The sequence below is a fragment of the Cavia porcellus genome, unplaced genomic scaffold (genome assembly GCF_034190915.1).
Source record: "Cavia porcellus strain 051 isolate PalLab524CR breed Dunkin Hartley unplaced genomic scaffold, mCavPor4.1 scaffold_1, whole genome shotgun sequence".
Lineage (NCBI taxonomy): Eukaryota > Metazoa > Chordata > Mammalia > Rodentia > Caviidae > Cavia > Cavia porcellus.
In genome coordinates, this window is record NW_026947484.1 from 44,327,388 (window position 1) to 44,399,476 (window position 72,089).

Genomic DNA, 72,089 nt, shown 5'->3' on the forward strand with positions numbered 1-72,089 from the left:
AGTGACATAACAGAACAGAGTCGGTTAAATCAAAAGGGTGGACATAATAGATAATGTAAAAACATAATATAAGGTAATCAACAATGGTTACCATAATGCCTCCCACTATCTCAAATAGTATTGCCTATATCATCAGTTAAAATAAAATTGAACAAAACAGTAAAGAATGAAACCAACAAAACCAAAACATTGGAGACATTACAGGCCTTCAAAAGTAGATAATAGTCAACCAGAATGGGCGTCATAATGAATCCCACTATCTTCACAGCTGTTGCCTAAACTTTCGAACCTGGTACTATCAAGCAAAACAGAATAGAGGAACATCAGTCAAAACAAGATGGTGAGAGCAATACAGGGCTTCAAATCAAGTTAATAGAAAATCAAAGTGGGTTACTATAATATATCCTGCTATTTTTTATTTATTTTTACCTTAATTAAAAGGATAAAAATAAAAAAGTAAATGATAAAATGGAAATTGAGATAAAAGAGGGCATAACAACAAAACAGCGCAGATCAAAACATAACCATTTAAGCAAAATAGTGTTTCACCACAAAATAATCCCGACATAAAAGTAGTTACCATAGTGTCTCTTTCCTTGAAATCTTTGAGTATAACTTCATATACTGTAGCATCAAATATATCAAAACAATGCAAAACCTGTCATTCAAGAGAATGACATTATTACAGGGTATTTAGAATCAACTAACAGAAAATGAACAATGGTTTCTGTATAATCTCCTTGTCTATAAGTTTTTGTTTATACTATCACATATAATAAAATCCAATAAGATACAACATGTTAAGACCTATGGAGACAGAAGACAAAAGCTTGATGGGACTTCAAAACAAGATGATATTAAATCAGCATTACCTATTATGACATTGTATTCTCCAAAATAGCTGTTCCTATCATCCAATCTTCTCTGCCTCATTTCTGTTGAATTCCTTTTCTGTCATTAATTGTCAGTTTGTCTTCTTCATTTTGTTTTCTGCTCCATTCATTGTGGCCTCTCTGCCACTATTTCTGGATTCTTCATATTTTTCTTTTTTAAAATATCATGCAGTATTCTCTATAGAGTTGAATTGGTGGTTGCATATTCCTCTAGTTCCTCTTTATCCTGAAAGCACCTTGTTTTTCCATCAATTTCCAGGGATACTTGTGCAGAATATATCAATCTTGGCTGGAGGTTATTATCTTTCAAAGCTTGAATTATTCCCCCCCCATGCTGTTCGTGATTTGATGGTTTGTGCCGAGAAGTCTGCTGTAATTCTGATGGGTGTTCCCTTGTACGTGATCTGTTTCTTGTCTCTGACAGCTTTTAATATTCTGTTCTTATATTGGATTTCTGGAATTTTGCTTATTATATGCCTGGGTGTAGCTCTGTTTGGGTTGTAGGTGGCTGGGATCCTGTATGCTTCATACATCTGAGTATCTTTACCTTTTGCTAAATTAGGAAAATTCTGCTGGATTATTTCTGCGAGTAGCTTTTGTAGTTCATTTGTTTGTGTCCCTACCTCTTCTTTTATGTTCTTAATTCTTAAGTTATAGATCCTCTTATCATCTTCTAGTCTTTGTATTATTGCTGTTTGTTTCTTTGTTATTTTTAAGAAGTTGGGGCTGGGGATTTAGCTCAGTGGCATAAGCGCCTGCCTTGCAAGCAGGCAGTCGTGAGTTCGATCCCTGGTACCGATAAAAATGAAAAAGACAAAAAAAAAAAAAAAAAAAAAGAAGTTTTTCATTTCATGCTCCCATATTACAAATCTGGCTGTCAGTTCAGATAATCTATCCTTAGTTTCTTTCAAGCTGTTATGCCAGTTTTCGATAGAGTTTTTAGTTTCCTGGTAATCTCTTTGAACCTGCTTCACATATTCTATGTTTTCTCTATTTTCTCCATCAAACAGTTCTCCCCTCCTTTTCTGTTCTTCCATTCTACCATCTGCTTTTTCTTGGGTGGTGCTTAGCATTTCTCTAACTATTCTGCTTATGTCTTGCTTTAGGTCATTAATAACTTCATTCCTGAACTCGTCTATGAGGCTCTGGAGATAGCGCTTTATATCTATTGGTGCTGTGTCTGCTATTGCCTGTTTCTCAGGATGGGAGCTAAGGAGCCTTTCTTGTTGCTCCCTCTTCCCATATTCTTTGTTCCTTATATATGCAAGGGTATATGTGAGGCCTAGCTTCCTTCCCTGTCCCCCACAGTCTGATTGAATTGCACCAGGTATGTGTTCCCTCCCACTGCAACGCATGAGGGAGTTACAGACCGGGCAGCCTATGCAGGGCCCACCCCTCCAGGTCTACCTACTGAAGGCTTCTCCACTAGGGTGCACCTCTAGGCACTGGGACTTGGGTTGTGCTAGCCTACTGGGTCTCAGCCAGCAGCGTCACATAGGCTAGGCACTGCTCATCAGTCCCGCTTGAGAGGGGGATATGTGACTCAAGTCACTACAGCGCCCTGTTCTGGCAAGTCTGCCCGGTCCCAGAATGTCCTCTGTTGGAGCCTCTCCTGTGGAAGAGTCCCAGTTTCCCTCACTCACTGCAGGTCTATGCACAGCTCCCCACCCGTCCCGCTCTGAACTCTGTTCACCGATTCCCATTCTCAGAGTTTTCGCGCATCTCTCTCCCTGCTGAGCCGATTCAGATGCCACAGCGGCAGCAGGAAACCCAATTTGAGGCTTCCAATGGCACGGACTACAGCTTCCATGCTGAGGCTTTATGTGTTCCTGTTATAGCACCAGGATTGCATTCCCAGTTGGTTTCTCTCAGCCCAGTTCGTTCTTGGGTCAGCGGGTATATCTCCTCTTGCTTAGGATTCCTCACTCCGCACCATTCCTGGATTCTAAGCTGGGTCTCGCAGAGAGCCTCCGTAGCTGCTGCTATCTGTCCGCCATGTTCTCCCAGAAGTCCAATCATTGCTGTCTTACTTAAAATGTTAATCAAAAATCAAACATGTCTTTTTCTTCCTTAACAAAAAGCAGTAAATATTTACATCTTGAAGTTGTTCCAACACATTTCTGACAGTTCAATTTTTATATGGAAAAAGTCTTCAATCTAAGTGTAGACTTTGTTTTTGTTTTTATTTGAGAGGTTGTTAAACATTTTTCAACTATTTTTTTTGTCAGTTCATGTTTGCAGTATATACCTGACCCCATTCCCCTCAGGGAGTTGGCACATGTACAAAATGCATCTCAATTCTTCTGTTGACCTCTTCCCCTCCTCTATTGCTCCCCTGCTTCTCATCTCTTGGTTTCTTTCCCTTTTGAAAAATATTTATCTCCCAGTTTCCCATTTTATTTTATTTATCATCTTCAGGTTTAAACAGAGCATCCAAAAGGCCCAAAATCATTTAAAACAAATCATCTCAAAGGTAACCATTACCAAACACAACATGGCACTGCTTCTCCCAGATGCACAAATTTTTTTTGTGATGAGAATGCATGATAGGCCATTAGAGAAGAAGAAAAAATAACTGGAACAGCTAAAACAATTATGCAGTGTAACAGTTTCATCACCATCATTTCACTGACTCACATCTGTGACTATATTGAATCTGCTGCTAATTAAATAGGGACATCATAGGAAATAAAACATCTGGACCAAAAACATGGTTGAAGTGCTTATCACAAACATTATTTGTCCCTCACACTTACCTTTTACTCAATAAGCCTTTGTATAGGAATATTTTTTATTCTAAGCAAAGTATACAAATGAAGACAGACTAAAACCACACAGACAAATGTCTTAAAATCAGTTCTGTTAAAATATTGTCTCCCAATAATTTAGAAAATTATCTCATTTCACTTCTGTCACTGCAGAAAATATTAAACCTTTTTCTCATATTTGCAATTTCTTTCCCTCTAATCCTATAATTTTAAAGTAATTCTTCTCTGCCCCTTTAATTGGTAGGTTGATGATACAAGTATCTCAGGATACTGTATTATCCTTAACAGTTCTGAAATCGACGTTACTTAGCACCGATAATTTAGAATGTTGTTGAGATCTATATCAATATTCAAGAATAACACACACACAAAATTCAAACTGCTCAGTGCAAAAAAAGGCAAGTCATTTTTCATTATTGTTCTATAAAAAGATTCAGAAATGGAGAAGAGCTTGCAACATATCATTAAGGGAAGCAAAGTCCTACAGGATTTGTACCTCTCAAGCAAATCACTCGATATAATGATAAAACACCAAAGTTCTCAAAAGTTCTTCCTCTCCCTTCCACATTCAAAAAGAAACTTTGACCTCTGTTCCCAGTCATCTTCAACCAGTCTTTACAAGAAATAGTGTTCACCTGCAGTGTTTTAGCTGAGTATCAGATGTCCTTTTATTCACTGAAAATACACAGAAGACCTATGCATTGGTCTTGTACACCTCCACCCTAGGAGAAGAGTCTAGGAATTACTCACAGCTGGGACCTGTGTTGTCTTCCTTCTCAAAAGCAGGACACCTCAAGGATAAATGACAGACACTGCCAGGGGTTATAAAGCTCACATTCTAGCTTAGAGGACTGACTTACAAATGAAAAGCTAGGCTCCAATGTGTTCCAGTGAGAAAGGGGGGCCATCTTTGTGTTCTTCTCAGAGAAATGTGATTAATAATGGATTTCAATTTATTTTGCCTATGAATCACTAATTAGAAAGAATAAGCAGGTATGTTTGTTACCCTTTAAATGTTATCTTTGGTTTTCACCCAATTTATAAGGAATTTTTGCGGTGGTGGTGGTGATGGTTGTTTAATTGGTCTTATTTTATTTTTCCTGAAAAGGAAATAATTTTTTTAATATTTGATTTGAATATACCATACACCATACACACAAAATCAGTATCTTAAGATGAAAGCAGAAAAAATACCACAGCTTTGGTGGATAAACCTAGAGCATGTTGCATGAAGGACCCAGAGAAGGAGGCAGATTCATCTCCATTGTATGGAAGAAAATTGGGCCACTCAGATGAGGCTGATAACAGAGAAGCATCCTTCAGCCTGAAGAAGGAGATCTTGCCCTTCGTGACAATGTGGATGAAGCTGGAGGATATTATACTAAGTGAAATAATACAGACACAGAATAAAAATACTTTATTTATATGTGAAATTTTTAAAAAATAAATAGAACCAGAGAATAAAATGGCACTTACCAGGCCAAGCGAACAGGCAGATATAGATGAAAATTACCAAGTTAAATAGGTCGAGTAAGTCTATAGATCCAATGGACATCAAAAGCACTATTGTTGATAACGGTGCATGGTACCTTGGTAATTTACCAAGAAAGATTTTAAGTATTCTTACCACAGAAAAGTAACCATATGAATGGTGGGCATGCTAATTCACTTGACTGTAGCAATCATTTCTGTATGTGTAGGCATATCATGACAAGTGTGTCAAAACACATTGTACACCTTAAACATATATAATAAAAATATTTTTAGAAGAAAAAGGAGAAGGGAGGGATGAAGAGAAAATGATTAATAGGTACAGGGGAACAGTTGAGGGGAATAAATTTAAATGGTATCTCACAAAAGGATAATTGTGAGTGACAATAAATTGAATATTTCAAAATAACTAACAGAGATGATATTTAATGTTCCCAACATAGCAAGTAAAATATGCCTGAAGTGAGTGATATGCCAGTCACCCTGATTGGATCATTACATGTTGTGCACATGCATTAAAATGCTACACTAGACCTCTTACATATATATAATTAGTGTATATCAATTAAAATTGAAACATTTTTAAACAATAGAGAATGAATGAGGGGAAAGTTTGCTTAATAGAAACAGGTGCCTTGTGTTGAACTAGGGTCAGATTTATCAGCTGGCCACCTCAGCGTTCCCAATTTACCAGGACCAAGCCCCCCAGATTACTTTCAGGTACAAACTTGCCATGTGGAGGTTCAAGGCCTGCTTGACCATTGCCTGTCTTTTCCTCCTTACTTCTTTGTTTCAAGTGACTGTTTTCTCAGTGTCCTTCCTACTTTCCTGTTATCCTCTGCAGTACCTGATTCTTTCTGTAGCCTGTCAAACCAGAAGTCAGCTCTCCCACAAGGCGTTTTCCCACACAGGTCTCGCTGCTCACTTCTCTGGCCACACTCCTGCCTCTCCCCCAGCTGGAAATTAAGAGTTAGCCCGATCTTCAGCAAGGACCTGCAGGCTCCTTTCAAGCTGTGGATCTTCCTTAATCCTATATAAGTAGCCCTTTCAGTCCTATGATTTCCCCTTTTTGAACCGTGTAAAGATTTAGAACATGGAGAATTTCTGCCACTTCCCAGTCAGGATCTTGTCCTCCCAGAATGCCATCCCAAAGAGGCAGATAGGACAGCTCTGCCCCATCGATTGTTCTAAACTCATCTTCCAGTATGCCATTTTGCTCAAGACAAAAACTGACAGAGAGGAAAAAGACAAGAAGGTCAAGTTAAAGGAGAAAACTCTGAAAAACTGCTAGTTCTTACTGTCAGAGTTCAGAACATACATTAGTGTAGAAACTGTCCAATTCTCAAACCATATAGCATTAGAAACATTCAAAGAAACCACTATACAGAGTAAAATTTCAGTAGGTCTATTGGGTTTTTTTTTTTTTTGCTTATATACCCAAAAATCATTTTAAAACAGTATCAGTTGGTACAAAGTTTGGATACAACAAAAAGGAAAAGCAGAAAATCATTAAGTAGAGTTGCTTAGAAAGAAAACAAGAAAGAAAGAGGAATGAAGAGAAAGACAGAGAGAGAGAGAGAAACACACAGAGAGATCCCTAAAGAATCTCAACAAGAAAGGAGTCCACCTCATTCCCCATCAAGGGCAAATTAGCTGTACCATACACAAAAGATAAGCCCTACAGTGTCTGGACTGCTGCTGGATTGCAGCACCCTGCAAATTATATGATTTTTCCTTTCCTCCATTCTAGAAAACCTTGGCAAGAGCTAAAGCAGAATGAGCTACTGCAGTGATGAAACATCAGAAAACAAAAAATAATTTGCTAAATTTTTTTTAGAAACATCGTGAAAAGTATGATTAGTAGTGGCTGGGGGTTTAGCTCAGCGGCATAAGCGCCTGCCTTGCAAGCAGGCAGTCGTGAGTTCGATCCCAGGTACCGATAAAAAGGAAAAAGACAAAAAAAAAAAAAAAAAAAAAAAAAAAAAAAGTATGATTAGTAGTTTCACCAGAATATGTCTGATTGCATTTTACTAAACACAGTAGCACAGAGATCACTCGCAACAGGCTTTGAAGACAAGAACAGACACCTGTCATAAACCTTATACTGTTTTGCTGCAGAAGAAAAGACATGACTCTAATCTCCCTCTGCCAAGCCCTTGCCGTCATGTTTGAGTGTCACAAGCCAAGCTTTCTACCACAACTGCACACATGCAGTTTCAGATAGCCCTGATAAAGACTTCCAAAGAGCTTTTATAAAAGCTCTTACTTGCTACTGCTTAAATAATTGCTTCTCTTTGTTCACTGACCATCTCAGAGTTTGATCCAATTACTGAACAATTTCTCTTCTTATTCAGGAAAGAGACAATGCCTATAGAACACCAGACCGGAAGGATGTGGGGCTTTTCTGCTCTGCAAAGTCCTAACAGGTCTCTAATTCTTTTCAAGCAGACTACTTTCTGATTAAAAACTTTTGAATCTCTTCTTAACTACTCAGGAAGTATGTTAGGAGAAAGATTCTGTCATATATTCAGCACTGTTAACTGTGGTTGCTGAACAGCTCATTGTACGGAGAGCTCCTTCGGGCTCAGTTAGAAACCCTTTTTTTTATTTTCTATACAAACGCTCAAGGCCTACATTTGCACACAGTTAATTTGCATTTTTATGGGGAGGAACCCATTTTGTATGCCAGGGAGTCATCTGTGGATTTCGCACAGGATACTTTTTGTAAGATGCATTTAACATAATGAGGGATAGATTGCTGGATATTAAAGTATAGAAGTTAGTACAAAATATTTAAAATGTGTTTCATCTAGACATGTCACAGTGAGAAATATGATATCTTCTTTCCTTGAAAACTAACATCTATGCAGTTTGGATGGAATATATATTTATATAAGTGTGTGTGCCAGACATACACACTTGATTAGCTCTTTTATAAAAGAGTGGCTGTTTTTGCAAAATTCAATAAAAAATAATGAAGTTATACAGAGTCTAAAAAAAGAAATACTAAAGTTGCCAGAATTCTACAACTGCTTTAGGAACTCCCTAATCAGAGATATTTAAAACTAACCAGAAAACATCATGGGCAGAGATAACACAGGGAAAAACAGAGTGAATTCTTTTCCACAGGAACAAGAAAAAAGAACTGGAGAGCAGGACATTGGCTGCCCTAAAGGAGCCAGAGTTCAGTAGCGTGATGTGTTCACTGTAAAGAGAAATTCATTCATTCAGTAAATACATGTTGAGCACTGCTGAAGACTACAAGACTATAAGAATAAATGAGACACAGTCTCTACTCCAAGTTTACAAAAAATTTTGGAAAGTAACCCTGAAGAATTGTTGGTACTTTTTCTTTTGGCTTATGTTTCTAGAGCTCAAGATCCCCTCACGCAACCCTCCCTGAGCCTGAGTCACAGAGCCTTGCCACGGCAACAGTTGCTTGGGTTCAGCAGCCTGAGTGTCACGGGGAAGCTTGTTAGCAATACGGAGTTTCAGGTCTCACCCAAGAACCACTGAATCAAAATATGCACTTCAACAAGAAACCCATGTCATCCATATGAACATCTTTTAACTGCAGCGCACTGGTCTAGTGTTCTGTTTGCCAACATTTTTAATTCTGCCAAAGTTCTATTTAAAGCCAATTAATTTCTAAATTAATTTCTAAGTGATGTTATACATCTTTGAAAAACACACCTAGCATCTGCCCTTCCTTGTTCAAAATCCTCCAGTGGCTTTCCAACATTCTAACCTTGGCCCTCAAGGCATTCACAGTCTGATCCCTACTTATCTTCTCTTGTGATGCAGGCACACATCTGTACATACATGTACACAACACAAGCCACGCACACGCATGCCCCTGAGGAGTCTCACCACACGCAGATTCTCCTTGCATTTTTGTTTACCTGGCATCTTTGTTTATGAGATCACCCCTAACCTGGAACAATGCTTCCTAATTAGAGCAGCTAATTAAGAACTCTAGAGATAGCTGTAAAATTTTTGATGCCTAGGCTTCACCCCAGGCACAGTAATTCAAACTCTCCAGAGATAACGGCACACACATTCACTTTTCCTCAGTTCCTGGGGTGATTCCAGTGTACAAACAAGGTTGTAAACTACTGCCCTGCAAAACTGTCCCTCCTCCCTTCATGTTCTAAAATCCTTCTTATCTAGTTTTCTAAACAAAGTTCGAGAGAATTATGTGTCATACATGTATACCAGCCCCCACAATGAATGTGATCATTATTTACTGCAAATATGTACCAATAAAAATTTTTCAAAATTAAAAATAATAGCCCTGCGCAGCCCCCTGCTCATTCCAGTGTTCTGGGACCTTATAAGAGCTTTTTAGTCTGTGCTTTCTCTTTGTAACTGTGACACGGAAAATGCCACACAAAACCTGGCACCTCAGAGATGTTCAGTTTTTGTTTTTGCTTTTTAATTAGAAATAGTTCAGTATAAATTGGTCACTGGATATCTGAAGAAAAACTAAAGGCAAAAAGTGACTCCTGACTCTCACTAATAATAAGCCTGAGTGATACAACAGAGCTTGGTAGGCTCTGAAGAGCACAGGAGAGTTTGACAACAGAGGACAGAAGAGGGAGGAAGTGAAAATGGTAACTGGAGAGGACCAGTCTGATCTTCCCCATATTTATCTCAGGACACAGCAGTGTCACCAGGCAGCCCAGCTGCCAAAGTCAAGAAGAAACCCTGCTTCTCACTATTTTTTATTGTTATTTGTCTCTCTCCATTTAAATATGAAGTCCAGAAGGGTGGAGGAATTTGTCTAACTCATTCACAGATGTAGTTCTCCATGGTTTAAAGGAGTAAGCAACATACACACAAAAGAATCTCATGATTCATTCTGTGTTTTCACTTGACTGGTCTGTAGAGTGACAAGACATTTGGTCAAACATTCTGTTTATTCTGGTATGTCTGCAAGGATTTTCTGGGTGAGATTAACATTGTAGTAGATCTCAGCAATTTACTGAAGTCCTGAATAGAAGGCTGAGAAAGGACGAATACATTTTCTCTGCCTTGAAGTCTTCCAGCTAGGACACCCTGCCTTTGGAGTCAGACTGACTGAAACTTGAAGCATCAGTTCTCCTTCTTGGGCCTTCAGATTTAGACTGAGACTATATCTGGTTCTTCTAGGTTATACTTATTGACTCCTCACTGCTTCTTAATTCCGCTTTTATTGTCTCTTACCTGATTGGTTCTATTATTCACCCTAATTTAGACACATGCACATTCCATAATTTATCCTTGGAAGAATTTCTCTCTCTAAACACTAATGTGACCACAACTGCATGTTCTCTCCAGCTTAAAATTAAGCGCTTGTTGTGATTTATATCTAGATATGTTCCTAAACCCTCATGCACTCATGGGTAGGGTTTTGAAGAGGTAACTAGATCATGAGGGTGTGCTACTCATCAGTAGCTTGGTTGGAAGAAGTGAGATACTAGGAATGTATCCTGGAAGGGTGCATATTCTCTCCCTCCCCCCACTTCCAGCCTTCTATGCCATGAGCCATGCTCGTCTGCCATAGTGCCCTGCCTTGCAGCTGCAGACCAAGGACTGAAACCTCTACAAACTGTGAGCCAAAATAAACCTCTCTTCCTTAGAGCTGTGGGTGTCAGGTGCTGTGTCTCCTTGATGAGAAAGTAAGTAAAACACTCCCCTTTTTCATCTGCCTGCACAGAATACAGCTCAATTTCTTGACGTATCAAATAAATCCTTATGGTATGCCCCCGCCCACCGTGTATTCAGCTTCCTTTCCAATGCTTTTCATCCTGAACTTCACCTTTAAGCACCAACAAATTGCTTTCCTGGCCATTTATCTAATAGCTAAGGACCCTGGACACATCTTTTCTTTACACACAATGTCCCTATTTCCTTATCCTTTTCACCCAGAAATCTTCTTTTAATCCCTCAGAATCAAATTCAGTGACAATTCCTTTAAGGAATTACAACTAACTTCTTGATGCTGACCCTAATCATTATACACACACACGCACACACACACACACACACACACACACACACACACATTCTCTCTCTCTCTCTCTCTCTCTCTCTCTCTCTCTCTCTCTCTCTCTCTCTCATTGGTTATATAAGTTAGGATGCTTTGGACTGCAATACCAGGATACCTAAGAATATTTTAAAAGAATGGTGACATTTATGCTTCATATATTAGGAAATTCAGACAGTTCTAGGCCACATGAAATAGATTAACAAGGCCATAATGGGCCCACTATTTTTCCCTACTATCATTGTCAATTTGCCTGTCATGTTTCTCCTGTAGCTTCAAGATGGCCTCCATGTCTCCCAGCATCATGGCTTCACAAGATGGGTCCTTTAGGTAAGAATAGAGGCCAAAAGGCTTTCTTTTTATGTAAGAATAAACAGGCTTCAGGATACCACCGCAGACTTTCTTTTGTGTCTGGGTCACATGCCCACACTTTGACCAATCCCTGGCAAAGGAGAACAAGATCACCAAGACAATCTTGCATCTGTCATGATTCTTCACTTGAAACAGGGAAAACTGGCACAAGAAACCATGCGGATTCTGTAACCTGAAGAAGAATGGGTAATGAACTTAGGTTATATAACCAATAGTGGCAGCACCATGATCGACAATGTCTTTCTCCCCAGTAACATGAAGTTTTGAGGGCAAGCCCCATACCATTTCATCTTCTAAGCTGTGTCCATGGGAAGTGTCTAGTATTAAAGTGAAAATTAACTCTTGAGTTCATCTAGGAAAAGCCTTAGTTAAAATAATTATATAAGAAATCTAAGAAAAAGCTCTTGATTTCTCATTATCTGTGTTTTCCCCTCTATAACACGGAGGTGATGATTCTTCAAAACCTACAATTTGTATGAAAAACATCAGGCTAACTACAGTCATTTTTATGACACCTAAGGAAAACACATCAAAACTCTACAAACCACTATTTTTCCTCAATGAAAAGCAATTCTTATCATATGATTAATATGCCAACATTTCTGAAGCACTTATCTCTGGCAGGCAAGCTTTACATGCTGCATTAGTTTCTCAGGACTACAACAAGTAAGTTTCGTACAATGGATGGTTTAATTAACAGAAACTTATTGTTCTCCATTTCTGGAGACTAGAAATTTGAAATCAACTTATGAGTAGAGCTGGTTCCTTCTGAGATGGGTCTCTTCCAGGCTCTCTCTTTGGCTTATAAATAGTATCTTTCGTGGGTCTTTTCGTATCACCTTACTCCTGGGAAAACTTCTACATTGAAAATTTCCATTTCTATTAGGACACTAATTATAGGAATTAGGAACCACCCCATCATAGTTAGGGATTGTAAGGAGAACAAGACAATACAGGACATGTAATTTGTAGTATTATTTATAATGGTCACCCCAAGAATAAAATACAAGAAGACAGGAAATCTGTGTTTGGATCCCACGGCAATATCCTACATGAGTTCAACTGAAGATTAGAGCCCATGACAATGCCTCCCATGAGTTCAACTGGAGGTCTAGAGCCCATAACAAAGACTCACACAAGTCTATTTTACGGATCTGCACTGGGAATGCCCAAAGGTCAGTGGTGGAAGCTAGAAAGTCTATGCCAGAGGGATGAAACAGCCTGTTCCAGCAGGCTGAGGGGTCTGTACTGGAGAGCCAGGAAGTGATGCTCAAAACAAGGACCAGGGCTCCTCTGACAAGTACCACAGCCATCCTCAGTGACAACAAAGTCCCAACCTCCTCCAACAATGAGAATAGCCAAGTTCATATCAGGAAACCAGCATGACAAGCTTCCCCTGGAGACTGAGCAGCACACCATCTTCTCCTCTGGAACCAGGAAGTAATGCCCAACATAAGGACCAGAGCTCCCCCAAATGAACTATAACAACTCTCAGTGACAAGGTCCTGAACTCCTCTGACAATGAGAACAGCTAAGTTCATATCAAGAAAGAAGCTCAGCAAGCTTCTCCAGGAGAACTCATAGGAACAGGAGAATCAACAGCACCAAATGACAACACTTAGGAGAACCCACAGTGCTACTCTTCCTTTCCAGGTCTCCTTTTGATACTGGTAACCGTGCTCAGGTGGATCATCTACACTCAGCCTCATGCTGATTCAGTTTAGCTGGTGTTTATGTTGACCATCAGATTTTAATCCACTACACACCCTAAAGATCTCATTTTAAGTTGGTTTCCTCTGTAAAGGTCTTATCTCCAAATAATATAATATTCTGAAACACTAGAGACTAAGATGCACATATAGAAGTTTTAGGAGGACATACTTGAACCAATAACATATGTATTATCTCATTTAATTCTCCCAGTGATCCTCTATGGCAGATAGCATTTGTATCCTAATTTCACAAAGGAAGGGATGTGAATTATGAGCCCAGTTTCATTCCCAAGGATACATAGGGACTGGCAGAGAAGATTTACTTTATCTTATTCATGAAGTAACTACTATAATCTAGGGTGGCAGAATAAAGTCTATATACCAATTTTGAAGCTTTTGGTAAGATCACCTAAAATATTCACTTCAGTGATATTCTAGAGATAAATAGCATTGTGCACAGGAATTGTCAAACTAAAATTGACAGTTTCTTAGTGGGAGACCAGAGGTGAAAGTTAAGGCCTAACTGACTTCCAGGAGAACATGGCAGACAAATAACAGCAGCCACGGAGGCTCTCTGAGATTACCAGCTTAGAATCCAGGAGTGGTGCCCTATGAGGAGTCCTAAGCGAGGAGAGTACCCTGCCAACCCAGGAATGACCTAAGCTGAGGGAAACCAACTGGAAATGCAATCCTGATACTATAACAGAAATAGATAAAATCTCAGCGCGGAAGCTGGATTTTGCGCCATTGGAAGCCGCGATTTGAATTTCCTGCTGCCTGCTGCATCCCAATCAGCACGACAGGGAGAGAGATGCACAAAAGCTCTGAGAGCGGGAATCACAAACCAAACAGCATTGAGAGCAGGACTGGCAGGGAGCCCTCAATCAACCTACAGTGAGTGAGACAAATGGGGACCCTTTCACAGACTAGGAGGCTCCAACAGAGCACATTCTGGGAATGGGCAGACTAGCCAGAACAGGGCCCTGCATTGACTTTAGTCGCATATTCCCCTCTCAAGCAGGATTGGTGGGGAGCACTTGGCCTGGTGACGCCGCGGACTAAGATCCAGTAGGCTAGCCCAAATCAGGTCCCTGCACCTGGCAGTGCACCCTAGCAGTGAAGCCTTCACTAGGTGGATCTGGAGGGATGGGCACAGCAGAGGCTGCCCAGGTCTGTGTCTCCCTAGTACACTGCAGTGGGCAGGAACACCTAGCTGGCAGATTCAAACAAACTGTAACAGACAAACAGAAAAAGAAAAAACTGGGCTTCCTACATACACTTGTATGGAAGGAACAAAAAATATGGGAAGAGGAAGCAACAAGAAAGGGTGCTCAGTCCCCAATCCTGAGAACACTGATCCAGGAAAGGTAAATGCAAAAGAGAATGAAGACAGAAAACATGCAATATCAGACATGGCACCAATAGACATAAAGCGGTATCTCCAGAGCCTCATAGACAAGTTCAAAAATGAGGTATTTAATGAAATAAAGCAAAAATAAGTAGAATAGTTAGAGAAATGCTAAGCACCGCCCAAGAAAAAACAGATGGTGGAATGGAAGAACAGAAAAAAAGAGGAGAGAATTGTTTGATGGAGAAAATTGAGAAAACATAGAATATGTGAAGCAGGTTCAAAGAGATTACCAGGAAACTAAAAACTCTATCAAAAACTGGCATAACAGCTTGAAAGAAACTAAGGATAGATTATCTGAACTGACGGCCAGATTTGTAATATGGGAGCATGAAATGAAAAACTTCTTTTTTTTTTTTTTTTTTGTCTTTTTCATTTTTATCGGTACCAGGGATCGAACTCACGACTGCCTGCTTGCAAGGCAGGCGCTTATGCCACTGAGCTAAATCCCCAGCCCCAACTTCTTAAAAATAACAAAGAAACAAACAGCAATAACACAAAGACTAGAAGATGATAAGAGGATCTATAACTTAAGAATTAAGAACATAAAAGAAGAGGTAGGGACACAAACAAATGAACTACAAAAGCTACTCGCAGAAATAATCCAGCAGAATTTTCCTAATTTAGCAAAAGGTAAAGATACTCAGATGTATGAAGCATACAGGATCCCAGCCACCTACAACCAAAACAGAGCTACACCCAGGCATATAATAATCAAAATTCCAGAAATCCAATATAAGAACAGAATATTAAAAGCCATCAGAGACAAGAAACAGATCACTTACAAGGGAACACCCATCAGAATTACAGCAGACTTCTCAGCACAAACCATCAAATCACGAAGAACGTGGGGGGAAATAATTGAACCTAATAATAGATAATAAAGATAATAACCTCCACCCAAGATTGATATATCCTGCACGACTGTCCCTAGAAATTGATGGAAAAACAAGGTGCTTCCAGGATAAAGAGGAACTAGAGGAATTTGCAACCACCAATTCAACTCTACAGAGATTACTGCAGGATATTCTAAAAATGAAAAATACCAAGATTCCAGAAACAGTGGCAGAGAGGCCACAATGAACAGAGCAGAAAGCAAAATGAAGAAGACAAACTGACAATTAATGACAGAAAAAGAGCTCAACCGAAATGAGGCAGAGAAGTTTGGATGGTAGGAACAGCCATTTTGGAGAAAACAAGACATCATAATAGGTAGTGCTGATTTAATATCCTCTTGTTTTGAATTCCCATCAAGCTTTTGTTCTTCTGTCTCCATTGGTCTAAACAGGTTGTATCTTATTGGATTTTATTATATGTGATAATATAAACAAAAACTTTTATAGACAAGGAGATAATACAGAAACCATTGTTCATTTTCTGTTAGTTGATTCTAAATACCCTGTAATACTGTCATTCTCTTGAAAGGTTTTACATTGTCTTGATATGTTTGGTGCTACAGTATACAAAGTTATACCCATAGATTTTAAGGAAACAGACACTATAGTAACTACTTTTATGTCGAGATTATCTTGTGGTGAAACACTATTTTGCTTAAATGGCTATGGTTTGACCTGTGCTGTTTTGTTGTTATGCCCGCTTTTTTATCTCAATCTCCTTTTTATTATCTACTTTTTCATTTTTATCCTTTTAATTAAGGAAAAAATAAATAAAAATAGCAGAATATATTATAGTAACCCACATTGATTTCCTATTAACTTGATTTGAAACCCTGTATTGCTCTCACCATCTTGTTTTGACTGGTTTTCCTCTATTCTGTTATGCTTGATAGTACCAAGTTCAAAAGTATAGGCAACAACTATAAAAACAATAAGATTCATTATGACGCCCATTCTGGTTGAGTATTATCTTCTTTTGAAGTCCTATAATGTCTCCAATGTTTTGGTTTTATTGGTCTTGTTCTTTACTGTTTTGTTCAATTTATTATAACTGATGATATAGGCACTTCTTTTTAAGATAGCAAGAGGCATTATAGTAACCATTGTTGATCACCTTGTATTTTGTTTTTACATTATGTATTATGTCCATCCTTTTGATTTCACTGACTCTGTCCTGTTATGTCATATTTGGTTTTACTTTCTTCAAAAAAAAAGTAATAAGAACTGTGGGAGTAATAAAACCCAAAATGTGTAATTGTCATTGTACAAAAGAAAGGAAAAGAAAGTGCTCTAAAGGATATAACTGCATATATATTTAAATGTATAAGATAGATAACCATATTACTGAGTTTTGTTGAATCATTGAACAAAACTGTTTGCAGTCTCACTGTTTGAAAGTCCACTTTATATGCTTTAATTTTGTAACTTGAGCAACTATTTCTAGGATGACAATATGTAATTAACTAGTAATTTCCTACTGTTTATTTTTTCTGAAATTCTGTATTACTGGTACCCTTTTTCTGTTTTTTTTTTTTCTTTTTTCTCCTTAAATAAAATTTTAAAAAATTTTTAAAAAAGATTAAGGCCTAATTGGCCTCCTCTGTGAGCACTAAGGGGAAAGGTGGCATCCAAGTGTGTTGATGCACTTGGGAAAACATCAGAGGTCCCATTGTTTACAAAGACAAGTTCAATGGAAGGTGGGAGGCAGAGGAATTCTGTGTAACTCTAATTGCTTGTAAAAGCTGAGTAAATACAGCCTAGGTGTGTGAGTCACTGGGGCTCTTTGTTGAAGGGAGTTAAGAACCCCTTTGCCCTCCACATTTTTACCTAGCCTGTGTCTGTGTGTTTCATCTTCATTCCCCCCGTGGTCATGTACAAGTGCGTAGGCTGACTCCTATTTTTCTTGGGTCAAAACCCTTCATTTCACACATATGAACCTGAGGACCAAATAGGTAAAACCTACTTACCTAAAAAAAGGTTTAACCAGAATACTGATCTCTCATCCAGTGTATGTTCTCTACTACATGTCTTGACACTGAGCAAAAGCAGTCCAGTGTTAAAGGAGTCTTGCCTCCCTGAAATCACAGAGAGTTAACCCAGGGGTTAACTTTGCTACTGAATATGTGGCACTGATTAATTATATTGTTACTCATTCACAAATATTTTGGAGACTCTACTATCCATAAAGAACAACATATATCATAGTTAAAACCACAGGCCTTGGGATCCTACTATTCAGGTCCTGATTCTATCACTTACTAAGTGACTTTGAAAAATAAACCAAACTTTCTACCATTCTAATGCCTCATCTGTGCAGTGAATGTCATGATACCTGTTGGCTCACAGGTCATAATGAAAATTAAGTGAGTTAGTGTACGCAAAAGGCTTAGGTGTTTGACATGCATGACATTCATAAAATGCCAGCTTTTAGCTTTTCCTCTGTTCCAGAAATGGTGTTAAGCGCTGGAGATAGAGATGCTAAGGATAAATCAGTAAGTAAAAATCACAATAGACAATGAAATGGATAATGTGGCAAATATGGCTAGGGCACTGGGCCTGAGTCCTTTATCCATATATAGGACTTTGTAAGTCCTATATATCTCATCATGCTCTGCATTAATTTAGTGGGATATTTTTTAAAAAATTATCTCTGGTTTAAACATCATATATTTCAATTAATTCTGCAGACAAGAAGAGAATTTTATTACCCAAGTGCTATGGTTTATACACTGTATCAACTTGAGAAGTCTGGAAGCTTAACCAAGGGATTCATCAGCCCTACATCCTGAGTTAGAGGACAAGGGGCCATCATTCTGGGATATTGTTCATTGTGTCAATTTGAGAAGATCAGAAGTTTAAGTGATTCAGCAGGGGGCCACGGTCCTTAGTTTGTAACATCCTCAGCCTGTGCAAAAGGGGGCAGGCAGATGGTGTGTGTGCTACACCCACCCCAGGGGTGTAGCCTGTATATGATAAAAGGCAAATGAGGGGGGACTGATTGCTGGTTCTTCAGAGGAGCTCCAGTCTTCGCCTTCAGCTTGGATGTCATCTCCTGGCTTCTGGTACACCGTTTGGCTTCTGTCTGGGACTCTTCAGCCTTTGGTTGCTGATTCTTCAGTCCTCCCTTGCACATTCATTGACCTCCTGATACAGACCTGCACAGAACACTGTAGCAAGCTCTAGCCCTTGGGGGGAACCCTGCAGCCTCCAGCATGCAAACACCCTAGGAATGTTCCCTCATCTGACTTTGTGGCTGACCATTGTAAGCCAATCTTGCAATTTCTTATATATTTGTGTATCTTGTGTTATATCTGTTTCTCTAGTAAACCCTGACTGTTACAAGGATTATCACCTGAGCTCTGGCGTAAAAGTAGGTAAAGAAAAAAAAATGGAAAAGAGAAAATGAGATTATTGAGGAGCACAAGCATTTCCCTAAGGGGCATTTTAAAAGCTCTTGAAGGTGAGCAGTGTGGGAGAAGACTGGAAGGAGATGAAAAGCAAGGTGGATTCACACAATGGATGGCTCAGCCAAGATGTTGGGGATTTAGGCTACAAAATAATGCAAAGTCTGTAAAGGATTTTAACCAAGAAAGTAAACGATCTTGTTGTGCTTTACCATCTGCCACCCTCACTTTCCATTTCTGTAAAATAATTAAGCTGAACCTAATATTTCAGACACTAGATATCGGAGGTTCTCTCCTTTTTAGTTCCAAAACTCACTTTATTCTCTAAGAAATCTCGGTAGATCTCAATTGATATTTAAAAAAAAACCTTCAGTATCATTTGGAGATAATGCAAGTGGAATGGTTGATGGTATATGCTATGATAATCTGTTACTAGGACAGCCTAATGTAGTAAAGAAAGCCTATTTTAATACAAGACATCCAAATTGAAAACTCCTGTCCTAATTAGAAGGCAGGGTCTAGGCGATACACAATGATGTTACAGATCATCTGCAGCAGCTATTGCCATGTGTTCTTGCAAATGAAACTGTACCAGCGAAACTTGCACAAAACAGTTATGAGTAGTACATTGCTACATAATCAATAAAATCTTGTTCTGCAATGGATTTGAAAATCCAGCACAAACACCTTGGGATGTGAAAAGTCAAGGATAAAAGATTATAATTCTTTCACCCTTTCACTAGTTTCTCCCTCTGTGTGACAACAGCCCCTCCATTAATGTGTGTATAGCTACAAATATTTGAAAGGAAGACCTGTCTAAATACGAAATTTGCCAGTGCTGAGGGAAAGTACCAATGGATGCAATTATCACTGCTGTAGGAACTTGGTAGTTTGATTCTTTCAGGATATTTTTTTCTTTTTAATACACATTCTCAAACATTGATCTGGTAGCCAATTCCCTAATTCATTCTGCTCCACATGAACAATATCCAGCTTACCTATTTTTCTTGGTGCAACTTAATTTCAATTATACATGTAGGTCATAAGTTTTCACAGTTAAAACTGCATTTAAATCAAGACCAGCCCTGCTTTCTAAATTGCTTCCTTAATTAACATTTTGCTGATGATGACTAGTGTATCTGGCACACAAAATTACACTCTGTAAATTTAATTTGGTGGAACATTAGAAAAGGCAACACCACCCATATTCCTAAATCAAGTATCAGTCAGTGGATGGCATGAGCAGTGCTCATCAAAACTTCAGAGAAGGGTAAAATCAGTTCAATTCTATTTAATGGCAAAGTCAGGACTGACAGGTTTCCTCCTCCACAAGCATCTATTTTGGTAGCTTATATATATTAAATATGCAAAAGTCACATTAAAACAGCTAACATGGAAAATCCTTGAGGGCAGATAAAATAGTTTGCTTTATGCCCACATCCAAGCACAGGACCCGCTCCAGCGCAGGTGTTCAGAAAATGAGTGCCAGATTTAACAACAGGGTAACTACCAAACCTAGCAAATCACTCATGTTTCACAACATGGCTTTTTTTTTTCTTCCAGAGAAAACAACACCTTAAAGAACAACTAGAATTTTTTTTTAAGCAGGCACTTCTTACCTCCTTCTCCATAGAACTTCTGACATCCTTACCAGATTTATTACCACCATAACAAACATAATTTTATGTCAGAAGCTCAGTTCTGCTACATTTTATGTGTCTCTCATTAATATTTTTTTTATTTCACTAGATTACATTGTCGAGTATCAAGGGCTACGTTTTTATGTACATCTTTAAAACCAACCTTATTGTAGTTAATACAGTGACTTAAATAGGCAAGGAAATATTGGGAAAATGAATTAAAACAAATCAATCAAACAATCTAAGTCATGCTGTCTTCCTCTCCTCACCCTTCCAGCTCATCACTTTATGCATAAGAAGATGGGAGACTTTGAGAAAGTAGCTTAATTGTTCAGGGAGATGTGGCTGATTATTGGCAGAGTTGTGCTACTGTTTCTGGAAGGAAATTGTGAAAGAAACACACTAAAAGAGAGAAGCTTATTGATACTGAAAGTTGTAAGTAATGTGCTACAAGGGGAAAAGTCAAACCATAACAAATGTAACAGCAACAATGTAATTTGGTCAAGGCATAGAAATAAGCAATCTTCTATTGCCCTTAATGTCAGTCCCCTGTTTCAATTTCTTCCAGACTGAACATTTACTACCAGCTTATTATATGTCAGGCACTGTGATACCAAATAGATGCTTCACACAGACTATTTCATTTACTTTTCAGAGCAAGACTGCAAAATGAACATTGTTATCCACCCTTTTACGGGTAGCAAAACAAACACTTCCAATTGTAGAACGACTTAGTCAAGATCACCAAGCTAGGATGTGGTGATGGAGCGAAGGTTAAACTCAGGTCGGTCAACCTCGTGAGTTACTCCCTTTTCACGGTACATCCCCCACCCTGATAAATATTATTGAAAATACTTGTAATTTTTTCCACCCAAAATATGCTAATATATGCCACTTTTATAACTAAAAGGATGCAATGCGCTTTTCACATTACTGTATCTCTTTCTCAAGCCACCTGCATGCTGGACAGAGGAAGCCAGGTACAACACCCAAAGCATCCCTTGTCTTTCCCGGTTCTGGGTCACAGCTGCCAGTGGGGACCCTTGGTGTGTGAGCTGGAAGGTGGGGCATGGGGAGAAGCTCTCATTAAATAAACAGCAGCAACCAGACACATGGCAGTTTCTGGGCTGCAGAAGGCAGCTGAGAGAGTGGGCAGAGGAGACATAAAAGACATAAGAAAACCTCCTTTCATGCTCAGTGCTGAGGGGCAGCAAGAGCTTGCTTGCATTCTTTGAGATTTGCAGAAGCTTGCGGGGTACACATGGAGAAGTACTAGTTTGGAAAGGACATCACTGTTAGTGGCTTCTTGGACCCTTACCTCTCCAGATCTTCCTACTTCCTGTAAACATGCAACTCCCTAAGTCAAAGCCTGCATACTTGCAGTACATGGATGGTTCATGTTTTCTTGGCTAAACTCTTGCTAACGCAGCTCCTCACGTCAATTGGAAAATTCCAAGTCAAAGTATAATGAAGAGTAATACATTTACTTGTTTGCCAAAACACTAACCTTTTCCTTTGATCTCTCAAGCAACATCAAAAACTCTGTATGTAATTTTTTCTGTCTTTGGAAATTACAATTGCTCTTTGTAGGTCCTAATATGAATTGGTAACAAAACTGTAGACTCTTCCTCTTTTAGACGTTTTTACATTGAGACAACCATCTGCTTTGATATCTCTGAGATTTTTATTTTCTTTGATTCAGAGTCTGTACAAGAAGAGTTTGTTACGATGTCTACTAATACAACCATTTTCAAATTTTCTCTGGCTAGTGACATAAAAACAACAATGCCACATATCCTGAATTAAAAATATATATCTCTATACTTTATGTATCTTTATATTTTAATTGCAAAGAATGTTCCCAGAGGAAGACATCTGTTATGCCAATGTAAAATGTTTTAAATGAACACAATCTGTTTTAATTCCAAAATTAAAACTGCCAAATTTGTAATCTGATGGTGAACTGCCTCTGAATTCTTAATTATTCCTGTTTTCTTGGAAGGCCACTAGATGTCAGGTCCATCATAGAAGCCCTTGTATTGTAGAATTGTTCTCCATCTCTATTATAGCTTTATTGGAGCATACACTGTGAAAGAAGAATCTATTTCTAAAACACATAAAGACACAGTAAAAAGAGCCATGAAAAGCTAAGGGGAGCAAATTATTTGGAAACTTTTACTGGTCTCACTGATGTATGTCTTCTAGATCCTGGGATAACTTATATATCACCTCACTGTAAACCAAACCCTTCAAAGTATGCAAAACCAAACACTTACAAGGAATGGCTTTTTCCAGTAGCAAGAAGTAGGATCTCTCACAGGTAGTGTTTGACAAGCTGATACGCTGAAATTAAGAGATACTTTTTAAAAGTCCATAATGACTTATAGGCTTCAGATGAGTAATGGTGGTGTTAAGCTAGGAAACAAAGGAGAAGAAGCTTTGGAGAGTAAAATACTGAGCTTAGTATGTGTTATAGTGCATCGAAGGGGCCATAGAACTGGCTCTGGAATCAGCAGGTGATGATGGCTAAAGAAAGGTAAGTAAAACCCAGCATGAAAGGATTGTGTGCCCGACTGAGGCATTTAAACATTATTCTATAGATACCAGAGAGCCACTGAAAGTTTTAAAGAGAGTAACAAGATCAGACTTGAATTTTTAAAAGTTCTGTGTTGGTGCCACTGAGGAAAATATAATGAAAAGGAAGAAGAAAGAGAACTTAGACATTTGTGTTCCTGTTTCTTTGAAGCCTGATTCCTCGGTCCCTTTTCTTTTGTCCAGTCCTTTCTCAAGGTTAGGTAGGGTGTTGGTCTCAGCGCTCTTCTTTTGTGCTTAGTTTTCATAGTATCTTGGGATTTTATACAACAGAGATTATAACAGCTACTAAGAAAAATAATTCAGATAGTTGGGGAATGATAGGAGATGATTTAATGGCTAATTTTGTGAGGCCAGGAAAGAATGGTCACCACTGTCAGATAGCTCCAAGGCAAGGAGAAAGGATGTGGAATAAATACCCTGACTCTCTTTTTTCTTGTCTCCTGAGTGATTCAGTAGTAAGAGACTTTGGGTAGTACAAACCATAGCAAGGTGTTTTGAACTAAGAACAAATTAGAGACACATAGAGAATAGATCTACAGAGTAAGGAGGGAATAATAACTACAAGTTCACTATTATTGGTATGTGAAGGAAAGGTGTCAGAATAACACAGATAGCACATCAGTATATACATGGTATTCCCAGCACACTTACGATCTGTACCATCCTGTATTCAAAACTAAGCATCCAGAAGTGACAGAGCGGTCAGACCCTTGGCATAAGAGAGTTTATCCAACCAAGGTCAGTACTTTGCATAGAACAGCAATTCTTAAAAGAATAGGTTCAAAGACAAAGTTGGAAGAAACAGAAATCATATAATTAAAAGATAAAGAAGGCAAAGATTTTGAAGTTTAAATTAACATCAGTACAGCAGAGTCTGGAATGTGTGGCTCAAGCTTTCTTCATTTCAGTTATTAAAGCAATTTTAAATTCCATAACAATTAATTATTTAGTGAAGGCACAAACTTAAGTCTACAATGGCATGGAAATCATATCACCTAGCAGAGAGCATCTACCTCCCTCCACAGTCTTTTGCTATTTGTCAAGGATGTATTTACTCTTACTGAGAATCTGAACCAATAAAATTCTTTAGCTATAATTTACTGTAGCTTATAACAATGGCAGCCTGTAGTGATATTCAAGAAGCTAGAGAGCATAATGTTCTTCCAATATATTTTCCCCAAGGCTAAGACATCTACTATGCTGCAGAGATAGCCAATAAATTTGAGTACTGAAACTTCACCATTGTATTTGTCAGTTAGAAATCACTGGAAATTTTGCCATAGAAATATCTTGAATTATTGGAGTGGATGCTCATGCAAAGTAGTTTGGGCGATGAGGAACAAAAACCAGATTGTACAGAATGAATTTGATGTGAGTAACTCAGGCAGAAGACATACTCATTGAAATATTTTATGAAGAAGAGGAATCTGATTATCATTTCTGGGTTAAGAAGGCTTCATCCAAGCCTGATTAATGAGAAAAGAAAACATATAGGCTGGAAGATCCTTACTAGAAATTTCTCCATTATAAACATTGGTGATTCTCAAAACTTCAGAATTGGAAATCTAGGACATGGCTTGGAGTAAAGGGATCAGTAGGACTCATCCTCAGATATGAGTTCCTATGAGTTAAGACTCCTGGTTGTATTTATTTAGTCACCAAAAGTTAAATCAGCACCTAGGGGGAGGAGCAAAGATGGTGGATAGATAACAACTGGCTACAGAGGCTCCCTGAGATAGTCAACTTAGAATTCAACATAATACAGAGTAGGGAGCCCCAAACAGAGGGAGATGAATTCTCTCATCTGAAGAAGAAATTAAGGTGAGAAGAACCAACTAAACATACAGTCCTGGTGCTATTTTTAAAACAGCTAAAGGTTCAGTGTTCCAGCCACAGCAGGCAGCTTGTCGATCATCCAAGGTCACGCCACGACTTGCTGAATCGTCCAAGGTCCCACCACTTCCACTCACTGGAGGCGCAGTTACATTGAGTTCGGGGGTCAGCAAGCCAAACAGAGAGCTGACTTGGCAGGGTGCCTACATTGACCTGTCACACCAATGATGGGAGTGGAGCCATTCCATAGAAAGGGGGGCTCCAGCGGATGACATTCTTGGACTGGACAGGACTGGCAAGTACAAGGGGCAGCAGTGACTTCAGTTAGTTGTGCCCTTGCTGAACGGGATTAGGGGAGTGAGCTAGGCCTGGGTCACGTGACCTGGCTGAAACCTAATAGGTTATCCGAAATCATGTCCCTACAGCAGTGGCACAAACTAATCACACTAACCCAGTGAAGCCACAGAAGTTTGACTGACCTGGAGGGGGGATGGCAAAAAGTAACACAGTGCAGGCCACAGCAGCTTGACTGATCCAGTGGAGACGGAACAGCATATGCTGTCCCTGTCTGCAACTCACTAGCACACGGCAGTGCCAAGGGTCATCTAGCCAGCGCACTTCAGAAGAATTGTAACCAACAAAGAAAGAAACTGGGGCTTCCTGGAAGAAACAAAAAAGATGGGAAGAGGAAGCAACAACAAAAGTCCCCAGGTCCCAACCCTGAGAACATTGACCCAGGTAAATACAAAGAAGAATGAGAACAGCAAACATGCAATATCAGGCACAGCACCAGTGGACATAAAGAGATATATTCAGGACCTCATAGATGAGTTCAAAAGTGAAATATTTAGCCAAATAAAGCAAGATATAAGAAGATTAATAAAAAAGATACTAAGTATCCCTCAAGCAGACACAGACAGAAGAAGGGAGGAATTCAAACAAAGGAGAGAACCATTTGATGAAGAATATAAAAAAATATAGAATACATGAAGCAGATTCAAAGAGATTACCAGGAAATTAAAAACTCTATGGAAAGATGGCAAATCAGCTTGAAAGAAACTAAGGATAGACTATCCAAACTGGAGGACAATTTTGCAATGTGAGATTATGAATGGGAAAACTTTTAAAAATAACAAGGAAATAAGCAGTAACAATACAAAGGTTAGAAGATGACAAGAGGATCTATAACTTGAGAATAAAGAATGTGAATGAAGAAGCAGGGGTACAAACTAAGGATCTACAAAGGTTATTCACAGAAATAATTAAGGAAAATTCCCAAACATAGGAAAAGGAAATGATATTCTGATATATGAGGCATACAGAACTCCAGCCACTTACAACCAAAACAGAGCTATATGCAGACATATAATAATCAAGATCCCAGAAATTCAATATAAGAACAGAATATTAAAAGCTGTTAGAGACAAGAAACAGATAATCTACAGAGGAAAGCCATCAGAATAATGGCAGACTTCTCGACACAAACCATCAAGTCAAGAAGAGCCTGGAGAGAATTATTCCAAGCCCTGAAAGAAAATATCCTCCAGCCCACATTGATATACCCTGCTAAACTGTCTCTAGAAATTAATGGAGAAACAAGATGCTTCCAAGACAAAGAGGAACTTGGGAAATTCGCAACCACCAATCCACCTCTACAGAGAATACTGCAGGGCATTCTAGAGAGAGAAAAGTATTAGGATTCCAGGAACAGTGGCAGAGAGGCCTCATGAATAGAGCACAAAGCAGAATGAAGAAGACAAGCAGACAACTGATGGCAAAAAAAGAGCTTAACAGAAATGAGGCAGAGAACATTTTATTCAAACCTGATATGATTGATAGTATTAAGTCTGAGAGTATAGGCAACTACACTGATGGTGTCAAGATTCTATGATACACATTCTGGTTTGATAACTGCTGGGTTTTGAAGTTTTATACTATATACAAAGTTGTGTTTTTATTAATACTGTTATGTACTGATATATTTATACTATGTCTGATCAGATAGTCAATTCTATTGGTGATAATAAGAGACAACACAGGAACCATGGTAGAACTTTTTGTACAATGGTCTTATGTTTTTTTACATTTCATTTGTTTATAGGAATATGTTTTGTTTTGTCTTGCTTTGTGTTGTTTCTCTCTAATATAGAAAGGATAGAAATACTTGTTAAAACTCATGAATGTGTGGAATCTATAAACAGTTTATGAGAACTGATCTTATGACACATGATGAAATGAACAGATACTCTGAAGAAAAAGAGACACTAAAATACCCAGTGCTGATCCTGGAGTGTCATAATGTGAAACTTAGCAATAGTATTATCCTTTGTTCAGAGTGATATTAGCCTGCTTGGGTTTATTCAGTCTCAACATAATTGAAGATATGGATAACTGCATGTATGTTTAAGTGTATAGGATTGATAACCATATTTCTAAGTTTATGTTGGATAGTTGAACAGAACTGGTTGTAATCTCACAGTTTGAATCCCCACTTTATATGCTCCATTTTAGTATCTTGAATAACTATCTATAAGAAGACAATCTGTAATCATCAACTAGTGATTTCTTACTGTTTATTTTTTTCTTTGAAATTATGTATTATTTCTACCTGTTTTCTGTTTTGTTTAGTCTTTCTTTAAATTAAATTTTTAAAAAAGACACTACAATACCCAGTGCTGATCACGAGTGTCATGATGTGAAATCCAGCAGTACTATTATTCTTTGTTCACAATGATTTTAACCTGCTTTAGTTTGTTTAATCTAAACATAAATGAAGATATGGATAACTGCAAGTACATTTAAGTGTATAGGATTGACAACCATGTTACTAAGTTTTTGTTGGACAGTTGAACAGAACTGTTTGCAGTCTTGCTGTTTGAATTCCCACTTTACATATTCCATTTTTGTATCTTGAACAACTATTTGTAAAACAACAAATGTAAACATCAACTAGTGATTTCTTACTGTTCATTTTTTTCTCTGAACATATGTATTATTTCTACCTATTTTCTGTTTTGTTTAGTCTTTCTTTAAATAAAATTTTAAAAAATAAAAATAAATCGGCACCTAGAGAAGAGGGCTTTGTTCTTTTGCTGAACACAAGGGAGGAAGGTTGGATAATGTTAGGTGAAGGGAAAATCCCTTAATGAAAGACCTCACACATGCAGTAGATCAGCCCATGGCAGAAGGGGAGGTGAGGACCAGGTAGCTCCTAGGGAGATGCGACTGGTCCTTATCACACCATTGAGATCCATGCACTCTGAATGAGACACATCTTCAAATATGGTTATTTCCCCCCTATTTCTCTAATATATCCAGAGGTCAAGGAAAACCCTTAACATTGAAAATAGGTGAGGAGGTCTTAGTCCTAGTTCAGTTACTCACTGGTCGTGTGTCCTTAGATGATTCACTTCCTAAACGTTTGTTGTACATTGCAAGTCAGGTTCCATAGGAAGCTCTGGCTGTGGGACAAATGAGCAAGAATCACCAAAAACAAAAAAGCACAACACAGTATCCTAACAACTGTGTGGTAAGGTAGCATCATAGAGTAGGCTTTCATAAAAGATGCCATGGAGGAAGAATGAAAGTGTTGAAGTTAAAGACCAGCTGAGTCTCGACAGTCTCTTCACCTCTCTGAATCAAATTTCTACAGAAAGTACAATAAGGGATGTATGCCAGTTAATCTTGATTGTCCCCTTGACTAGTACCTAGTTTAATGGCTATTAGGAGGCAGAGCTTAGTGGAAAGAAGTGGGTCATGGGGCTAAGTGAGCCTGAGGACTCTACCCAGCCCATTGTCCCTGTATCTGTCTTTCTCAGGTCTCTGCTTCCTGGATGTCATGAATGGAAGAGCTTTTCTCTACCACAGCCCTCCGCCTTGAGGTCTCTCTCTTACGCCAGGCTATCATGGATTGAAACCTCAGCAAGCAAGAGTAGAAAAGAACTTCTACCTCAAGTTACAGGTACTGGGTATTCTGTCCCAGACAGAGGAAGTTGACCAGTACAGCACAGGAAGAGAATTTTCCAGAGGGTCCCTCAGATCCTTTTGCTTCTTAGAGTGTGCTTGAATTTTTTTCTATAATAGAACAAAGCTGGAAAAAGGCTTGAAGTGCTGTTATAAAAAACAGAAATATTTTGCTTAAATTTCAGCAGGAAAATTGGAATAAGGAGTAATAGTACCCAAAAACAAGACAGAGAAAAAAACACAAGTGACACATTTTCCAGGACACAAAGGACTTTTTGTTCACTTTTTAACATAATACGCCAAAAAATAAAAACAATTATCCCAATTTCTGTCCACAGTTTTCAGCATTGTGCAACCTTTATTTAATGATACATCAAAACACATTCTCTGCCAATCTTTCTGTTGCTTAGGAACAGGCAGTCAAAAGCCTAAGCTCAGAGGCTCCAAAGTTGTCATTAAAAGGCTTTGTGCTTTGCTATCAGTGAAATGCTAATTCAGTAAGCCTGATTGATACCCTGCTCTTAGCAAGTTCCAGGAAGGAGGACCCAGATCCCGCTAATTTGGCTAGCTAATTTGGCTCAGTGTGGCTTACATAAAAAATAAATAAATAACAGGCTGCCAGCCGGTGTCTAAGAGTTTTGTTTCTGAAAAGCTACTTCTCCTTGTTTAACACACTCCATGCTCTTCGCAAACCAAGATAGGAAAATTATTTACCTCCTGCCTGTATTTTCTCTCATGCCAGCCACACTCTACCTGTACAATTGTCTCGTATCCTTTTCAGGCGCTTCTTGGTTTAATCATGCTCCACTTGTGCTTGCAGAGCAAAGCAAAAGAACACACTTCCTTTGGAGGCGTGGGCACATAATACAGGTGCCTCTCTGTGGTGTCAGAAAAGCCACCTGCTTCTGATAGTCCCCAGCTGGGTCATGCTTGGAACCACAGCTCCTGATCTACTCTGTGCGGACTCACATCCACCAACACCAGCCCCTGGCCGCCCTGCTAGGATGCCCTTTTAACTTGACCTGGAACAAAACTTCTCCACTTCCTAGATTGCTTCAGGGCTGCCACGTGGCTTCCACCACCGTGGCTGTGACTCCTGGTGCTGCAGCCTGGCCTGTGCTGCAGGTTCTGCTCCCCTGTGCAGACGGCAAGGTGAGCTGGGAAGGAGAGAGCCTCCTTCCTTGGTCAATTCCTGGCCTTCTGTATTTCTTGGAGGTCAGGGTGCTGGGCAGCTGCGTGCTTCTTCCTCAAAGCAAAAACTGGGGAGAGATGAGCCGATCTATCTTTCATGGGTGGGAACAGGGCACTCCTCCTGCGCTAGGAAACCTAGCATCCCCTTCTCCACCTTGGTGAAGAGAGTGCTGCTTTGGTTGCTGGCATCCTATGTATATATAGAGATATAGATAGATATAGACAGAGATGTAGATATATGCAGTGCATAGCATTTACATTCATCTGGGGAGTGCATATACGTACACAACACAGCTTGTTTTTTTATTTAAATCTCCTTCCCCTTCCCACTCCAGGCCCTCCCTCCATCCTTGTTTTCATTGTTATTATTATTATTAACTCATGTTTGTGACGTAAAATTCATATTCACTGTTGGTATTTGGTGACTCTACATGACATATCTTGATTTTTCTTGTTTCTCGTACCCCTCCTGCTCCACCCCTAACCTCAGCCTCATGGACCTCTCCCATTTGCAAGAGATCTAGCCCCATGCTTCCTTGTGAATATCCTTTATTTTGCTTTTTTTGTACCGGGAACCCCAGCCAAACCTTGTTGCAGTGAATCTTGTCTTACAATCTGCTTCTCAAAGGACCCAACTAATGCTCTCTTATCTGATTCCCTTCACTGGGCCATTGCTATGGTACTCACTGGCATTTTCATCTGTGGATTCTTTGATTTTTTTTTTTTTTTAATTATTGAGACAAGGTCTCTCTACGCACTTCAGGCTATCCTTGAACTCACTTTGTAGCTCACTCTGGTCTTGAACTTGCAATGATCCTCCTGCCTCAGCTTCCTGAGTGCTGGGATTACAGGCATGCACCACCACACCCAGCTCAATCTGTGAATTCTTTGAGCTTTACTTCATGATGCTTAAGAGTTTTCTAAAGGTCACATTGTGAAGTACATGACCCCTAACTAACCACACTAACACTCAGTGTGGAAGCATCCAGAGACATTATGTCTGCCGTTGAAACACATAGAAGTTGTCCCACGAAGCACTTGCTTATTCAAAGGTGTGCCCAAGAACCCTGCAAACAAGGCCACTGACACCCCAAACAGGCTTTAAGAGTCCTCTATAAGTCTATTTCCTGATGCTAACAACACAGGGTCATACACTGGGAAAGTTAGAAAAGTTCTTTTTGGCTCAGAGTTCTGGTCCAAGGCCAAAGAGACAAATCTGATGATCTCACTACCAGGGTTTCCATAATGTGCACTGGACATGACATGATCATGGACAGGCTGTGTGTGTGTGTGTGTGTGTGTGTGTGTGTGTGTGTGTGTTCTCTGGCTCTCCTCCTCCTAGAAAGCCAATCATATCAATCATGGGGGTTCTGCCTTGATGATCATATCTAATTCTATTTATCTCTCAAAGACTCCATCCTAGACACTACAGCAGTTAGGCTGAATTTCTACCATCTTGATACCTTACCGTGGGGACTTAACTCTAATACATGTTTTGGAGGCAACAAACCATATTCAAACCATGATTGCGAGTGGTATGGATCTGAGGAGACTTTGAGCCCTAAGAAGTTCCAGAAGGATTTTCCTGCGTCTTCTTAGCCCTCCTGTGCCACACTGATAAGGCTTTTCTCACTCTCATCTGCATTTAAGAGCTCTTAAAGTGAGTTAGAGAGTGTTGGCAGAGATCACAGATCAAATGTGCTCACTGAGTTCCACCCTGGAAGGTAATAAAGCCTGGAGGGAGCTGATATCAAGCCCGATGTGAATGACAGGTTAAGCCCACCGCGTTGCAGTAGGAAAGAAGATCTTAATGTACATCGTTGATGGACCATAAATCATGCTTCCTTACACAGTTAAAAATAGTGCAGATGGGACCATGAAAATACAAAAGGGTCTCTAGCTATTCTCTCATTATCAGAGTTCCAGACTCTGTGTGTGTGTATGTGTGTGTATGTACACACCTGCACCCGTGCACACACATGTATGTTTTACATAGAAATCTCAGATCTAAAAAGAATCTTGTAATACAGAGATTTGCTTCTGAGTTGGAAACTATTTCAAGCTAGCAGAGGAAAGACACATAGTTACTAAATGTCCTCTTAAGGCTTTAGAAACAGGAATTCTTTGCCCTGAGACAGCTTATTATTATGTTACCAAGTTTATATATAGGGACCCAAAGTGAGTGAAAAAAACCGACAAGCAATATTTATTTCCCCTATCATCATGAATGAGGATAGTGACAGTAGTAATCTTCATGCAATACAAATTGTGATAGCCGAAGATAAGGAGATCAAAGATAAGTGAAGAGAGAAGGCACAAAACTCCAAGCCAGTAACAAAACAATAATAGTAAGAGCTGGGTGTGTTGGTGCAAAACTGTAACCTCAGCACTTGGGAGGCTGAGGCAGGAGAATTGCTGTGAGTTTGAGTCCAGTGTAGGCTACTCAGTGAGACCTGTCTCAAAAGGAAAATAATAATAATGACAAGGAAATACACCTTTTCCTCTAACAGATTCTATGCTTTCCAAAATTAACACAGACAAGATGGTTTGCCCTTGTTTAAGAATGAATGATAACCTTATTTGAGGAGTCAAGGCCAAATACCTTCCTGGAAAGGCGAAGGTTCACTCTTTGAGCTGAGCAGATGTGACTGCAGGGTCTTCTCTGCATTAAAATTTTGGTGTAAATCTGATGACCTCATCTCCCTGCAGCCTGTGATTAATTCTATTTATAAAATACAGCTCATAGATCAAAGTTAATCCTTTTCATGCCACTTGGGTGGTACACACTGATGGGTCACTCTGTCAAAAGACAAGAAACTAAATCAGGCTGCTCTTTTTTACAAGGGATTATAAGTAGGCTTTTACCTTTAAAAAGAGAGATTAAAGGACTCTGAGATTAAAGAATTTATAATGCCCGTTCATTGATGCTATAACACTCTATTTTAATTTTCTTCAGAAAAAAGTAAAATTCCTTAAAAGTTACTGACTTGTATTTTTATTTGCTGTCACCACACACTTGCCAACACTTCGCCAAGGCATTATGTCCTGCAAAGAACTCTCAGAGTTCTTCCAAAGAGCCAAATGATGAGTCTGAGTAGCAAGAAAGTCTATACCACACCCCAAGAGCTTGGCTTCTGAAACTTGCATGCCTGGGTTTGAACTTCAGTCTTGTACCTTATTAGCCACATCACCTTGGATGATTTACTTAATCTCCATGTGTGTCAGTTTATTCATCTTCAAAACATTGTTGCTGGGCATGGTGGAACATGCCTGTAATCTTGACACTCAGGAAGCTGAGGCAGGAGGATTGCCAGTGAGGCCAGCCTGGACTGCCCAGTGAGACCCTGTCACAAAAAAGAAAATAAATAGGACTAAAGTAGCTCCTGACTCGCAGGGTTACTGTGAAGATTGAACACATTCATATAAAAACTAAGGAGAGTCCCTAAGATGTATGCACACACTCTGCCAACCACACCATTCCATCCCTAAACTGCCCCTCAGCTTGGGTAAAAACACCATAATCCCACAATGTACACATTATAAGAGAGGGAAGAAGTAAGTTCAGGTATTTTCTGCCCTTCAGCACAGTTCTGTCTGACTAGCTCCCCTGATTTTCTTTCACAGTTAGAGCTCAGGGTGGTTAATATCAGGTCTCTGTAGCATTAGGCCTCTGCAATATTAATACCCTTTAACTTAATGATTCTCATGAGCATCCTGTGAACTGAATGCTGATTTGAAGAGCCTAATTTCTTAGTGTGTAAATGAGTTCATATTGACAGAAATAGCTCAGATTTCACTGGGTTATGATTCTACTTGTCCTCAACATCCCCAGTCCTTCATGGTACCTCCTCCCACCACCAAGGACTCCAGCAGCCCACAGGGAGTGAGTCATAAGTGCTCACAGTAAATCTGTCCCCCTAGGTGCTGAGCCTTCATTGCTGGGTTCCTCTCGACACCACTACAATTTCCTACAGACCTCTGCCTGTGACTTGGGTTTACTAGGTCAATAGGCCCTTCCCAACTGGGTTTTTGTGATGGCCCAAGTGATTTTTAAGGCTCTAATTTCACTTACTATGTTCACGCTCCAACAGGAGTTAAACATAGGTAGGATAAAGAGGTCAGGCCAGATTCCATAAAAGATAAGCATATGAATTTCTCTTCTGCAATGACAGTTGTTTTGATATTGAGTCCCTGAGTTGGGTTTTCCTGTAAGCACCTCAGTTCTCACATTAAGAGCTGGATTGGTGCTGAGTCCAGACTGTACCTGTAAACTAAATCTGACCTAAACCACAAATTTAAGGCTGTGAGAGTAAGAACCATGCACTGGACCACAGGTTTATTTTTTTCTTAATTAAAATTATCATGAATTATTAAATGCCTAAGAGTTAACCAAAGAATACAGCACTTGATGGAGATCCCAACCAAAGCTTCTGGCACAGCAAAGCCCTTCTCGCTGCCGGGTATGAAACAATCCCATTCTCTCTGTTAGAAAGAACCAAGCCATGTCTGAAAATTACAAAGGCATAACAGCATTCAACCATTTTGATATTTTTCCTTCCTAATAAATGAGATGCAAAATGAGTTCAGAGGCAGAAAAATGCCATGAGGAACTTTTGGATTTTTACCAGCAAGCTCTTTGGATGCAACGCCCTGGAGCCTTTCTCAGTACCACCAACAGATGGGACACAACACCCACCGATGAGCCACTATGGGTCTTGGTTGTTATTTTTCCTCTGGTTCAGCTGGAACACATTCAGAAAAAATAATACACATTTCTGCAGGAAGTTTGCATTATAATTTGGAGGAGTAACGCACACTTTGTTTTCCCTTGTCTATTTCCCACTACCCAGAGAACTGAGCTTCTTTCTAGTTTTATTTGGATCTCACTGGGAGGCTGCAACTTGGCAAAATACAAGGACACTGGGCTATAGTGGTTTGTAAAAATGTCAGTGGTCCCACACGGGGGTTGGTACATCTACCATTCAAACCAGATTGCATTGGCAGTGTTGGCAGTAATACGGGAGCGCGTCTGCAGTTACCACTAAAAGGCTTTTCATACTCTGACAATCAGTTCCCCTGGTCCCAGACACTGCGTTCATTTTCTATCTCATTCATCACCTGAATGAAATGAGGGAGTAATGGGATCTGTTCCTCACAGTGATCCGTCATTGAGCGAGGACTCTACGTTCAAACATTTTGGATGGAAAATGAAAGATAAACAAGAGCCTTATCAGTTCTAACATCTGACAGTCCTTGCCACTCATGAGCCCTAACATCACCAGGAGACCATAGCACAGTAAACAAATCCTTGAGCTGAGAGGCTCACTCCACCAGGGTCCACCGGGCAAGTCCAAGCAGGCATAGCTCCAAAGCCATATTTATTTTTACTTATTCCTGGGCAAACCTTTTAGCTATATTCAAATGTTCCCAACAAAATTAGAATAAAATTGTTATAGCCTTTGAATCTATAAATTCTACTTTCAGAAATTTAACTTTCAGAAATATAAATGTTGCACAAATATAAATAGTTAAGGGTGTTCATAGCGTGATCCCTAAAGTAGTGAAGAAATGGAAACAGCCTAAAATTCCAGCAAATGTAGATTACTTAAAATACATTATAGTATCCCATTTGTCATCACTAATACTGGCAAAGACTGTTTGAGTGTATGGAGAAATAATTATATCAAGGGAAAACTTAGGTTAAAAAAATAGGTATCCTCTATTGCCAGTGATGTAAGAAGACAGGTATTGGCAATGATTCTCTCTAGACAGTAGAATTTTAAATGATGATTTTTTACTTCCAAATTTTTGTATATTTTAACATTGTAACAGAAATACATACCAAAAATCTATGATAAATGACATTTCTATTAATTCAAGAAGGATAGGATAGCTTTCCTGATTTATGATTATGTTGATTTTTTTCTTTAATACATAAGAAAATAACCAAGCAACTAAGACTGGAAGAAACTGTTAGCATTTAAGAAGATAAAATCCAAAACCAAAAAGTGAGAGAGGCCAAAAGGAAAAGAATCTAAAGAATTAATATTCCCTGGATATATGGTCTCTGCCAGGGCACGATTTCAGTAAAGACATGACTACATTACCGGGCTTGAAATGGCGGTTCATTGAATCATGGATTCCTTCTAGGTCTCCTCTCCTGAGAACTTAAAGATAAAACCCTTTCTGCCTTTGTAAAATGTAATGTTTCTTTTAACTCTCCCAGCCATCCCATGAGATCATTTGCTTATTCATTTACATGTACAGGTGAGGACACAGGTTTGGAGCATGGATATTCCCTGCCACAGCCCATCCATACAAGTGCTGATGGCAGATCCTCTCATTTCCTGAGACAGGTTTTTATGACAACCTGGGAGGTTTACAAGACTTTAAAGCAGTGGCATGCATTTTTTCAAATGAAATCATGCTTGCCAGATTTCACCCACTCTGATGAACATTTTTGTTTTTCCTTTTATATTCAGACATGGTAATCTGTCTGAATACAGTAAGCATCTTATAATTGCTGTCAGTCAGGAATAGCAGAAATGAAATCCTGGCAGCCTGCATGTTTTCACCCATTCCCGAAAGACAGTATCAGTGCCTTGAAGGATGTTCTTAGGCAAAACGTTTTAGACCACCCAGCTTAGGATAATACAATAAACGAGGCCCTCACCTTTCCTCTGCAAAATGAGCTTTTCACCTAAAGGCTGAGCCCCTGCTTTCTGTAAATTCACAAGTTCCTTAGGTTTCTGCTTCCTGACACAAATGAACAGTCCCAGCCACAGACTATGACACTCCACATTCTATTTTCACTATGTATGCACCTGTAAAATTCTAACTTACCTCATCGTGCCTCTCAAAAAATAAAAGAAAGAAAATGCCAGAGGTAGTGGCTGAGTGTTCTTTGCAGAAATGCTCTTTTCTTACCAATACTCTTGATGACACAGGATAGTATTATCTGGAAAACAGACAGTGGAGATTCTGAGTGCAGTAGAGATCTCTTTATATGTCTAAATAATCCAGAGAGAGTATATGACTGATTTTAAAGTTTTTTAAAACAAGTGATAATGAGATTCATAGTATGGTTATTTTTCCAGTCATTTTTCTCTTTCTCTTTCTGAATAATGTAGTAAGGGGCTCCATATAATAATCCATGAACTCCTAGATTTGGTGCAATACTGTGTAACTCCAACATTTCAGAGTGATTAGTGAAGTGGAATTCTAAGCACCAGGTGAAATTCTTCAAAGGGTTTGGCAGCTCTCCTCCTTATATGGCAGCATCATCAAGGGCTCTTTAAAAACTGGCCACTGGAATCATGTTTTAGACATCCCAGAAACACTTATGGGCTTGATATTTCATGGACCCCCGAGTCTCAGTAAGCAAATCTCCTAAGACCATTCCAAACAACATTCAAATGAAATGGGGGAGTCAAAATATTTAAGGCACAAAAGTTTTAGAAACAAATTCCTCTGCCTTCTAAAGCACATGTTTATTGGTAATGAAAACTTTGATTAATTACTTAAGCTTTCTGTGCCTGTTTCCCCATCCACAAATAATAATAACAGTAAGCCCACAGGAGCGGGCAGAATAAAAGAAAATCCATGTCAAATACTAAGTGTATATTAAACCTTCAACAAAATGCTCGCTGCTTAGGGGGAACAAGGATAAGGCTAAAACTATAGATTTACTTTTGAGACTCTGCCTCCAATCCTCCAACAAAATATGATCTACTATTTGCTATCATCGATGACAGGTATTTATTGAGCACTTTTTGTGGAAGATGCCCTGTAGAAGTTTATCATTGACTGGAAGAATGAAATATAGACAGCAGAAAAATAACTACGATACAAGACAGTAAATTAAGTGTTGTGGAAAACAATGTATTTGTAGAAAAGAGGGGACTGCTTTTTTTCCAAGAATGAGCAAAAAAGTATCTCAGAAGCACCAAGCTTTGGAACTTCAGAACAGCACTGCTCTGAAAAGCAAACAAGGAATCATCAGAGTTTGGGGAACATAAGTGACCTACTCAAGGTCATGTTTTAGTGAGCTTTCTTTGTAGGTCAACAGGAATATAGATCAGCTCCTCTTTTGAGGAGAGCAACAGAGAGAAGTGACATTTTCCTGAAGACTTGTCAAGTGTATTTAGCAATAGGTCAGCTCAGAAGGGAAGCAAGATTTTCAACAAAGAAGATTAAAAAGCTGTTAACAGAGTAGGTGAGATGACAGGAAATGGCTATCCAGAATAAGACTATTGAACTCAGATTGCAACAATAACAACAAGAAGTTTAGGTTAGAGTTACAAGGGGAGAGCTAAAGATTGAATGAATTAGATCACTGCAGGCTGGGGAGGAATGTGCTACATATAAAATACTCTGTTTCAAGTTAAGTGAATGACTATGACAAACACTGAAATAATTAATTTGCAGCTTCAGCCTAAGGGAGGAATTGAAAAGCTGAATTAAATAAATTGCATTAATAATAGTGAGATTCAAAAAAGCACAATGGCCATTTGCTTTGTGGTTACCAAAGACTCTGGACAATGAAATCCCTTGATGAAGGATGCATTTATCACAGAGTGGGAGAGAAATGATTCCAGGAAGCTGCCTTGATTTTTATTATCACTATCATAAAACTGTTATGGGATTATTAATATTGATGTTTGCTCAGGGATTTTTACATCACCATTTCATCCAAGTGACTTAAAATCTGCCTTCTGTGAAGCCCACAAAGCTGTTTGCATAACCCTAAATGCATGGCAAGAGTTCAACTAGTTATTTTGATCTCAGACGTAGATTTTATGAGTCACTCTCCTAGTGTAATCACAAAGTTCATGGGAAATGATAAAAGACAGGAGAGTGTTTTCAGCTAACAGCTCCCTGAGATAATCTACTTAGACTTTTGGTTTCACAAATCAAATAGGTTATCACAAACATGGACACAAGAATTTTATGGAGCCTGTTAGCTAAAATTATATAGCTGAGGAACCCAAAATGTGTTTGTTTAAACACTTTGTTAGAGATAGAAAAATTAGATCACACACAGATGAGAATTACTTAGGCTTACTCTTAAACCTTCTGAAATCAACAATGACCCTCTCAGTTTTTTCTTGCCCTTTCTTTACATTTCTAGCCCAAAACATATCTGTTGTCATTTTCTTCATTTTTCAATTTCTATTTTTGCAATCAGAACTTCTCTCAACAGAAGCATAAGAGAAATAGTATTTCTAGAGAAAATGGCTAAATAGGTAACCAGAAACTTTTAGCTTGATCCAATCCTTCCTGAAACCGAGCATATCTTTCTAGACTAAGGTAGAACAACCTGAGTGAGCACAATGACCTACATCCCGGATTCCAGAGAACAAAGCACAGGAGGAAGGATTCAGATTATAGGGGAATATCCAGCCTCACAGAAAAACAGATACCAGAGAGAATCGTCCACATTGACTCACCAAGAAGTTCTGCCAACCAGAGAGGTAGATAGGGACCCCAGGATGAAGGCCACCATCAGAGAGAGCTTAGTAACTGAACACTGATAGGGTGAGCCCAGAGCCTGAAGGTTGCCTGAATCAAAGAGACCTTCCTGGGGGTCAGAGTCATAAGACCACTTTCCGGATTGACATCCTTTGCCTCCAAGGGCTGCCTACAGGAACAGATGAAATGAACACTAAAATTAGTCTCACCCTAGAATAATTTGAAGACCTTTAAATAACACTAATTCATGGGCTCCAGCCTAAATATTCTTATACCATACATGGTTTAAGAGATACAGTCTGAGGATCCAGAGAGCTCAGTGCCTCCAGGTGATTCTGATGTAAAGCCAAAGCCAAAAGCCACAAGCCCGGGGTAGCTAACAGGGAATGCTGAGCAGGTAGCTAACGAGGGAATTCAAGGCATGCTTAAAATATTCAGATTTGTTGTCTTTATACATACTGTGCTGGCCAAATGAAACCCCTTCACACTACCTGGAGCTCAACATAAAGCAGTTCTCTTGAAAACAGTGATGAGAAAATGAATTGAAAGAAAGACGATAGGGGCTGACTTACTGATTACTGAGAGCAGACTGCATTCATCTTTGAGAAGTGTGAATTATCCACTGTTTTAAAGAAAAAGGAGATTTTAGAGATCTGGCCTAGGATTTGTCCACGCTGCAGCATTAGCACTTGTTTGAGTCAATCATCACACCGAGTTCCACGACCCAGATGACAGGGTGAGTTATTTTCACAAGCTGATGATAATAATATTTCCATAATATTCCAAACTCTTCCAAGAATTAACCAACTCAAAGTAAGCCCCGTACCTAGAAACTTGATAAAGAATAACAGATTTAATACACCAACTAATCCTCAGCCACATAAGGCAGTCAATGAAAGAGACATTTGAATGCACAGAAGAGATACCTAAATGCAATAATAAGGAAAGAGAAAAAAATAGCGGCGATAAACACATAGTGCCGATCATGAAGTCATTCACAAAAACAGAAGGAAATGATGTAAGTAGCCTTGAGTGACAGGCCTTAAAAGATCTTGAACTTTGTTCCACACACGCTCTTTTCACTGCATAGAATCCTTCTCTCATAGAGGTGGAATTCATCTGTCTGGTAGTTGCTCTCCTCTGGATCTGTCCCTAACTTTCCTCTGACAAGACAGATAATTTCCTTGGGTCCAGTCACACATTAATTTCTACACACACACACACACACACACACACACACACACACACACGCAACATCCCCATTTTGCAAACGTTCTTTTAAAACATGAGGGGATCCATGATTTTCTTTGTATCCCTGACTCTAGACACAGTGCTTGGCTCAAGCCATGTGATAAAAATGTGAAGAAATGCTTTTGGAAAAGGAGGCTCTCAGATGCCTCTAACAGGACCCATACGGGGAATTCTATTACCCTGCAAGCAGCAGCAGACCTGAAGCCAGATCTGGTTATGTGGTCAACCACAAAGCAGGCTGGGAAAGTTTCATTCCAGTGTAGCTCTTAGGATGGTAAATCTGGTTCTAAAATTGTATTCAAGAATTCATTAGCCATCTGAAATAAATTAAATATCATTTACTATTTAATAAACCATAATAACATTTTCTGTAACCAAAAGTAGGCACTGATTATTCTATGGAAATTTTTGCTACTTTAAAAATCACTCACAGAATATCATGTCTAATATTTTGGACCAATTAGCACTATCCAAAAAATGTATAATGATGGCCCAAAAAAAGGCCGAAAAAGGAGAGAACACTATTCTTTAGGCCCTAAAATCACAAATTTAGATCTTATTCCTCCTAAAAAGAGTTAATGCCAATCACTCCTCCATAGCCAGAATCATTAGAAATATCTTGTAAGAAGGGAAGATCTGCAATAATTAAATTGCTTTGAAGAGCAGCATTTTTAAACTAATAGCCAGGGTAAACCTCACAGACAAAACACTTGACCTGTGAAATATCTCTTGCTTACTTTTAATGACTCTCCTCTACTCAGGAGTTTGTCATAATCACTCCTTCTTATTGATGTGATGGTAAATTAATCTTTCCACTCTGTGGGGGGAAATGAATGTAGCTGAACACACTCTTAAAGTTGTGCCCTGAAAGTCAATTTTTCTCGGTGAAGATGGTAAATCAATCTTTAACAATTAAGATTCTCCAGTGTGAAACTTTACTTAACATAGAAGGTGCATTTAAAAGGCATTTTGTTAGACTTAAATTAATCAGTGTAAAATAAAGCTTGGTCCATGTGTCACTATGGTGCCTTTGCTTGTGTATGGAGATCAGCTACTGTCCCTGCTAGGAATGGGAGGACCAGCAGTTGGGAGATAAAATGCAAGTAGAGAAGGGGATACCAGAGTGGTATTCAGAGAGAAAACAAAAGTATCATTGAGATTATAACTGTTTTAGACACTGGTAATAATCTGACAAAAGCATTCCTGAAAATAATCCAAGCTCCAAAATGAATGTTTAAAAATGTATAATTACGGTGCTAGTAACCCTTGATGAAATGGTAAATGTTTCTTTCACCAGTTCCCAAGAATTGCGTTGAGAAGCATGAGTTCTCATCACACAGTGCCCAAAGTCAAATATGGGCATTTGTGAACACGCGGAATGCTGGCATGTCGCCCTCCTGCAGATCAAATGTGTCTATCTTACTTGCTAGCAGTGTACACTGTATAGAGGTGACTTCCCCAAGTTACCTTTTGGTTTGAGTAGCCGAGGCTGTGTGTGTGTCTTCACAGAAGCAAGTGGATGGTGTGTTGGGCTAGCATGGCACCTCACCAGTGGCCACAGTTGAGCCCAAGAAGTGGGCTGTGAGACTGTGGGGCTGAGATCTGTATATGTTTTCCCCCACACTCTCAGCCACAACCCTTTCACCTAAATCCTTGGCATATAGGTAAGCAGTAAATACTGGAGGCTCTGGGTGCTTCTTGGCCTATGTTCTTCAGGAGCACTGTCATTCTGGATGCACATTCCTTTGAAACCTTGTTTCTCCCTTTTTCTTATCATGGTGTGCTTCTAACACCTGGCAGGAGATGGGGGGGGGTCACTGCAGGACTTCCCAATATGAACATTCATTTACTTTTTCACTTTCATATTCTTCAGTTTCCTCATCTGTAAACTGATGATAATAGTATCTTCTCATAGAGATACAAAGTGCTTAATTTAGTTAAGTACTTAGCCAAAATTAGTTACATTTATTTATAACTAATACTCTGGAAAATAAGGATGGTTTCTAGAATATGTTAAATATAAAGCTCATGAAAATAATAGCTAATAGTTGCTATTAGCTATTAAAGTCAATAAGACTTCATTAAGTCTTATTGACTTTAGACATTGTCATGAAAGTTTTAAATTTACTAATTCATTTGATATTTGCATGAGTCCTATGATGCTGATGCTATTATTTTCCCCACCATTATGGAGAAGGAACTGAGACTCAGAAACTCTGTGAGATTTGCTCACAGTCAACCAATTAGAAAGCAGAATTGATGGAGTCAAGGCCTGGGCTATTGTTCTAGAAATAGAGATTTAAACACTCTGAATGTACATGAACCTTATACCCAATGAAATATAAATGAGAAATTTTCTGAGATATTTTCATACATTTTCATTTTTGATTGTCTTGATCTCTACTTTGAAGTAAACTTATCTTTGCAACTATATCTCAAATATTAACCATTTTATGCATGTAAAGTAGTCCTTTCAAATGTATGAATTAGTGAGAGGTGACAAACCAGTGATCAATCATAATCATGCATTTTTTCAATGCTAAAAAAATTTAATATCTGAGATTAATGGAATGTCAGTTCACTTCTTATTGAAAATGTCAATTCATTCAGTTGCACCAATTGATTTTAAAGAAACTTAAAACTGGTCTTACTTGATTTTGTTGCAAAGTGTATTTAGAGTTCAAATGGGAATAAAATAACAACAGACTATTAAAACATAAGTTATAAACTAAAACTAGAGTGAAATGCAAGTCACCCTTTATGTAGCTACTTTTCATTATGCAAACTCTTTAGAAATATTCTACCACTCTTTGTCCAAAAGACACCAATTCCTGTGCTAAGACACAATTTTAAAATTTTGTTTTTCAGGGCTTGGGATTTTAGCTCAGCGGCATAAGCGCCTGCCTTGTAAGCAGGCAGTCGTGAGTTCGATCCCTGCTACCGATAAAAAGGAAAAAGACCAAAAAAAAATGTTTTTTTGTTTTTCAAAGTTCAAGGTTGCCTTAGTTTTTGTTCAGCTTTGTTCAGTTTTGTTTTAACAACAATGATATACTGAACATTGTTGGGGCTTCATTCACAGATAAATATAATCTCACTGGTTCAGAACAAAGGATCTGTTTAACTTGCCCTATATGACGTTGCACTTAGACAGTAAATATGGCCTAAGTTACACAAATTTGTTCATTATAAAGCATAGTTGTTTCCCCAGTAGCTTTACCAAGCTTTATATCTTTCTCAACAATGATTTTTATCTAGTTAGCGTGGGAATTACATAGACACATAAAAGTAAAATCACTGTTCTGAACATTCACAGTAATATTATGAAAGGTTACAGATGTGGCAATGTTTTGCATTATATTTTGGGCCAGTGGTTCACAAACTAGTACACATGGAAGTTCTCTGCAAGGCTGGATTGCTGCAGAGATCCTAGGTCCATTTTGAGCAAAGGCCAAAGAATCTTAGCTGGTAAAATTTCTGTTTCTGTCATTTCACTGCAAAGAAAGCTTTGTGCTAATATTGTTTGGACAATATTTTATACCTATATTTTGTACTCTGGGTAACTACTGTGAAAATAACAATACACAATGGGTAAATTATTGTTACTCTCCCATAGCCTGTTTTGAAGCCTGCTTAATCTTTAAGTTTTTCTTTAAAATAATGAAAAAAAATTCTGTGCAAATATGACATGAATATTTTACAGATCATATTTTTAAAAAGTAGTCCAGATTCCAAATGAAAATGCCTATCTAAGGGTCAGCAGTACTGAGAATTCACATTTCCACTCACTTCCCCTGTTCTAAACACACAGTAATGATTAATACAGTAAATGATTTAAAAATAGCTGAGCTCAAAAGCAGTACAGACAGCTCTGTAAAAGGAATCCCTGCGGAACAACACAGTGATCTTGAAGGGTTGCCAGGAGTGCACTGTCTCTCCTGAAGCAAAGCAAGTGACTAGTTTGACAACCAGTAGGAACAGGAACACGACAAAGTAGCATCTGATCTAGAACTCATTAATCGGAGAACAAAAAGACCATATAAATATAAAAGCAAAACTTCCTCATAAGCATATCAGCAATGGCGAACCTTTCAGAGCTTTCATTGGTAACAAATAACTGACTGGGGCACACTGCATGACATGGGTTTACCACCGCTGAATACGTTCCCAATATCTCAGCCTCAAAACGTTCACAGAAAGATTAACAGAATTACACATAGAAATGGAAAGATCTACAATAAGATTAGGAGACTTTAACATGTCCCCATCCAAAACCAGTGAGTAAACCCTAGAACTTATAACTTCTATGCTAACTACGCTGATTCAATTATCATATGCCACATACACATACTAAATTATCACACTGTACCTCATAAGTATGTGTAATTAAAATTATATGTATGATTGAATTACATAGCTAAAATATAAATCTAAAGAAGCAAGCTTTAGCTATTAGAAATAAAATCATACAAAGAACAAAGATAACTGTACACTCTTTTCACAAGTGGAGAGACAGAACATTTGTAAAAACCGATCATGTAATAATAAACCATAATTGCAGTCTCCACAAAGTTTTAAACAATCGGCAGTGTGTTCATTCTGTGGTATGTAATTCAGTTAGGAAGAAAAATAAAATAAATGTTCATAAACTTTAAAAATGGTTAAATAGACACTTAGCTAAAGAGGATATGGTAACAAAATTTATGAAACATTTAATAGTTAACTGTAATGAAAGTGCTATATATATATATATATATATATATATATATATACAGTTTAAACAATACCTATAAGACATCTTATCATATTAAATGTATTTATAGAAAAAGAAAAAACTTTTAAAATATGAAGATTTAAATCTAGTATATGACAAAAAGAATAGACTAAACCCAAGAATAAAAATTAATAATAAAACTGAGAAAAGAAATAGCAGCAACAAACCAGCTGATATTCTGACCAAAGATTGTAAAACAATGGATTTTTTTTAAAGAATAAAAGATACAAGAAGGGGAAAAAAGGGAGACAAGGCACAAATAAAATATTAACAATGAAAAGGGGACATAATTAGACATACAATTTGTATTTTAAATCACAAGTTAAATCTATGGAAAAGTTTACATCAATAAATCCTAAAACATGTCGGACATAGATCTTTTTTTCTGGAAAACTTAGAGAAGCTAGAACATGTAAATAGATGAATAACTGTTAAAGAAATTGGACAATCAAGTGACTGACAGAAAGAAGACCATTGGTTTCATTAGCTTTCCAAATCTTTAAAAAAAACTTTCCATGAAAACTGTTTCATGAAAAGAAGAAAGGCTAATTCAGAATCTTAACAAGAACAGCATAGTCTAATTAAATTGGACTAGACTAGTAAAAAATATTTGTGGAATTTACTTCTGATTATAGAAATCAATCTTAAACTCATATTAGCAAATTAAATTTGGCAGGAATATTTTAGATGCACCACAAGCAAAGTTTATTTCCAGGATTCAAGGGCAACCCAGCATCACCAAAACTGTTCATCTAACATTCCATACTAGAAAATTGTCAGAGAAAGTGATAGCATCAAAATGGACACAGAAAACCGTTACTAATATTCACTACCTACTTATGAGAATATTTTTTTAAATCTGTTTTATTTCAAACAGAAAAAATAAACAATATTTCAAAACACATTAATCAGGGCAACAATGGTACATGCATTGTGCATTACCATCCCCAAACAAGAATATTTTTTCAAATAAGGAATAGATGACTCTCCATTAACCTAAAAAAGTTATTTAAGAATATGGCAAGTGCTGTGCTTACTAAAAAATATTTTAGGGATATCTTATCAAAGCCATCATACAAAATATACTTTATCACTTCTTATCAATAAAAGTGAGACATTACAATTAGAAAACAAAACTGACTTTGAGGACAATTTATTAACTAATAGAAAATATGAGGCTATAAATGTCCATTACATAGAATTTTCATTCAGTTTAGAATACTGTCTACAGGATGAATTCATCTCAATTGTTAGCATTCCCACATATCAAGAATAGCCAAAAAAAAAATGTAGTAGAAAAATGCATCCCATTCCCTAGCAACAGAATATATAAACCCTCTAAAAACTACATGTAACAAGAGATATGTGAGATGTTCATAACAAAACACAAGAGATAACATTTAAACGCACAGATGTAAAGCTTTGCCAACTGCGTGGGTGGGGAGAGTTAATGTTAAGGTGTCTGCTCCTTAAAAAAAGATGTCTACTCCTAACTTGAAGTAGAATTTTTCTTTAAAAAATCATCAATGTATTTGTGACCTTTAGGATGTAGTGTCAACTTGACTGGCTCTAGGGTCTATCCAGGGGATTTGTGGAGAACACGTCTGAGTGTCTGGGTGGGTCACAGAGGTGTGGCCTGGAGGTCTGTCTGGTCCCTCAGCCCCTCCTCTCTGCCAGTCTCCCTGCTCTGCTTCTTGGTCACCATGAACTAAGCAACTTCTTCCACCACAGACTTCTGCCATGATGCTTTTGCCTTGGAATCAGATGACCATGGACTGAATCTCCTCAAGACAAAAGTACAATTAAACCTCTCTGCTTTTGCATTGTGGATGTCAGGAATTGTGATCAGGAAGAATGATAACCAATACAGAATTACAACATAACTCTTATTTAAAAAAATACTGAAAAAGGCAGCATAATATTGCCATAGAGATAGACACAATACAGAAAAGGAACAGACTTACAAATATGTGGTTATTAGTAATATATATATAACTACATGGCAAAAGTGACAGTTCAGGTCAGACTATTAATGCTGGAGAAATGGGTTTTTCTTATGCTGTATAAAACTGACTTCCAGGGAAAAATAATAAAATATCACTAGTTTGTACAGGTTACAGGAAAACTAAAGGCATAAATATGAGGAAAATGCTCTTAATGTCTTTTGAAGATCATACAAGAAAATATCTTTATGGCATTAAGATAGGGAATTTCTTCTTTAAATAAACAATAAAAACAACAGTAAGAAAAATTTTTACATTTGAATTCTGTAATTTCCTGACTAAATTAATATTGCTGAATTAATATGATGTCCTTACTTGTCTAAAATACAAAAGCATAAATTTATCTCTTTATTTAAAAAATCTGTATATCTATTTTTGGTGGCTCTAATTCTCCTGTTCCTGTCTTCTCAAAATCCTATAAAAGACGTTCCATCTCACTCAGAGAAAATAGCACACATTTACAATGGCCTAAAAAGTAGATTTCATTCCTAACTGTAATTCTTTTCTTAAATACACATATGTACAATCATTGAGGGTGTTTCACTGGAGTCCATGAGCCAGGGCTTTATCTAATTCCCACTCTGGTTTCTCTTACTGTCCATCATCTGTTCCTCTCCTCTCCCACTTGTCTCTCTTGATCCTCCCTGACTCCACCAAAAACACCCTCTCCATCATGCTTTCCCACCTACTGCACTCTGTACTGGAAATGCCACAGAAGTTACGCTCTCACCTCCCCAGGATTGTGTTCATGTGTTGCTTGGTCAGCTTCTCAAAAAGCTATGCCGTCATCTCACTCCCTTTTCCCCATGCTTCATTTTTCTCTGCAGTATTTTTGCCATCTAAAACATTCTTCCATTTCATCACTTTGGTTCTGTTTTGTTTGTGCTCCCACTAAAAGGTAACCTCCAGAGCAGGGATTTTTGTTTATTATTCACTGCTTTATCTCTGACACAGACTACAATGTCTAGAAGATTAGCTATTTTAAAAATGTGTTTAATGAATACATGCACAAATAAGTGCCAAACTTTTAACAGCAAAACAAATTTCAGAAATGATCTAAAAGGCCTTCAATACAAAGTAAATAAATGAAGTACAGTGTAATTTAAAAAAAATGCATTGCTGGGGGTAGAAGAGGATTTTACATAGAATGTGATGTCATAAGAAATATATCCCTTGCTTTCTAAAATCCATCTCTGTGCATTATTCCTTCTTGTCAGTATTCATGAAAGCATTAGCAAATTGGAGATGCTGTGTGAAAGCAGGGATTTTTAGACAGGGTCACAGGAAAAAATTCAGCCTATGAGTTCACTCAATTCAGAACCTGCATAGATCACACTTCAGCAGGTTGAGCATAAAGTCACATAGAATGTATCAAGGACTCCAAATTTTGCTTGATCTCCAGGGACTTCTTGGCCAACCACTCGGATCTTCACAGCTCCGTAACCAACTCCTATCCTATCATCCACAGCCAGCTTGTACTATCATTTAGCATAAAATTTCCAAAAATTTTCACCACACACCCTGCTGAGTGCTTAATACATTTACTATGCAGATTTCTGAAGAAATAATAATGGTTCTTTAAAACTATATCCCTATTACAAAATCTTGTAAATTCGAACTTCAAGCTAATTTTAATAAAGCCATAAAATTATATGTCACAAATTGTTTTAGATTTTTTACATAAATCATCAAAAAATGCCAAGGAATCTTTTTACCATGGATAAAATAGACTTGCTATTTTTTTAGGATCACCCTCAGCTTTTTTTTTTGATATTAAATTCCATTTATAAATTAATAATGTATTTTCTTAAAAATTAAAATCACTTGGGGCTGGGGATTTAGCTCAGCGGCATAAGCACCTGCCTTGCAAGCAGGCAGTCGTGAGTTCGATCCCTGGTACCGATAAAAACGAAAAAGACAAAAAAAAAAAAAAAATTAAAATCACTCATATTGAACTAACATCCATATGTCATAAAGAAAATTCACATTCCGTTTTTTGTAACATATGACTCATCACATTCCTTTTAATAAAAGAAGCACTGTAAAGGTACAAACAAATTAATCCAGTATTTGTGGAGAAGTAAACCATTAAATCCATAAATATCTAACAGGTTCATGAGTGATTTTGAAAGAAAGGTTTCCTGCTTCCCTAAAGAAGGGAACTGATGTTCCAAATCAGTCATCCTGTGTTGTAGTCAAGGTTTATAAAAGAATAGATTTAACACAGGACACATAATTCATAGGGTTATTTTATAATGTTCACCCAAAGAGTCAAATGCAGAAGAATGCAGGAGATCTGTTCTATACACTAGAGACCCAAAGAATCCAGCTGAGGGCCTGGATCCCATGGCAGTGTCCTGCATGAGTCCAGTTAAGACCTAGAACCTGTGGCAATATCCTCCAAGAGTTCAGCTGGAGACCTAGAGCCTATGACAATGTCTTGTACAAGTCTTTACCAAGGATCTGAGCTGGGAAGATCCAAAGGTCAGGGATGGAAACCAAAATATCTGTGCCAGCAGGATCAAGGATCTGTGCCAGCAGGCTGAGGGATCTGTACAGGAGCTAGGAAGCAATGCTTAAGGTAAGGACCAGAGCTCCCCTGAAGAGAACAACAGCCATCCTCAATGACAGTGAGGACCTGAGCTCCTCTGACAATGCGAATAACTGAGTTCATATCAGCAAAACCAGCATGACAAGCTTGTCCAGGAGGATCAAAAGAGCACCGTATTCCCCTCCAGTTCTCTTTTTATGCTGTTGGTGATGGCCCTCAAGTGGACCCAGCAGCATGCAGATTCCATTCAGCTGGGTGTTTCAAGTTGACCACTAGCTGATCCACCACACCCTGGTCCTCAACCACCATCCTTCTTAGAGTTTAGTTCTTTGATTAGTTCATCATTATATAGCATTATAGGCCTGGCCCATTAATAGGCAGTGCCTTCCCTGAATGTCCCTTACCTAAATGAATGAGGAAAATAACCATGGATTAATTTAAGACATCAAACTTAAATCAATACTTACCAATTTGTTTTTGAAAATTGACAGTGGTCTGACTGATTTCTACCAAATTCATATTTCCTCCCATAACACTTGCCCCCACCAAAAAAATTACTGGCCTACACTTTTCCCTAAAATAAGAAACTTAGCTCATGGCATTTCTCTTTTAACCTAAAGGTAGGGAATCCTTATCTAAGTGAGAAATGAGGTAACACCAGTGACTACTCAATTAGCTCACGTATTGCCTATGTTTACTCCTGTCGCTAGGTTAACAGCTAACGTATTTGGCTGGCTCTGCTCCTCAGCTAGATGCAGAGATCATAGGTGCCATTATACATTTAGAGATGTGGGTTTTAAAAACTGAAGAACACTTAATAGTTCCCCATATAATATTATCATGAAAAAACAGTTGATACAACCTGCTGTGCTCTCCTTAAGTAAGAACCTGAAAAAAACAAGTCACTTCTGGGTTCTGGTGATCCGTACACAACACTCTAAGTATATGACTGTAATTTATAAGTTTTTAAATGAGTTGTTTTATAGCAGGATTAATCTGCTCCTGCAGGCCATTACTCTACTTCCACTCCCTATTTCCTCCCCATACATTATAGTTTGTTAGGGAGGTTTCTTTAGAATGGATATTAAGAGGAGCTCAGCATGTTTCCAAAGGGCAGAAGATTCACGGATGGTTGCTCGGAGATCCTTATTACAGTGGAACAGTTATCGAGCATTTACTGTTTATCAGATGTTTTGCCATCCTGCAAACACTGAGATGAGTAGGGTGCTGACACCAGTCTCAAGGGCATCTGCAAATACACACAGACAGACAATGGCATGCAGAGCACATGCATCATAAGAGAGGATGAAAGGAGAACCGGTCTCTCCCAATTTGGACAGAGACAATAAAAAGGACTTCTCCAAGGAATTCACACTTAGTCTCCAGGATGAAATGAGACTGTGTAACGTGTGGATGAGATGTGTACACGCACCTCAAGCAAAGGAGCAGCATGTGCCAAGAGGCAGGGATACGTGGAAGAATCAAGGAATCGAAACAAAAATGTGGGAAGCATGTAAAACTTTGTCACATTCAAATCTTTTAGACCAGGAAGTGAACTGATCACACGTGCATAAGAAAGATCACTCTGCAAGCAGTGTGAAAACCGATCAGAAGGCTGTGGGAGTCAGGAGGAGAAAGTGCGTAGCCAGCGAGGTGCAGAATGCGTCAAAACGCCTGTCACATCAGCAGTCGCATCAGATTAAGCTGGCAGGAAGCTGCACTTGGGTGGCAAGAGGGACTGTGTCAGATGTTGCCAGTGCATCATCATAGCTCTGTTCCCTACAAACATAATAGTGAAATAATAGAGAAATAATAAAGCTCTGCCATTTACTGTCTTTAATCTTCGCAGACAGTCTTAACACAGAGTTGCTCTCCCATCTTACATTTGAGCCCACAAAATCAAAAATATTAAGTAAATTATTTCAAGTCACTTGACAGCAATCAGATACAAACCAACAGTGCCTGACTCCAAACACCACATTCCTATCACTCCACAGTTCCTCACTGATCCTCCCATTTGGGGGAGTTTATTACCGAAGTCCCCAAAAGACCATTAAGTTGTGGTCTCCCCGAAAATATCTCAATAAAGCTCAATACAGAAATTTCTCAATTGCTTTATTATCTTAGCATCCCACATACTGAAGTCTAAAACATTTCTCAGAGAAAATGGACTAGAAAGAAAGTGACTGCCAGAGTGCCAGCCCAGGCCACAAGGACCTAGTCTCAAAGCTCATACAAGTGCTGCTAAAAGTATTTTTGGCTCTTACCAAATGATGCATATAGAAAGGCTACTTTAAAATAGTCACAGGATTGGGGTGGGGGAAGAGAGAAAATACTTCCCCTGCGTTGCTTTTGCTCAAATCATTTAATTAGTCATGCAAAATGCAACCTTTATGCAATGGATGAGTTAACATTGCTATCACAACCTTCACTTTTCCATTATCTGACTTTTATGAGTTTAAATTTGCAACATTAAAGGTTGCTCCACTCTAGGATTTTTGCATTTAATTAAATACAGCAATAGTGGAGGAAAAAATCACATTTTTTCAAAACAAATGTTCATCATCTGAAGTTTAGCAATAAAGGATGAGCCATCAGTATTCTCAGAGAAAAGCGTTCAGCTTGTTTTGCTACTGTACTATTTTACTTTTTTAACAGCTAATGTGTGATCTGCCAAAAACATGTGGCTACAACATCCATAAAAGACAACGCTATCCTTGTTTTCAAACTTCTCTGGTATTCTTTCTTAGTGTACAAAAATCAAATCTAGCAAGAATTTGTCAATTAAGACTTTCATCCATGTAGATTCATTTTTCACTATTATTATAACATTCCAAAGCAATTTCTCTCTCCAAAAAATCCCAAGAATAAAATATTTGCTAAAATTTAAACAACTATACATACCCTTAAGTCTTGTGAAAGAAACCCAGACACCAGATTTAAAACTCACTGAAACAAAAGAATCATTTTTCCTAAAAGTGAGTGAGAATCTCTTCTTGGAGTGTCGAGAAGACTAGAAATTAGGTTACATTTAATAACATCCCGTGGAAGCATGTAGACTAATGATATAAAGTTTTCCAGGTGTCATTAGATAGTCCACTTAACTAGAATGTGAATATTATACCCTTAATTTTAAAGAAATCTACATATAGATAAAAACTGAAATTTCTAAGTAGAAAATCTTTCATTATTGAGTCAACAAACATTTATATAGCATCTTCTAAAACCAGGCACTATCATAGTTCACATCATCTAGCAAATGTGTCTCTTGGATCCCTGCAATAGAAATTATGGAATTTTACTTGTATTCAGGGGACAGAAGGGTCAGGCATTTTTCCATGCATTTCATATGTCATAGAACAAGATGATCCCAGGGGCAGTAATTCTTTCACATTTTCTGTTTGCATATTCATACTATCCTATGGTGTCCTAGGCTTCAGTGTCAGACAGGCCGTGAAGCCTAAAGTAAGAGATAGGCAAGTTAGGATACAAGATGACAATGCTACAGGTTGTATCTTCAGAAATGGGACCAAATTCTAACTAACACAACACTACTGCAGAGGACGAAGAACCAGATGAGTATACGTACAATGGCATGGAAGATGTGCCTCACACAAGGCTAACAGCAGCTATGTGTGTTAAGAAAATGCAAAAATCAGGAGACTAAAAGGCTAATGATCCCAGGTTTGTTTATCAATAGTTAAATCTTAGAAATGAAATTATTTCAGAGATTAACATGTATGAAGTTATTAGAGTAAATTACTAGAAGCAAGGTCATCTGGAAATTTGGAGAAGGTACTAGTCAGGACAAACTGGAGTAAGACATGATACCAAATCCAAATTTGGAACACTTTATATTACATGTTCGTTCATGTCTTATCAGAGAAAGCTCCAGCCAGGTCCTCATGACACTGGCACCCAGGATGACCAAATGGTGTGCGTCTGAAACATGAGCAGCCATTACAAAAGAGGTAAAAAACAATATGGAAAGCATGACTAAAATATTAATGCTTCTGATTGGAAGTGACACTCATCACTTCCTCTCATTATCTTCTTAGCCAGATAAAGTGGGACATCTATGCCTCAGCTCCACAGGATAAGGCTATATAGATAGTTCTTCCATGAGGGGGATCACCAGAGGGAGCGGTGGGGATCACCAAAGGGAGCGGTATGCACACAGGTGAGCAGTAACATAATCTACACCAAGACTGGGTCACTGCATGACTCATTCACAAGGGCACAGGTGGAGCTGAGATGGAAAAGAACAGTGTCTTCCATGAATGAAGGCCAAAGTGTAACCAAGACACGGGGCTCTAGAAGGTGATACACCCAAAGGAGAGAGCAGCCATGGAGCTCTTGAAGACCATTCTGGAACTTCTAATGGTAGGGATAAAGGTGACACAGAGCATGAGCTTGAGAATTTTGCTGGGGAAATGCTGTTCTTGAGGGAGAACAGACTTTCAGGTAAAAGAGTATATTGTGAAGTGATAAAGTGATTCAGGATGCAATGTGAGTTATTTTGAAAGCTCTTTTTTGCTTAGAGCTAAACCTTTTCAACACTTCAACTGTTTGCAAACCCAGAAAATCACAGGTCTTTACCTCCAGTCCAGATTTCTCCCCTAACCTCAACTCCAGCAATTTCCCAGCGTGCATCAGAATTCAAGACCAACAGAAACAGATTCACCATTTACTCTCCGTTCTCCTTCCTGTCCTTCATTCTTGCTCAAGTTAATGGCTCCACAATCACCCAATGTGAGTCCCAGAAATGTTTTTGAGGAAGATAGTAGCTGTATCAGACACATTTTAGGCTTCATTTGAGGCAATGGCGACATATACTGGTGTTCTTAGAAAATTATATGGAAAGGAGAATGGGATTATGATGTATTTTGATGCATACAATAAAAACAAAATCAAGAAATGGCCTGCAGCCAGCACAATAAAAAAAAGAGTTCCCCTAGGTAGTCCCCATATCTTAGTTCTTTGAGGACACTGACTAGCAGGGAGGCCAATCCAAGCAGGTCCCCTTGAGGAAGGATAATATATGCCACTGTGCGTATCACCTTCCCATCCAGGGCAGGCTGTCATTTTCAGGATAATTATGCACTCTGGAAAATAGAATAATCACATTATTCAAGGATATTTACATTGAGATGTGAATAATACCTGGGAATCTAAAATACTATCACAGTCCTCTGTTAGGATATATGAGTTTAGGAATGTGATAAATTACGCCTTTTCCAAATTTATCTGATAAGTGTTTCAATAGGTATTTGGACTCAAATTGGAGTCATTTCCCTATTCCCCATGTTTTGTGGTAGAACAGGAATGCTCTGACCTGTAAGGTAAGGCATTATAGTAGGAAGAACCTAGAGGAAATATTTTATCAAGGGACCTAGTGTAAGGCTTAAATGATGACAGGGAAGCAACAGGAGCCCTGGCTTTCCTATGGACTCCGTCACCAAACAGCAGCAGGCCTAAAATTATCACCTCAGAGACACACCCCAATTCAGGAGGCAGTGGTTGTGTGGAACTCCATCTCCAAAGGTCAGAATATACTCTGTGACCCAAGGCTGATGGCAGAATTGGCCACTTAAACCATCTCTTCCAGTGGTCAGCTTACCGACCAAATTCCCGCTTCTCTGCAGTTTTAGTCTCTACATATTAGAGGTGCTGTTCACCAACTGAGGAAGAGAAAAAGTAAATGAAGGTGGCTTTCACCATCTGGTCATTTTAGTTACTCATGTCAGGAAACTATGAGAAAAACAAAGATGATGGGCAAAGATGGTGGATCCTGACTCCACATAAACTAGCGCTGCTTCTAAACAAAGGGATGAGAGCCCCCAGATAGTGCTCAGGCTTCCACTGCCAGGAGTTAGAGTAAATAATCCATCACAACAGCCACACCGAAGTTAGGACCAGACAGCCAAGTCTGGGGCCCCATAGGGAAGAAATCTGTATTATTCCACCGGACAGGCAATTCAGTTGGCTGAAGTTCTGAGGAAAAATGAGGGCTATGGAAAGCAGTTGGAGGAAAAGATAAGTGACATCTATTCAATAAAGCATAAGGTCCAGTTCAGCAACTGCTTCTTTCACTCTTCTTCTTGCCCGAACACGTTGATTGGATGTGGCTGGCCACCACTGTGAAGGGGCTCCTTTCCTTGGCCTCCCCACTACAGAATAAATGAGGTTCTCATGCTGTTACATTACCGAGGGTCCCATGCTATGATGGGCCGTGTGGGAGGACAGACATAATGAAAGAAGTGTGTGGTCCCCGGGGCAGACTGTGGCAGATTTCTCTTCTGTGCCACTTCAGATGCCTTTGGCCTTAATGTGTCTTTTTTTTCCTGCTGCTGCCACAGTGGTTCCAAGCCATAAAAACTGCCATGACTTCACACTGGTGCATCCTGACAGTGTGCCACCTCATGCCTGAATTAACACCTTCTCTTTCTCTCTCTTTCCTTTGATATTTATGCAGGATCAAGTGAGACAGGAACCAGTAGATAAATTATTCCCCTTTGTAGTCAAAAATCCAAAGCGCAATACAGCAATATATTTTCAAGTGAGTTACTGAAGCAGTATTCCCAAGAGAAAGGGAATGAGAGGCATGCTAAGGCAGGATGGAAGGACTGAGCAAGGATTTGACTCATCAGTAGTCAAGCTTTAGTCTGACCCCATGGGGTACTCTGAGGCACACAGTGAGGCCAAGGGTCAGCCCTCTGAAACTTCTGCCAGCCAGTCATGGGCTGTGGCCTCCCCTGGGCCTAGGGACTTAACTTATTGCACTGACTTTCTGCACATTCTCTGAAGAAGGAAGTGAATTTGTGCTCCTAGAAACCAACAGAGCAGCTAAGAATGGGTGCGTGGGCCCAGCTAAGAGAATCTGATAGGGCTCAAATAGTACTTTTTCTGTGCCCTGATGAAGTCTCAAGAAGCTGTCGAACGCTTTTTCGGGGATCAGCCCTCCTATTCAAGTAATTATTTGACCATCCAGCCCCATAGACATCCTGGTATTGACAGCATGTCAGCTCATGCCTGAATTAAAACCCCTCTTTTCCTCTCCTGTGTTCCCTCCTCTGTTCTCTCCCCTGTCCTTCACTCATGCTTGCTGGGACTCCTGCTAAGACAGTGGTAGAAAGCAAATCCTCTGCCTCAAGTGCTGCTTTCTAGAGAAATCAAGCTAAGACACTCCAAAAGGAAGAGCCAAGAGGTCTGGGACCTGAAGGTATGCATATGGCTGGAGATATTGCCCCAGTGGTGAGTGGGGACAGAAGGTCTACTCAAAATGAGATCTCTTGCAAGTGGCAAGGGACTCAGTGAAGGCAGCTGCTTTATGCAGTGTTTTCTGGGAAGGAACTCCACAGAGTTATATATACAACAAAACAAGTAAAATCAAAGATTTGGGAAGAGATATCTCTCCAAATATAAGAAATTTCAAGTTTATTTTCCCATCAATTTTTTAACTAGATAGGCCATATTAATTGCTTTATGATTAACAGTCTGTTATGGTTTATGTCTAGATGCCCCTCCAAAGCCTCATGCAGACATAGGTGGGGTTTTTTCACAGGAGACGGGATCTAGAGTGTGTGATGGTGGAGTTTGTGGTGTAATGCTAGGATAAAGGGCACTGGGGTTAAGGGAGTGAGTGCTACCTGCCCTAAGTAGCCTGGATAGAATATAAAGGATAGAAACCGTTGTCGTCAGCTCTTGCTTGCTCTTGTCTGCCTGCTTGCCAGGGACTACTTCTCTGCAGTGCTGCTCCGCCTGGCCACCCTGCCTTAGAGCCACCCAACTATAGGAGCTATAAACTCTACGAACTAAGAGCTAAATAAATCTTCCCTCTTTAATTTTAGTTATTGGGTATTTTGTCTCAGCAGAGAGAAAAGTAACTAAGAAAAAGTCCAAGATGTTTATATTAATAGGTGACTGAGACAAGACTGATATTTTTAACTTCCTGAGTGGTTTCTTCTTAAAGTCACAAGTCTTTCTTGATAAGAAATAGACTTCACCTGGGGAAGTTATCAGGCTAAATTACATTTCCAACACACATGATAAGGTCCTATATGTTTGCTGTTTGCCAGGCTTTTGAAATATTAATTGTTGAAATACGAAAAACTTTCATATAGTTAAAAGAAATGAGAATTTTCTTACAGCTCAACTTGAATTGCTTCCCTTGCAGAACATTACACAAGTTATTATGTATATGAAATTGATTTCTTTCACATCTATGGAACATTCAATGAACATCCTACTATCAAAAGCCCCCTTAATCCTGTTCACCATGAGAAATAAGAAGTCACTTGCCTGGCAATACTACTATCATTAACTATACTTGTTAATTTTTTATTTTCCCTGATTTAAATGTTCCTCAATATTATATCACCAAATGAAACAATGCTTTATAAAACTGATAGGGATGCAAATTAACTCTGATGATTGCAGTTCATGGCAAACTCCTTAATCCTGTTCAATATAAAAAATAGGATGTCACTTCCTAAAGACAGAAAACAAAATCATTGTACCTAGCAATACTGTTATCAATAATTACAGTGGTTATTCACTTTATTTCTGCAGATTCAAAATGCTTCTCTAGTATTAAATAGATCATCAAATGAATTAATGCTTTATAAAAGCATTAATTTTATTTATTATGCAGTGTTTGCATAATAAATTGACAAACAATTCTAATCATCAAAGGGGAAAACATGATCAGCCCAAAACCAAACAGTAAAAGCAGCAGAGAGTAGAAGCTGAAATGCTCTGTTATTTTCTAATCAGCAACCATGTTCTGTGTGGACACACAAACAATGTCCGAGCATGTGTTTGGATTCCTAGTTACAATGCTATAGCTATCGAAATATACATTAGATTTAGCATATACTACAAATGCTTTTCAGTGAATCTGAAGGAAAGCAGCTGTTATGGATTAAAAACTGGTGATCAACTTAACACCAGCTGAATTAAATCAGCACGGTGCTGAGCATACATGTTTTACCTTAGAAAAGTTGCCAGCATAGAGACATAAAAAAGATGAGTGAGGCATTGTGAGTTTTTCTAAGGGTTGCTGTTTGAGCTGTTGGGTTTTTTGGAGGAGCTCATCATGACTAGCTTCCCCAGTGTGAGTTTAACCGTTGTCATCAAAGGAGCTCAGGACCTTGTTGGTGAGAGTGGCTGTGGTTCACTTTGGGGGAGCCCCATCGAACATCACATTTTGGTCCAGAGGGAAAGACGTGTGCATCCTAAAGACATCTTTAAGAGAAACTTGTCATGCTGGCTTCCCGGCACGTACGCAATTGTTTTTATTGTCAGAGGAGCTCGGGGCCTCTCAGCACTGGTCCTTGTTTTGAGTGTGACTTTTTGGCTCCAGTATCAAATCCTCAACCTACTAGCACAGCTCTTTTACCCAGCTGGCATAGATGTTTTAGTTTCTGCCGCTGACTTTAGGGTCTTTCCAGCACAGATCCATAAATCAGACTGGCACGAGTTCTTTTTGTGGTCTCTAGACCCCCAGTTAGACTTAAGGGAGGCATTGTCATGGGCTCTAGGTCTTTATCTAAACTCATATAAGACATTGCTCTAGGATCCAGGCCCTTGTTTAAATATTCTGTGTCTTTAGTGTTATAGACAGATTTTCTGCACTTTCGTGCATTCAATTCTGGGTGACCATCATAAAATAATAATTACAAATTCTGTGTCCTGATTCTAATTGTTCTCCTCACAACCCCTGACTACAATAGTAGCCATAATAGACAGATAAACAACCAACAATAAAAATGAAAAAAAAAACTAAAAATTGAGTAATTTTGGAATATTTGTAGCTTAATAGTTAAGCATCTGTTCTAATTAATTCCCATAAACAGATACTTTAACAACTTAATCTTTTATTAGCCAAAGTATCCACCTATATTAGGAATCTGCCTACCATCACAAAGTGCCTGAAGAAAATGCTGCTATGTGAACAGCACATACGAATTCTCGCAGATATGAGATCGACTGTGTTTGTTGACAAATCTAGAAAGAGCTATTAAACAGAGTTTTACACAAGCAAATAGTGACTGTTTAAGGAGAATATTATCTATCATATACACGATTGAATTATGACATTGTACCCCATAGATTTATACAATTATTCTTTTTCAACTTTTAGAAAATATTTTGTCTTATTGTTAATTTTCCAACAAATAAGTGACCAGGTTTCAGTTTTTCTTAATATATGCAACCAAAACATTTAAATGTAGTTGAAGCATTAGCAAAAATCTGCATATTTCTGAGACTCCTAAAACCTATTTTAAATTCAGTTTCACTGTTGGACATTCTAATATTAATCATCCAGTCAGTATTAGTTATTGAAAGCCCACTCAATGCCAAGCACTAGGCTAAGAGCTGAACTTTTAAGGGTGGATGAAAAGGACTTTGCAAAATGGCATGTTTCAGCTCTCAGGATTATAAGAATACACAATCTTTAAGGATGAGAGTCATGTTTAATATCTCCCATGGAGATTATCAGAGTCATAAGAAGAAATTAGGTGATCAAGATTTACAGAAGTATTTTTTAAATACTGATGGTGGTTTCTGATGTATAAAAACTGATGTTTGTACTCTAAAACACATTACTTAGTAGCACAAAAATACAAACCAAGTCTTAGAAACGACTCTGTTGATAGATAACATTGCCCCTCAGACCCAAAGTAGAGATGCTGCTATGTGAACAGGATATAATTATTCTCACACTGTGTCTCCGTCCTTATTGCTCTTTTGCCAGGAATATTTGCCATCATCTTTTGCTCATGAAGTACTGCAATGCCCCCAAAGGAATTCCTCTACCCGTACTTCTTGCAGCTCACTGATTCAAATTGACGAAACACAGTTAACATTTTTAGTCTCCTTACATTAGCCGCTCTTTGAGCAGGTACCTTACTGCATTGTGTTATTGCATTTATTATTTATATCCCACTTATTTCCTGAAAGGATTTATGATGGCTTAAAATATTAAAATATGATAGACAAGTCCATTAGAAGCAAAGAGCGAGATCAAAAACCCATCCAGAGTAGTGAATAAACTTATGAAAATTAGTTAATAAAAGAGGGCATTAAATTTAGCTTCAAACTCTCCTGAAGTCAAGAGGAATTGGGAGTAGGTATGTTTCTAATTCCTTAAGAGATTCAAAGAATTATTTAAACTTATCTATGCCAGACACTGCAAGGAGAGGTGGGAGCCACCAAAACCTCCCACCCCTGTCTTCTCCTTTAGTGACAGGTGTTAGCTGAGCCACCATCAGGCACTACCAGGTACAACCTTTCTTGTCTACATAACTCAGTTTCCCTGAAGAGAATGGGAGCAGAACTGATGCACATAACCCTTATCACCTGATAAAGGAGGATTCTATGGTCCTGAGCTTCTAGTTTCTCCCTTCCTACAAGTTAGCAAGGGAACAATCAGCATGATCTTATTTTGGAAGCCACAAGTTAAAATGGTGAAGCTTCTATTGACCTGGGTTCCTGACTGAACACAATGAGGCAAGAAGATAGGCTTTCTCCTAGGAAAACTAAGGCACCCAAGTAGAATAATTCATTCAAGTCATCTAAATGCATGAAAAACTACTGAGCCAAAGGAGGTATCTCTGAGCTAAATCAAACATCTACCTCAAAACAAAAGCGCTGTCAAACAACAGGAGAGATGAAGGCTACTTCATCAAAAAGAGGAAGAGAAAACACAAATACCTACTTAAAGAACCTATACTCTAATAAGATGGAAAAAAAAAGAAATAGATTCCTAGACACAACTGAATTACCAAAATTAAATCAGAAGTCATAAAAATTCTAAATAACCTGATAACAGACAATGAAATTGAAAATGCAAATAAAAACTTACCAACAAACTAAAGGATTCACTGTGGAATTCTAAAAGAAATTTAGAGAACTAAAGCCACTAATATTGAAAGTCTTTAAGGATAAATGATATTCCAAATCATTCCTGGAAGAAAGTATTACCCTGATTCCAGAACCAGAGAAAAACCCAGCCAAAAAAGAGAACTAAAGGCAAGTCTCCCTAATGAACATACATGCAAAAATCCTCAATAAAACACTGGTAAACAGAATGCAACAAATCATCAAGAAGATTATACACCATGACCAAGAGGGATTCATCACAAGGATGCAGGAATGGTTCAACATATGTAAATCAATAAACACAATACACTACATTAACAGAACCAAGGACAAAACCCACATGATCTTCTCAATAGGTGTAGAAAAAGCATTTGACAAGTCCAACACTCATTTATGATAAAAACCCTACAGAAAATTGGAATAAATGGTCTTTATCTCAACTTTATAAAAGCCAACTACAACAAACTAACAGCTAACATCATACCCAATGCTCAAAAACTGAAACTTTTCACTCCAAAATCAGGAACATAACAATAATGTCCACTATCACCATTCTTATTAAATATAGTTCTGGAAACAAGAGCCAGAGCAATTAGATGAGAGAAAGTAATAAAAGGAATAAAAATAGGAAAGGAAGAAGTCAAATTATTGTTATTTGCAGATGACATGATAGTCTACATGGAACATAGAAGACACAAAAATCTCCACCAAAAGAATCGAGATTTAATAACCAAACTCAGTAGTGTAGCTGGATATAAAGTCAGCACTTAAAACTCAATAGCATTCCTGTATACAAGCAACAAATTCACAGAGAGAGAAATTGGGAGAACAACACTCTTTACAATAACATCTGAAAAAAATGAAAATCTTAGGTATCAATCTAACAAAGGACATAGAAGATCTATACATTGAAAATTACAGTACTTTAAAAAAGGATATTGATAAGGATATCATAAAATGGAAAGATATGCCTTGCTCATGTATAGGAACAACCAACAGTGAAAATAGCCATACTCCCAATATTATTATATTGGCCTTGTGTAACCCCAATCAAAATATCATTAGCGTACCATACAGAACTAGAGAAAATACTCTGAAAATTCGTGTGGAACCAGAAGAGACCTAGAATAGCAAAAGTAATTCTGAGCAACAAAGGCAAGTTGGAAACATCACAATATCTGACCTGAAATTATACTATAAAGCTACTACAATAAAATGAGGATGGTATTGGCAAAAAAAAAAAAGATCTGAGGATTAGTAGAATAGAATAGAAAATGCAAGTGCAACTACAAACATACTCAGCCACCTTATCCGTGACAGAGGATCCCAACATGTTCACTGGAAGAAAAATAGTCTCTTTTAATAAATGGTGCTGGGAAAAAGTGGCTTTCCACATACTAAAGACTAAAAACTAGACCCATGCTTATCGTCATGCTCTAAACTAAAGTCAAAATGGATCAAGGATCTAAATATTAAAATAAAAACATTAAATCTACTAGAAGAGAAAATAGGTAGAAATCTTGAAGACATACATGTAAGCAGAGGCTTCATGAGCAAAACTCAGATTGCTAGGGAAATACTACAAAGAATCAACACATAAGACCTTACCTTACTAAAAAGCTTTTGCGCAATGATAGAAATCACCCACAGAGTGAAGGCAACCCACAGAATAGGAAAAAAATCACACTCAGTTGCCCCTCAGATAAAGGATTTATATTTAGAACATATAAAAATTGAAAAAATTAGCCCTTCCAGTTCAGAGATCCAGTCCAAAAATGGGCATCTGAGATGAATAGACACTCTTCAGATAAAGTAATACAAATGTCAAATAAATATGTGAAAAAGTGTTTAACATCACTAGTCATTTGAGAAATGCAAATTAAAACAATGCTGATTCCATCTCACTCCAGAAAGAATGGCTATCAAGAAACCAAGAAAAAACAAATGCTGGAGGGGCCATGGGAAGAAAGAAACCCTTCTCCATTGTTAGTGGAGTGTAGACTGGTACACCACCATAGAAATCAATGTGGAGATTCCTCAATAAACTAGGATATCTATATCTTGTACACTGAGTAACTACTCTGAAGATAATACACATTGTATAATTATTGTTACTCTCCTATTACCTTGTTTTAAAATTTTATTTCATTTTTTTCTTCTTTTTAAAATAAAATAAGGCTACTTTAAAATTGTAAAAGTGCTATCAAGAACTTATTTCTCTGCTATCTATAGTCCTATGGTGTCACTGGAAAGCCATCCCCAATGCTCCACCGCTGCCACCGCCAATGACCTGGTACTGCCACTTAATGAGCTCTCTAAGGGATGGGAAAACTTGAACTCTTGTGGGCCAGTGTGTCCAGTGATCACCACATCACTCTAATCCAGTCCTGAAGGCCTCCAAAATTACTCTAGTCTTGTATTTCTACCTGCCTTCCAATTACCCCCACCCTTACCTCAAAGCAGCCTTAAGGCAGGGCTGAACCCAGCCACTGGACAAACTACATCTCACATGCATGCCTTCATGGTTCCTTTCCCCTACCACATCTTACTGGTCATGAGTCCATCACTTTAGAGCTTCACCATGAAATGATTTCTTATCTGAGTGTCTCATTCCAAGTAGTGTACATGAAATTATGTTGGGTGACTCCTTAACATTTTCCCCTACCAGGTAGTATGTTTAAGATGTAAATAGCCTTCCAGTGCCAAAGCACACATATATAACATGTAAACACATGCATAAAACAAAGAGTTGGAATTTAGAGCATGTTTGGCCTCAACAGGAGGAAGAGAAATAGAAAACCCAGGACACGTTTGTTAGTGTCAATGCCACTTTCCAGTTCAAGGCAATTTGAAAGAAGGTAAGTTCTGTCCATTTCCTGAAATTCTAGGAGAGTTCACTAAGGTCATAGGTTGCCCACAGTGCGATAGGTCTACCTCATGACTGGCTTCTGACATTCCCATTTCCCCCCAAAAAAATCCCACAAACAAAAAGATAAAAATTCTCTTTCTTTATTTCACTATGTCATCTTGATTTTTATTCTTAACTTCATGCTTGCTATACATCCTTAGAAACTAGTAACTGTTAGATAGAATTTAGATTATTCCCCAAAGCTCTGTATCAATAAATTGGATGCATACGCTATCAGAATTACATATATCCTATCTATGAACTATGATAACTAAAAGGAAAGTAGTTCACAATGAAAAGGAGAACCCATTATTCTCAAAAAAACAAGCAAAAGGATGTTTTAAAATGGAGAGCTACCACTGTGTTTAATCATGAAACAAAATAGAAAAGAGGTGTTAACTAGAAAATACTGCCTGCAAAAGACTCAATACTAAGTAGCTCTCCAGTTCCACACTGTGGTTTTGATCCCCACAACAACCTTGTCGTGCATTTCTCCTCAGTGGAGGAAACTGTTTCAGAAAACAGTGAAGCCCATTCCTATACAGTATTTTCTAGGACTTTTTCAATGGTTCAAGTTAGAAATTCAGTTCAAACAATAGTAATACAATGGTACCCTGGTTCACGAACTCCACGAGTCCAGAAAAGATGACTGCAGTCGTGTTTGCCATCTGATATAAAGTTCAAGAAGGGAAGCAAAATTTTATGGAGCACCTCTGTTTGTGAACTGAATTGTTCACAAAGTCTTTGTAAATTGAGGCTGTTCATAAACATAAATGTTCATGAACCGAGGGTATGGTTGTGCCTCAGGCCACAGGCTCTTCTGTTGGCCAACAATTCAGTTCTTCCTCAGAACCATGGAATGAATTAAGTTCGTGAATCCAGGAACCACAGTATTTTAAGTAAAAAGCAGAAACCATGTACATAATCAAAATGTTAAGGAAGAGCTATGGCTTGAAACATGAAAATAAGCAGTCAAATTTACCTGTATTTCTGTATTTCTCTTCATGTCTTTGAAACTGAGTGTACATGATGGCAACATGGCAGCCATTAGCAACTCAATATTCATATCTTTAGAGTTTAGCAACCTCACTGGGAGTATGTTCTCACAAAGTTCTGACTGGAATTGCATGTTCTTTCTTTCATGAACCACACTTTGTGACCAGGAGCACAAGTGTGCTAGGTCTGTTATATGCCCCTCGGGGCAGACAAACCAAGTCCTTTCTGTTGTCACATGGAATGATCTCCACTACCTACCACATACACATAAAGGTCACGTCAGAGAAGGGAGCAAAGTGAATTCAGAGCAAGCAAAACATAAGGGAGACTATGTTACTCATCCTTCACTGCCAAACATGATGCAATCATTTCTTCAAACACATAAATAGAAACTGATTTCATTTGAATGTGCAAATATGCACATCCGATCAATGACACTTTAGTCCTTTTGGCCCAAGGGACACAATCCAAGATCTCGTAAACTCAGAAACTTCTGAATACTATGCACCTTCTTCCATCATACTTGGATGTAGCACCTCAAAAACTGGAAAACTATAACCAACTGAATAATATCACTTCCATTTGAAGACAAAGAAGAAAAACAAAAACAATCACAAATGATGCCCTTTGAAGAAAGAAAAGTAAAGGAGGCAGAATTCAAGGGATAGGTTTCCAGAGCATTGGCTGTTCAGTTTGACAGAGACATCGAGGGCGGACTGTTTCACAGTAAAAGTGATGAGTCCATCAGCTGGGCCACTGCAGTGTGTTCGCCTGGGTGATCCCTGCTGTCTGTCAATGGACCTCCCTGACAGTGATAGAGGAACCCCTTTTTGAGGGTTGCAAAATTTCAAGAGCACACATAATACTGCTTTCAGGGCTCAAGCAATCACAACCCATGTGCCTGGGTCTCTTACACAGCTCTCGAGTCTTCTTACACAGCCTCTGTCGCTGACCTGAACTCCCTCTGACTGAAAAGACAGTTTGTCCTCATCAGTTAGGACATCACTTCCCTACAAGGGTGACCTGCTAATTCCCAAAAGTGAAGGTCAACATGACTTTAATTATGTTTGGCTGGTAGATCATTTCCACATGTACATGCATGCAGGCACACACACACACACACACACACACACACACACACACACACACAAAACCTAAAAATCCTGACTTGCGTTACTATGAAATAGACCTAGTTTTATTTGTGTTTGTTTTCTTTTCAGAAGCTGAAATGTCTGGAATCATCACCGAAGTGTTTGGCGTGTACAGCATGTGTTTTGCCAGTGAGTTAATAGCAGCATTTCTAACTCCAGCCAACAGTGTCTGCTACAGAAACCCAGCAACCATGATCCATTTTATACTACCCCTATTTGCAGGCAAGAAGCTGTCTTTATGCTCTCAACTCACTTCTGTTATAACTTGTTGAGTTGCTCCATTTAGGATAACTGTTTGGCAATATTGCAATTTTCCTCCTGCACAGTAAGTGAAAGCTCTCATTATCTATTTCTGCATTGAGAGCAGCTAAATAGTGCCATCTCAGAAAAAGAAAAAGAAAGACATCAAAGCATCTAGAAGCCTACTCTACACGTATTCTCTGCAGTAACACTGTTTATAGTTATCCAGCACCTTTCCCATGCAGAGATAAAGGGTTTCTAGCTGAATTCTTTAAGTTGTGCCTACAAAGTTTCAGTAATGGGAACTATACATATAATTTACCTGCGTCACTCTCTGGGTTAGTTATAACTAAAATAAAGCCAATATTACTTCAGAGAAACAGAGCAGACTAGGAAGATAGGCCACCTTGATTTGGAAGAACATGGCTTAAAGAAGAAAAAGAATGGTGGCATCAAGAAATCAACTGATAACAAATGATGGTGGGGATGCGGGGGATAAAAGGAACACTCTCCACTGTTGGTGGGAGTGTAGATGGTGCGGCCACTGTGGAAGTCACTGTGGAGATTCCTCAAAAAACTAGGATTGGAAATTCCAGTCCTGGGTATTTTCCCAGAAAAACTGAAAAGGTCATGTCAGAAATATATGTGCACCCATGTCCATTGCAGCACAATTTGTAATAGCTAAATCTTGGAAACAACCAAAATGCCCATCAACCACAGAATGGATGATAAAGATGTGGTATTTTTATGCAATGGAATATTATTCAGCTATTAAAAAGGATGATCTTGAGGCTTTTATAAGTAAATGGAGACAACTTGAGACTATCTTCATAAGTGAAATAAATTAGACTCATTTGTAAATATTGTATTGTCTCTCTAGTGTAAAAAATAATAAAAATTGAAAGAGTAATAAGATCCAAAATGTATAATAGATATTGTGATAATGAAAGAAAAAGAAAGTGCTCTAAAGGATATAACTGTATGTATGTTCAAGTGTGTCAGGATACATAGTCATACTACTAAGTTTTTGTTAGTTGATTAAACAGAATGTTATTGTTTGTACTGTCATTGTTTGTCGACTTTTTATGCTTTGATTTTGTGATGAGCAACTACTTCTAAAATAACAATATGTAATTTATCAACTAATGATTTCTTACTTTTTTTTTAAATTCTCTACTATTTCTATCCTTTTTTCTGTTTTGCTTTTTTTCTCTAAATAACAATAAAATAAAATAAAACTGCAAAAAAAGGAGAAGTATAGAAATCATAGGATGGGAAGGCAAGTGGGAAGTGGTTAATTACCAGCCCTAACTCTAACCTTAATCCTAAATTGAGCCTCTAGTTCACTCTGCTTGGCTTTGTGATTAGTCTTAACTAGCCTCTCAAAAGTTTTATCTGGAAATTGTGGAGTAGTGATTAATTCATCATGTCCTAGTTACTCAAGTCTTGCATGTCCCAAAGAAAATTCTGTTTTATGGAAGACTTGTCCTTGACCAACTCTTAGGGAATAAAAAATAAACTCTGAACCCTTGGAATATCTTGCCTTATGATCTTGCCTTTGTATTCCTGAGGCCTTAGGCCATTCCATCTCAGCTTGACCAGATCGCTTATTGCTATGGGTGGGTTTGGTCTCTAGGAAGGAAAGGAGGATACAGGAGTGGGTGGACACTAAGAAGCCGAGTCTTGTAACATTGGTGCTCTGTAACCATGGGACACACACAACAAAATCCTTGGGTGTGGAGACTCAGTGAGCTTCCTTGGTTGTCACATTTAAAATGTGTCATCACACTGTTGTTGGGAGAGTTAAGCACATTTCTCTGCAGCTCCTTTGGGAGAGAACATGTGGAAGCTTATATATAGTTACACTTGGACTTTGCCTTTGTTGGTTTTGACCTCAAACTTTTCATTTAATAAATCATAACTACAAGTATGACAGTATTTCTAGGTTCTGCCAATCCTCCCAGAGAAGTATCAAGCCTGAAGTTGGTCTTAAAAGATCCCAGAATAGACGTGATTGAAAGAGATAAATGGAGGAAATTTTCCCTGAACATTTATCCCAAAATATTTTGTGCTATCCAACTAGAAATATACATGCTCAAGGATCCACTGATAACTGTTCTCTTGAAGCCAGATTCAAACTCAACTCTTTACAATGACTATGCCAGAAAATAAATGAAAGAGTCATGGACCGTGGAGGCATTCTCATGTCAGTCAGTGTGGGTAAAACATTTAAGTACAGGCCACTCCCCTTTCTCTATCAACTGAAGAATGAGCAAAATCCAGTCCTCTTGTGATACAGCCCTACACTAGCTTGAAAATTAGAAGACTGGCCTGGTGTGCTGTCACATGCCTGTGATTCCAGCTATGCAGGAGGATGCAGTAGGAAGATGGAAATGTCAAGGCCAGCCTGAGCAACTTACTGAGACCGCATCTCAGATTTTTTTAAAAATGGGGGCCTGGGCATGTAGGTTAGTGACAGAGTATTTACCTAGTATGTGCAAGGTGCTGAATTTAATCCCTATACTGCATAAAGAAAATAACAAAACAAAAACAAAAGCATGAATGCAATGATACTTCATATTATCTGGTATTTTTTTAAAATAAATGAGTTTACTTGGACAATCATAAAGCTTATATAACTCATGAAATATAATATATTCTTATTCCAAAAGTATTAAATGCACTAAAATATTGAAAAATCAGAATGATACAGAAAATTATATCATTGCCGCAAGTAAGTCAGAAATGTAGTTCTGTTATTTTCAAAAGAAAGAATAAAAAAATAGAGAAAAATAAACTCCTGATGTACCAATGGCACAGATCAATTTAGGGAAAGAAACTCTAATATCTGGAACATTAAAGTTCCGTTTCCTTCCTAAATAATAAGAAAATGAAGTATCACACTTGTGTGTGTCACAGTGCTTGAGTGCCCCTACTGTTTCTAAAAATCTTACTGAGAAAGTTGCAAATGTCATTTAGCTTTTACACTAAATCTCCCCATTTCTGAAGAATATTTCTTTGGTTAGTCACAAAACATATTGAGCTTTTTGTCTGGCACACATTTTAAAAATTCCTAAGGCACTGTTATGGTTTATATCTAGAAGGTCCTCCCAAAGTCTCAGGTTCCAAAGGCTCTTGGAAGGTAATTTGTTGTGGAGGTGCTATACTCATTGGTGAATCAATCCATTGATGATTTCATACCTGTTATGGTTTGTGTAAGCACCCCTCCCAAGCCTCATGCAATCAGAGACATGGCTGTGATTGGGTTATAGTCTGGCACTGGATTGGTGGTGAGAGTGCTGCACCCATCTAAGGGTGGAGGCAGCACACAGTGTAACAGCAGGAAGAAGGAATGTCTTTCTCTCATGCTTTTGCTGTTTGTGGCCACCATGAATGGTGGCCCCACCATGCCACGCTGCCTTGGAGCCAACTGAGTATGGACTGAAAACCCCAAGAACTGTAAGAAATAAATAAACCTTTCCTTCCTTCATTTTGGGTGTCAGGTATTTTATCTCAACAATGAGAGAAAAGTAACCAAGACAATACCTAAATGTGCAGTTAAGAGGTAGAGCCCTGTTTCAAGAGTGTATCACAGGGAATGTGCCTCTGAAGGATGTATCTCACTTTCTGACTTCCCTCAGCCTTTTTCTTTCTGTGTCCTGGCAATTCTCGGATAAACAAGCCAAGCCATCCCACTTTGGAGCCAGCCAAACATGGACTGACTCCCACAAACCAGGAGTCAAATTAAACCTCACCTCCTTCAAATTGTAGGTGTTGGAACTTTGCCCTAGGAAGACGAATACTGACTAATACAGGCACCTAGGACAAAAATTACTATCATCTCCTGATTAGCACATTGTTGAAAACCCTACTTAACCTCGCAAATTCCAAATAAAATACTTGGTACATTAGTTTAAATAAAAGTTCACCAAGCAGGGAACAAGTTTTCCACCACAGCTTCAGCTCATTTTATTAACCTTCATTTAATGTTTCCTAAAATTAAGACAACTGTTTCACATTAGTAATATAAAACGTAATTCCTTCCCAAATGGAAAAGTGCATTTGAGTCCTTTTAAAAAAATTTATATGTAAAAGACTTAACAGAGAAACATTAAAATCTCAAAACCTTTCATGTGAATTATCCTACCATATTAGCTAATCCAATATAAGCCTTGAAATTCTAGGCTACATTAAAAATTACCCCAACCCAGTCATGTATAAAAGCAACAAACATTTGCGCTTAAGAAAATTGTGAGTCTATTTTATAACCTCAATAGGAACAAGCAGCTAAGCCAATCTATAGGCCCATTACCACCTAATAAACTTACATTTAAAAAGCACTAAACCTAATGCTGGAAAAACTGCCTCTTTCTTTGAAGCAGGTTCTTTAAAAAAATCACAGCTGTAGAGTCCCATCAGCTAATTTGCCTACAATCATTTGAAGCAAGGTTTCCCCTGAATAAAAATTGAAAAGCTTACATGTACAGCAGCATCCTCAAATTCTTTAAATGAAGGAAAGGAAGCAAGGTTAGATCTTTAAAATATGAGAAAAGTAGTGGTTACAAGGACAGATCAGTGAGCAAACCCAGTCTGGGAACCAACGTCATGCGTGGACGCCCACCAGACTAGAACAGCCAGACCACTGCCCCTTCTAGCGTGAGAGGTTA